Source organism: Elaeis guineensis, chromosome 7, assembly GCF_000442705.2.
Source record: "Elaeis guineensis isolate ETL-2024a chromosome 7, EG11, whole genome shotgun sequence".
Lineage (NCBI taxonomy): Eukaryota > Viridiplantae > Streptophyta > Magnoliopsida > Arecales > Arecaceae > Elaeis > Elaeis guineensis.
Window position 1 is genome coordinate 5,385,682 of NC_025999.2, and position 71,919 is coordinate 5,457,600.

General features: G+C 38.1%; 2 protein-coding genes across 4 annotated transcripts; one reads left to right on the forward strand and one right to left on the reverse strand.

Moving 5' to 3' along the window:
- The first annotated feature begins 11,056 nt into the window (after positions 1-11,056).
- On the forward strand, positions 11,057-19,516 carry LOC105049224 (myb-related protein 2). Of its 2 annotated transcripts, XM_073261341.1 has the most exons (6): positions 11,057-11,111; positions 11,594-11,769; positions 12,909-12,985; positions 18,307-18,473; positions 18,577-18,682; positions 18,778-19,516. In XM_073261341.1, the coding sequence occupies exons 2-6, from the start codon at positions 11,646-11,648 to the stop codon at positions 19,060-19,062; spliced, it is 759 nt and encodes a 252-aa protein (XP_073117442.1). In that variant the 5' UTR covers positions 11,057-11,111; positions 11,594-11,645; the 3' UTR covers positions 19,063-19,516. The 2 variants fall into 2 exon arrangements, with proteins under 2 accessions (XP_073117442.1, XP_073117443.1); XM_073261342.1 differs by lacking the exon at positions 11,057-11,111 and having other exon boundaries at positions 11,179-11,769; positions 18,916-19,516.
- A 2,182-nt stretch (positions 19,517-21,698) lies between these two features.
- LOC105049226 (protein FAR1-RELATED SEQUENCE 7) lies at positions 21,699-44,594 on the reverse strand. 2 transcript variants are annotated; one of them, XM_073260652.1, is made up of 8 exons: positions 43,034-44,594; positions 42,736-42,813; positions 23,466-25,518; positions 23,253-23,374; positions 23,084-23,158; positions 22,950-22,982; positions 22,526-22,640; positions 21,699-22,108 (listed from the first exon to the last, which is right to left on the reverse strand). In XM_073260652.1, exons 1-7 carry the CDS (start codon positions 44,132-44,134, stop codon positions 22,527-22,529), a joined length of 3,576 nt encoding a protein of 1,191 aa, XP_073116753.1. In that variant the 5' UTR covers positions 44,135-44,594; the 3' UTR covers positions 21,699-22,108; position 22,526. The 2 variants fall into 2 exon arrangements, with proteins under 2 accessions (XP_073116753.1, XP_010927107.1); XM_010928805.4 differs by having other exon boundaries at positions 22,950-23,009; positions 43,034-44,590.
- Between the last annotated feature and the right edge of the window lie 27,325 nt (positions 44,595-71,919).

A 71,919-nucleotide genomic window follows, 5' to 3' on the forward strand; every position in this document is an offset into this window, starting at 1 on the left:
GGGTGGATGCACCTATCACGGGAGCCAACTTGGTGTTGAAAAAAAAAATTGGGATAGACTTCTGGAATAATTGAAGTCTGTGTGGTGGACTTGGCCTTGATTGTGTACTCATCTTGTACAGTATAGAGCTATGCAGCAGCAAAATCTGCCTCATTTTTCTAGGGGGCCCTACAATGAGTGCATCATGTTTTGCCAACTTTGCCTGCTTATTTTGAAAAATATTGGAAACTTCTTTTTCCATTTGAAAATCAGAAAATGTTCGATAAGTGAATAATATAAAGGGACAGGATGCAGAAACTTTTATGTGGGCTAATCTTGTCGGTTTTGTTCAAAAATGTTGTGCTCATTAGATTATTGCACAATCATGATGTTCCCATGGAATGCATTGATGGATTACCTCATGGCCACCACCTTTTCAAATGTTGATCCAATTTAATTATATTCCTTGCATGATTCTAACTACTTAGATAATAAACTAAGGGTTTGATTAGTATCATTATTGTTTGATTTTCTGTTTTTATTTTCTTGCAATTAATGAAATGCCACATGTCGATTGATATTTAAGATATCATTTACGCAAAACTTCTATCATTTCTCACTTTTATTTTTACTATTCTTTGGAAACAATATATCTTTGCTACAAAATTTTTTAAGATTTTAGAAATAATTTAAAAAGCAAAAGATTTCCGCATATATTGTTGTGTAGCCTAGTCTTTTTTTTTTTTCTTTTTTTTTTTTGTTGGGCTTGAGACGGGGGTGATGGTAGGGATGGTAATGGCAGAATTTGGGTCGGATATTGTGCTACCCATTCTCAAGACCGAACTTAATATCTATATTCAAACCCTACTCGATATCCGATCGGATAAAAAAAGAATATCCATCCCCATACCCAATGGATTCGAAAATACCCACGGATAATTCATTTCTCCATATCCAACCCATACCCGTCCCATGTCTATCCTATATTTAAAAAAATAAATAACTAAAATAATTTTATACATATTATCAATCAAAACAAAATTACCAATTCAATATAGAACATAATTTATAAATCCAGATTTATAGAAATCAAACATAAAAATAGAATTACAATTCAACATATAACATATAAATAACCAAAATAATTTTATATGTATTATCAACCAAAACAGAATTATAAATATATATATTTGGATATAGATTCGGGTATTACCCATACCCGTAAGTTCGGATTGAGTTTGGGTAGAAAAAACACTACCCATACCCTACTAATATCTGTGCTATAATTTCGAGTTTTATCCAAATCCGATCAAATCTTATTTTTCGGATTTGACCGGATTTGGATAGGTGTATATCCATCGAGTCGGATCGATTTTGCCATCCTAAGTGATGATGAAAAAATTAAAATCAAAAAAAAAAAATCAGAGTAATAGCAAAGGCCCTGCAATATTAATACACTAGAAAACCAGGTAAATAAAGATAAAGCAATGTCACATTTGTTATCATGACTTTATTGGCCTTTTTTTTTAGCATTTCTTTTCCAACCTCTCCCTGCAACATCTCCATGGTATTGTGCAAACAAGAGACTTTGTTCATGCATTGAGAATTTTTCAAACATGCAATTTTGTATGTAACACATGTCCCTTGAAATTTCTGCTTTAGAATTTGCTTCTTGCCACGTTATTCTGGTCATGAAATAAATCAACATATCTAATGTTATTCATGCATGAAATATTTCTTGACGAATATCTACGTTTTTATATGAAAAGAATGCGGCAAGAATACCACCATCTAGGCTAGAATTAAGACCCTAGTAGTTTTGCAAGCATTAAGAATATGGCAGAGGGTTACCAACCAGTTTATGTATGCCCCATTGACAATTAATTTTGCTATATCACATCAATTGCTTGAGTGCAAATTTTCTACAACTTTCTACGGCTAGCGAACGTGGAAAATGTTCACCTTTTTCTTTTGGGTACAAGAATCATATCTCTCACACACACACACACACACAACATATATATATATATAAAGTAACAGTCTGAAAACAACAAGCAACCCACCAAACTAACCCATTGGAAAATATTTACTAGTTTGCAAAAGCTTATCCTTCATGAAATGTAGTTGGAGGTGGGTGGGTTTAATTAGAGAACGTACGTCAACCTATTTTAGCTTATTAAAACCCACCACGTACTAAACCTATACCTAAGCTATAGAAGATTTGATGCCACAGATCGGGTCCATGGCCCAATCAGCACTAGTATTTTGACTGCAGAAAAGAAGTGATTTGATACAGCAACCGATACGGTGGTATGGATCCGAAGATCCAACCAAGGCATGGTTTAGGAACCAAATCCGGCCTATTAAACTAAAAGGAGTTTGGTTGGAAAGAGTCGGGATCTGAAATCAAATAAAATAGGTAGTGCTTTACAATCGTTTGGTTGGGAAGAGTCTCATTCCGATTCTGATTTCGGGATGAAATAAAATGATCCAATCAACTTAAAGTTCAATCCTTATTTTTTTTTTTAATATTTAAATTTTTATTTCAATTTTGATTTCAATCGTGAACCAAACACTTTAGAAGATTTGATCATTCCGAATCTGATTCCGATTTTAATCCATTCTAATTCCGGTTATGAATCAAACCCTCCTAAATTTAAATCAATCAACTCAAGCCATTCATACATGGCTTAATTAATCTAGTGGAACATGGATAAAATAGATGAATGCTTCACTGCCATCTATATTCCGTCATGTAACATCAATTCTTCTATAATTTGACCGTATATAAAATGTACTGCATCTCTCAACCTTGTGTTTCCATGCCATCTATGTTTTCCATCTCATATTGATTAATTAGAGTATGTGGCTGCGAACCATGAGGTAGAATGTTCAAATCCTTATTGTAATATTTGCTATTTATTTATTTAGTTAGATTTGATCATATAAAAAATAAATATTCACTATGTGCCATATTCTTGTTTATATTTTACTGTATCAAGCCAAACTTTGACCAATTGAGCAACTAATTCAATTAGAAGCCATTTGTATACATGATAATCTAATTTGGTTAATAAAAAATTAACTAGTAGCTGGCATATGATGAACTAATTTACAATAAGATTTAGAGCAATACAAAAATATGATGATATGTTTGGATGATTGGACTAAAAACTCTATTGAATTTATGAATTGAATTAGTACAACTAACTAAATAATAAGAATATAAGTTGGTACCCAAGAGTAGTTCGAGAGTGGATCAGTCAGAAGCTCATAGAAAGAAAAACGTTCTCATTAGGTCTTTTTTGCTCCGTATAAGATTTAGGTCGGTCCATTCCTAGTACATCATTTATTTATTTCTATGGGATTCAGGCATGTTTGGTCCCACATCACTTGTGGGTATTTATAAATATAGACCTAGCTTCATCTATATTTCTATTATTTATCTGATTGTACCTGCTTAATTTATAAATTCGATGGGATGTTCAGTCCAACCATCCAAATAGATCTTGAATGAAATAGAAATCCTAAATGAGGGATCATTTAACTAATTTTCAAATATCATAAATATTCATATGTAAATCCTTTTTTATCTTTTTAAAAGATGTGCAAATTTTTTTTATTTAGAATAATAGTGGATGACGAACCACTAACCATTTGGAAGAAATAATGCTCACAATTACCAATGCTAAAACCTTGCAAAAGGAACATCCTAAGGATGTGAACCCACAACTTGATGACTTTGGAGAGAGATGATCCAATTTTCTATTGAAACAAAAATGTTCAACATTATTTATCTTGTAAATCATTATAAATCCAAACCATCTTATCGAAAAACTTAATACTCTAATTCACTTAATCAAAAGTGAAAATTAACTGGTACATAATGAACAAATTTACAATAAACTTCAGAGTAATACAAAATTGAATGAGTTAGAAATTCTGTACGAAGGTTTATTCAATTAATTCCCAGATGCAATAAGGCTTTGCAAGAAAATCCCTTTTATTTTTAAACAATATATCCAATATCTTTTAGTTTAGAACAATAGTGGAGGTAACACCCACCATTTCTAAGGAATGGTGGAAAAAATTACGGGTGCTAAGCTTGGAGAAAGTACTTTAGTTATGAGAACCCAGAACCCTGTTCCCTTTGGAGGAGGGATGCAACCTTTAGGTTATGAGCCAATTTGCTATTGAAAAATAGAAATCTTTAACATTATTTATCTCGTATATCATCGTAAATCCAAACCATTTTATCCAAACCTTATTGTTCTAATTCACTTCATCAAATGTGAACCAATAATTGGTACATAATAAACTAATAAAAAATAAAATTTGGAGTAATACAAAAATATGAGTGAGTGAGAAATGATATATGAAGTTGCATTTAATTAATGCCTAGATGCAGTAAATGTTCCAATTTACTTATAAGATACGCAATACTGCTAGAAATCACAAGTGCCAAATTCTAGGGGAAAATACTTCCCATGGATGCAAACTTAGAACTAGATCTCCTTAAAAGGGTGGTGCAACCTTTTAGTAATGTGCGAGTAATGCTGAAATAACAATATTCATTATATTGTCTATCATCAAGAATCCAAACTATTTTATCCAAAAAATCATAATTAACATAAAATATGATCTGAATATTTTCAAGCAAAATCAAACTTCGAGTCCTACTCTAAGCCAACAAAATTCATCAAAAACACAGAATGATAATTTTGACTTACTAACATGGATCTAAATTAAGTGAATCAATGAATCAAGCAACTTTGATATTACATTCCATTAGAAAAAGGAACTTTGACCATACATTCTCCCACATGCTAAATACCTTGAGCAACTCAAATTCTATATAACCATTATTCGTAGATGCGATGAATCTTTACATGTATGTCCTTCTTGTTCTTCTAAAGATATGCAATATTGTCAGAAATTACATATACCAAAACCTTGGGAAAATACTTCTCTGGATGCGAACCAGAACTGATCTCTTAAAGAAGTGGTGCATCCTTGGTAACAAGCAAATTGCTATTGAAATAACAATATTCATTATCTTGTCTATCATCATAAATCCAAACTATTTTATCCAAAAACTCATTATCAAAATAAAATATGACTCAAATTTTTCAAGAAAAAAAAAATCAAACTTCTATTCCTACTCTAAGCCAATGAAATTCATCGGAAATGCATGCAGAAATAACTTTGAGCTATAAACATGGTCCAAATTAAGTGAATCAACGAATCAAGCAACTTTGATAATACATTCCATTTAAAAAAGAACCTTTGATCATACTTTCTCCCACATGCTAAATACCATCAGCAACTCAAATTCTACATAACCATTATTCCTAGATGCGATGAATCTTTACATGTATGTCCTTCTTATTCTTCTAAAGATATGCAATATTACTAGAAATTACACATACCAAAACCTTAGGGAAAATACTTCGCGTGGATGCAAACCCACATTGAAATAACAATATTCATTATCTTGTCTATCATCATAAATCCAAACTATTTTATCTAAAAACTCATAATGAAAATAAAATATGACCCAAAAATTTTCAAGAAAAATCAAACTTCTAGTTCTACTCTAAGCCAACGAAATTCATCAGCAATGGAAAAACTGCTTTGACCTATAAACATGGGTCCAAATTAAGTGAATCAATGAATCAAGCAACTTAGATAATACATTCCATTTGAAAAAAAAAACTTTGATCATACATTCTCCCACATGCTAAATACCACAAGCAACTCAAGTTCTACAGGACCATTGATGTTGTTGGAAAATCCAAGAATAAAGACATGTCTTTCCTTCTTCTTCTTCTTTTTTTCTTTTTTTTTTTTTTTTTTTTTTTGGCATTTCACACGTTTTGGTAGGGTTGGTAATTGAGTTTAAACAGAAACGGAACCTTCACCCATTCAATTTTTAATTATGCTTAAAAATTGACGTAACCAAGTGGTTCATGTGCTACGTGGCTTGCGCGACAGCGTGTGCCTGCAAGTTTCTGTGCACTCTATCCACGTGCTAGTTATATGAAAATGAGCACCTTTCTCACCAACCCTCTAAAAGATAATAATAACACTTAAGGTAGTAATCATCTTCTAATCATGTATAATTTTTTTGATTAAAACTCACATGTAATTAAAAACTCTCACCTAACAGCTCTGAATCTTGTCCATTTTAGCATGCTGATCGCCGAAAAGTATAGAGAAAAGAATATGCTACGGGCACGCCATGCACCTACGAGGAACGCGCCGAGGCCTAACATATTATAGCTCTTAGGATGATGTGGATCTAGGCTTATCTCACCTTCTGTGTACATTTCTAAGTTAATTATCTTATCCCTTTTCATCATTTACGCACTAGGCAAAAACTTGTGGGAATCTTTAATTTTGTCATGCATGACTTTGAATGGAGAAAATTCCAACCCCGTGCATACGTAAGCAGATCTAGCTATCGATCTCTATGGTGTAGATCTAATAAAATGACACAAAAATGATGAGGACCTTTTTTTTTTTTTTGCTAAAAGAAATGATGAGGACTTTGACAAGATGGGCATCCTCTTTAACTTTAAGCAAATCTTTATATAGATAATGGCTATCGATGAAACCGACCTGACCAAAGGGACCTATGCGAATTTGTGAAGAAGATTGTGGCTTTTGGGAGGAATTTTTCCTTTCAATCTCTGTGGCTAACATTGTTTATTTTCATGGCATGAAGTTTGCTTGTGAGATGCCAACAACTTGTAATTCAGTTGGCTATCACCTCTCCTCGGAACTTGCCTCTGAATAGAGGGGTTAAAGATCCTCCAGATAAGTTCGGACTCATAAGTTCTAAACTTAAGCTCAAATAGAACTCAAATTAGAGTGAGATTCTGCCAGTAAAATTTTGCCAGTTTTCAAACGAGAGCTCTAGTTCCCATCCAGTCCAAACTCTCTAGTTCCACATAAATCCTTCTGCTCTCTTCTATTTTTTTCATTTCCTGTTTTCGAAACTCAAACTGACTTAAGCATCAGAGGGTCATGAACGAAGGATTCTCATTCATTTTTTGACTTATTTTAAGGTTTTTTAAAGGTGATTCAAATCGGACTGCCACGGTCACTCTAGCTTAGCTTCATCCAACTTCTCTTGATTCAAATTTTTGAGCCTCACAGGTATCAAGCTAGTAAAATCTTTATGGTTCAACTAAGTGACAATTTTACCTTCACGAATTTGAGGAGTTGGGTATTTAGAATAGGGCTACTTCCATTATCTAATCATTGCTTACGAGCCTTTCTATCAAGAAAAAAAAGTCCTTGAGTAGGTCCAACATTCAAATTTTAGATGTTGTATATAGAGATCATAATTTTAATCAACCCATTTGGTGTCTGTCCTGATTCGATCCAAATAAGATGGATTTTACTCAATTCGATTAAAATCCATGATGAATATAGATTCCAGATAAAATACTCGAAATAGGCTCTGATCAGGTATGGATAATGGTTTGCTATGTTTCCACTCTGATTAGATACAAATTAATCTAAATCTATCCTTTCAAAATTATAATTATTTTATATAGTTGTACGATAAGTTTCTTATCCGATCGAACTTTTTATCTATTCGATCGATTTAACTGTACCACTACTTAAATCGATCCAAGGTGATACGAGTATGGGATCTTTAATAGCTAAGCGGGAATGGATATTGGCCAATCCAATTTATATATGGTCCATTGCCATCTTTAGTTATATTTGTATATTGAAAGAAATAATTTTAGAAAGGGGGCAAGGTGAATTCCAGCTCACGCTTATTACAAATTATATAGGATACATATTTTAAGTCCCTCTCTGATTTAGAATTGGTAAAATTACCTTTTAACTCCTACAGTTTATTCGATTTTCACTTCGTCGTGGCTATTTCTTTGCCAACAACATGGCTGGCTCTGTGCCCCGTTGTGGCCGGCGCCATAGTGACTGCTATGTGATCTCAGCGTTGAGATCGATGCTGATCTCACCGTCTATTTTTTTCCTATATTGAAGTTTTTTTTTTTTTGGATATTAGAGTTTTTTTTTTTTTTGGATATTGGAGTCTTTGCTCACATCGCCGGCAGACGGTGAACGAGGTCTTGGGGGTGGTGTGGAAGCTGAAGTTAAGTACGGCAAACTTGGTGCCGTCTTCTCAAGGGGTTGGAATGGGTGGTGGTGGTGCATTTGGATAATTATGGGGGGTTGGGGCGTTCAGAGCGAGGGTTCAAGAGGTAAGAAGAGACAAGGGGTATTCAGGTGCCGATGGAGGCAACTTGTGGTGGATTTTGGAGTTGGAGAAGTAACGTCTTAGTGGGAACTCTTCTGGTGACAAAGAGGAAAATAAAAGAACAAAAAAAAAAATTTAAGAGACAGCTTATGAGGAGGAATTTTTGGATAGATTTAATCTATCATACATAGCACAAAATCAATAAAAAAAAATTATTACATCACTATTTTGAATTGAAAAAAAATTTAACGGTATGTTGAGATGGTTGTAGAATTTTTCAATCCAAAATACCGAGATGCCATTCTTTTTGTAGCTTTGTCTATAATATACACGGTAGATTAAGTCTATCAAGAATTTCTCATCTATGAGGGGTTATTTTACAACCCTGGTTAACTTATCGAACCCTGGTTAACAATATTAGGGTACTCTTGTGTTCTCCTAATTAGAATTTTTGAAATAAAGGTAAGGAAATTTTATCGGTTTGGACGGTGGCTTGATAGCATTAGATGGTGGGTGGTACCATACTGCATCAATTAATGAATTTAAGAAAGCTAAGAGGGTGAGCGAAAATGGTACCCAACAATAAATTTTCCTTTAGGATTCTTCAAACATCTCTTGACCATCAGATTCCGCAAGTGGTTGGAGTGGACACGTCGAAGTTTCCTGACCATGTTTTGTTCTAATGCACATTTTTAATGTGTCCATGGAACTTGGAACAAGTATATATATTACTCAGTTTATAATATTAAATATTAGTACCTTGGGGTGTCACTCCAGAAAGAACCAATTTTATCATGCAGTAAAAGGTGCTTCTTTGATGAATTGTTTTCTCTATTTAAAGCAGGCATGGTTCCAATATTTTGGATTTAGTGGTGTGAGACTTTTATATATTGTGGGTTATATTCTAGCAACTGAAACAAATATCTATTCTTCCTATATTCCACTATTTTGAATGATCTTTGGTTTGGCAAGAGAATCAACTAGTCCATTTTAGACTCTAAGCCTAAGGAATGTTTTCATTACTGGCAAATTAATCACTTGTTATAGATTAGGATATACTGAAAAGAATGATGAAGTATTTTTTTCTATGGTTACTTTGTTTGATACATACAAGTGATTGATATTCTTTATAAGTTGGGCAACATTCAATGTCAAATGAATAATTAGTCCAACTCCTTTAAGACCTACAAGAAAATCTTCCTCGATTAATGTCCGAACACAAACCAATCGATCTAAGTCTAATCATATGCAAGGATGTATCACTTCCTAAATTTCAATTCGGACGATTTGAATTATGTTCATTCACACCGAATCATATTCTAAAAGACCACATAGCAACTTTGACAAGGGAACCTTGGAAGGACATTAGTTCAGCTATCAAGTCCATTTTCTTGGCCCTTCTTCAAACTCTATTATAAAACTCACATTTTACCCTACCTAATCCAGTGTAGGATAGGGATATGAGTGTGGTGGTCCCATTTGCCCTTGACCCATTAGACGGCAAATTTGGTGGCAATCAATGAAGGGATGGTGCTTAGGATGGATTTGACCCACCTCTATGTGTGAAAGCGGCCGTATTTTATTGCAGCACAACACTTTGTTAGGTCATCATGAAGGCAATTTTTGGGGCTCCCCCTTGTTTGTTCTCTGGTTATTCTCCTTTGGTTATTCTCATGGAGGGAGCGTAAGAAGTGTAGTGGTTTGGAACACGGCAAGCAAATGGAACAGGTCCAAAGGTCGGCACCGTCTTTTATTGACATGAGAGTGATGGGGAAAGAGAAGGGGAATTAATGCCTTTTGCTTCCCCAAAGTCCTATATCTTGACTTCAAGGCCCTTGCTTTGTCACTCTCCCTCTCCTGGCCTCCATTCTTCTTCCATCCCCACAACCATTGAATATGTGTGCATGAGAGAGGGAGACTAGGTGTTATTAACTAAGTAATGCCTACAAGGAATTCAAGGTGTAAACCAAATTAATAATGTCTACAAAGAATTCAAGGTTCAAGGGCTCTTCTATATCAATTAGTTATTCTTCTTGGAATGCCCTTTTTTTTTTTTTTTTTTTTTTTGATTGGAGAAATTATTAGGTAGACCATATCCATCGTAGACGTAGGGTGAAATAAATCTATCTAATAATTTCATCTTAGGATTAAATGAATCCATGTAAATCCATGATGAATCTGGTCCACCTAATAATTTTTCACTATTAACTTCATGAAAGATCCAAGAAGAGGAAAGGGGTATGGAACATTTTAGTTAAAGAGTCACAAGAATGAAGTACCATTATATATAATATGGAAAGAAAATTAATTATGGCCATGGTGTCAAGCATAAAAAAATCTAGCTCATAATTAACCATGCAATAAATTTTCAAATTAGTGTGCATAACAGTAATTTTTTTCTGATGTGAGCAAGTGTATGGTGCAGTCTACTAATACAACAATAGTAAAATTCTTAAACAATGATGAAATGATTGTAGTTATCCTTAATGGGAAGCAAAGATGTTTGTGATTGAAAGTGACTACCGTACCATTCTTGATTGAGATGGGATCATAGAAAATACTTGTTCATTCTTTACTTCTCTAATTGATGTTATTGTTGTTGCTGTGGATAGGCAAGCTAAGATACAAACCTTGACTTTGATATTGCACTCCTGCAAGGTTCTTCTATCAGCCACATGCAGGTTTCAAAATTAACCCTTCATGACGCATTTTCAGGCAAAGCAACACGTATAGATGCATGCATGACAAGAAATTGAAGCCATCCATATTTTCAAACACTTGAAGAGTTCTTCGATCATGCAGATTAACTAGTTAGAGAATGAATACTGAATTGCCAACCTTTTGGCAACATCAATAGCCATTATATACCAAATCCAATTGCCTCTTCAAAAAGGTGACGTTTAATATCTCTTTATATATGTTGCATAGTTTGAGATGAACATATCTAGCCCTTCGAGTAGAACTTAACATATTCTTATCTAGCTCTTCGTTCTCACATTTAGTAATATGGATAAAGTTGAGTACTAGATGGTCCATACATGATCTGATGTCTCACCAGAATCACCCTTAGGTTGAAGAAAATAACCATCATCTCTACAAAAGGCGGTTTTTGGTCTTCTTACAAACTTATGGAAGGCCAACGTTATTTTTCAAGTCTTTTAAGCTGCTACAGTGAAGGACAACCCTACTTTTCTCAAACCATAGCTTAATTTGTTCAACCTTTTGGAGAGCAGCGAGCATGTTTTGACTGGACTTGGTCAGAAAAGTGATAGGTCCCGGCTGTATATATATATATATATATATATATATATATAACTTAGCAGATAAATGTTGGCTTTGGTGGTGGGCAGAATGGCCTAACTTTTTATCATCTAGGCTTTTTATCATCACCTGCACCAGCCTTCAGAAGAGGAAACATAATCCAGAGATGAGAAGCTTTGAGAGGAGAGGGGTGAGGCAGTACAACAGATCGGAAGCCCCTCGCATGCGATGGACCGAGGAGCTCCACCGCCACTTTGTTGAAGCTATCAATTGCCTCGGAGGACAGAAAAGTAAGTTTGGATTGCATGAAGCTCTCTCTCTCTCTCTGTGTGTGTGTGTGTGTGCGCGTGTGTGCGTGTGTGTTGGAGAGCAGCACCGAGCACTGTCATCCATGTTCGGAGAACAGAACCTCTACCCAACACATGCGTTGAGGAGAGGAGTGCCAAACACTGAACCCCATCTATCAAGAGAAAAAAAAAAAACAAAAAAAAAAAAGAGGAAACTTTGAGCAACTCTATTGTCTATACTTTATATTTAGCATGAAGCATGCAGAATAATTAGATTAGTATATATATTGAGCATAAGTCATGCAGAGTTAGGTCTGGTCTTGACTGAAACTAAAGTTGGTTTAGTGGACAAGCAGACATGCACCAATCTGCTTCCAGACTTTTACAACTAAGATGCTTCCATTAGAAGTTTGCATCTATTGATGTTATCCTAAGAAGGAATATAAGTAACCAATATTGAAGGGAAAAAGAAGAAAAAAGCAAGACATAATAAATCGCATGATTTATGAACAACTTAGAAATCATTATGAAGGAATAATCATGTTGATATCCGACCTTTTTTTGGGGTGGCTGCACCATGTAATACATGGCACTCTTCTTATAGAAAATTAACATGGTAATATCTAATATGAGAAACTTTATAAATAGAAAAGTTTATAATTTATGAACTTTCAGTTTCATTCAGTTTCATGATGAAAAAAGCATAAGGAGTTCTACCGTATATGCTGATAAATACATCACTAGCGTATGCAAAATTTTCTACTTTAGAAAGCCAGATAATTTTCAAAAGTTTTAATGCAATAATGATCCTAAGAGGTATAGGTAACAATGTCTTTTGACAAATATCTGTGCTGACAATTCCGCCCGTTTTTATTTTACAACTGAGTGCATGTTATCACACCGAAGCAAAATCAATTCGGGAAATGCTATTAACTTGTAAATTTGCTTGACCATTTATTCATTTTTCTCAGTTCTATCTAATTTTATTAATCTAACCAACATGGATGGAGCTACCGTATACTTTTATATAAAAAAGCGAGGTCTTCTTATTAATTACAATGACATTAAAAAGCGCCAATATGAGCTTCTACAGATTTTTTAGACTTTTCTGATTCCATTCTATCGTGGTCATTTTGTTGCAGAGGCAACACCAAAGCGTATCTTACAGTTGATGGGAGTGAAAGAACTGAGCATATCTCACGTTAAAAGTCATCTGCAGGTATTGCTCCCATCTTCCTATAGCAGAAATATACTATATATCCTTGGAATTTTTAAGTCCTCCATGGTAAAAGCGTTATAAGTACGACTGTCTATTTTCACCCTACAACTAATCATTAATCTCTTTTAACTGCCCAAAAAGCTTGTTATTAATTATATGATGACAAGTGTTTATGCCATTTCATGCATTCCAAGTATTTTGTCTATCATTTATTGTGTAGAACATGTCTTACCATTTTGATTGTTTGTATATGTTCATGTGGACAGAAAAAGTCTAATTACACTATCTGGCTCTTTACAAGATGGCAGAAAGTAAAAGATTATTCAAAAATAGCTAATAAAATATGCAATGGCTATCATATTTGTCATTAGTGATTTTCAGTGGCTTAATTTTCATTAAAAAATAATAATGGCTTAATTTTTTTTTTTTTTTTGCTTGGTTTTCCTTCCATCACAAAATGTTCAATGGTTTATGAAACCAACAGCATGAACATCTTCAGATTATGTACAGTTATACCGCTCCTTTTTTCTTAATAGCATCAGTTTTACATTGTTATAAGAGAAAAGGTAAAGAAATATTTATACTACCGACTTACTGTTTTACATAAACCACTAGGATCATAGAAATATTATTTACATAAACCACTAGGATCATAGAAATATTATGTAAATCACTGCTATACATTATACCGACTTATACTGTAACTAGAATCGAACCCCTAGGCCCTTGTTCAAGTGGCAAGAGGTGGTGCCATCCATGAAAGTGCTTGCTGGTTGCATGTTCCTCATCTATATGATTTTGTTGGTCGATGTGGAAGCCATCAACATTACCTTTGCTAGCCCTCCTTTACTTTCCTGCTAAGTCTTCCCCAACTCATTCTTTCACCTCCAAATAATAGGTTTTGTTGATAAACTGACGACCCACCACGTGTATATCCTGTAGCAAGAAAGATTATTTGCCTGTTTTATTCAACAAAGGTGGGCTCTCTATATCATCATCTGGAGTACATTAAACGTCAGGCAACTAGATCAATTTTCAAATTATGATTTGATCCTTTGCCAAGGCCATAGAAATGGCACCTTTCACAAGTGCATACAGGTATGGAATGTCAGAGTTATGAAAATTTGAATCCGGGGCGCACAATTTGATTCACGATCTGAATTGGAATCAGAAATAAAATTAGAATAGGAATGGCTATATATTCTAATGTATTTGATTTGTGACCGGAATTCGAATTAGAACTGAAATAAATTTAATTTATAAGAGAGTAGGGATTAGGTTTTCGAGGATTAGAGCATTTCATTCTCTTCTGGAATCGGAAAAGGAATTAACTCTCCTTAAACAAATGGTTGAAATGAGAGTCACCCATTCTATTTTCATTCCAAATTTTAACTAACTAAACATGCCCCCAATGTATTCTTCGTCACCGGCTAATCGAGCTACCAAGGAGTAAGGATGATAGCAACTACCATAATATCTTCAAGAAAGAGAAGCCAAAAAAAAAAAAAAATAGGGGAGGAGAAGTAATTCAGCATAAGATCCGTTCTCCGGAGGTGGAATCCACCGTGTCTTCAGCTTCAAATAAAACTTACTAGATCTATGGCAAAGTCATGAGATGTACGACTTGTTGAACCATATCATGAGCTTGTCTCCAGAAAATATTTCTGTTTCCAGATTGGAAGGTTGGACCAAAATTCTGAATCACATTTATCATGAGTTGATGGGTGCAATTCAATGAAGTTAAAATTAGAGGTGTTAGGTGATCATTGTGGGTGTAACATAGATATTGGATGCAGCTGTCAAGGCAACTACCAATGATGTATTGAAGAACAGAAGTAGTTGTCTTGACTGGAGGAAGAACAAAAGGAAATATAAAGAGCTCACATGGCTTGTTACTCTTTGGCACAAAAAAATGACAGCTAAAGATTACATGGAAGATTAATAATGCTATTATATGTAAATGTGATAAGAAAAATAAGCAAGTTTTCTTTGATCCAAAATAGGCCTTAGTTTGAAAAGTAGTGTGAGATGCCAATACGTACAAGGTTGACGAGAAATGTCAAGTGGCATCAAGGATGAAGTATCGATGGATGAAGTCAATGGGACATCGTCCACAAAAAAAGTCAACATGCATGGAATATTATTTTTGGCAACTCTATTAACCTCAAGGAGCTAGTTCCATGTTGACTCAAGAGGCAAATATTAACTCGATATATGTAGTAAAACCATGAAATTTCTTATTTTTCTGATAAATTCTACAAAATTTATCCATGCAGCTGTGTAGGATAGGAATGATATACGGCTACTACATAAAATTCTCTTGCTAGTGCAAGTCAACTTTGGAAACCATCAAATGCGATAAAGTGGACTAGTAGATTGTATTTTGCTAGAAAACGTCTTCTTTCATTAGGATTGATCTTTCCATTAATTTAAGGCTAAAAAAATACCCCTTCCCAATCACCTCAATCCCATCCCCTCCCCTTCTCCAGCATTTTGCATGGAATTGCAAATACCCATCCCTACATTTTGAATTATTGCACTACAATGTCGCTGTTGCAATGCAGCCCACCCTCCTCCCAATTAGGATTAGGACTTGTTAAGATGCTTACTTGTCAGCTGATGTGGAGGTAATTTGCCGAAAATACCTAGTTGTCAACTAACATGGAGATAATTATGTGATATGGATTTTTTCAAAGAAAAATAGAATCTAACGCAATCAAGGTGGCAGAGGTACAAACAAGATAAGAATCGACGTAGATATGACGAACAACTCAGAAATACTGTAGAACTTGGAATCGATAATCTAAGACTTCTTGGTGCGCCAACAATCTCCTTGAGACCAAAGTGGTAGAGGAGGTCTAGATGGCATGCATGGTGGTGATGATGCCCTGCTACTGATCGACATGGGATACGTATTGCGCAGGTTTTTTCTTGAAGAAGAGGGCTGAGAGAAAGCCAAGGACAAGGTTGATGTGGATAGCAAGCTTTTCTTGGTGCCCTTCCAAATTATAAGGTAGGTGATGTCCTCATTGTGGTCCTTCCACATCGAGTGCCACGACTTAAAGATGGGGGTAGGGATGGCATCTTGGATCTCGTCAGGCATCAAAAGGTGATTCTCTGGATGCAGCAGATCATCAAGGTGTGGTAGTTGCGGTTGAAGGTGTAGAATTGTTTTATCTCCATCCATTCTCTTTTTGGTAGATTCCTAGTATTTGCAAGCATGTGAAAGTAATATCCTTGGAGTGACCCATTAAGATGGTATTTTGGCCTTATAAAAAGTAATGCGCCCGTGCTCCACTTCCAACAACCATCTATCCATTCTGACACCTTATGCTGAACATATTGTAGTGAGATTTCTACCTCACTACAATTTGTTGTGTCGGTATATCCTTCCTAGCTCTTTCAAGTTTTTAATCTAAGTTCAATATTTCCTTGGTGTTAACAATGCTCTCCCTCACCATTAGCTTCCTTCATGAGATGTAGACTTTGACCACTCCCTCTTCCTCAAAATCCTAAATCCCCCACCCAAATATAATCACCTTCAAATCCACCTTCGCCACATTTGCCTTTGCGGGGCTCCTTCATGGCCCTCTTGTTCGACGAAATACCTTGCCACCACCCATCTTTCTCCTTACTTCACCCTTGTCAAAATCTCGAGGCTTTTTGCAAGCCACTCAATCTGTTCATGACATGTAACATCATACTCAATACCTGCAGCCAGTTCATGCCTCTTCCACCCCACCATCTCCCACAACACCACGCCTACAGCAACCATGAAGTGACATGTAGTGCCCATGGAGCATGTACGTCGTTGAGAGGTACGCAGGAGAGAGTACCTCTAGGAGTGCTCTTTCTATAATAAACAATTAAGGACGTTGGTAGAAAATATTCTTCAAATTTGTCAATTTGAGATTAATGCTTGGAATGAGATAATGGTGAGGGAAAGAATCCTTCCACTCTAGAGAACTTAGGAGTATAAGAGTCCAAAAATATTGGAACAAAAGAAAAATCACCTCCCGAGTCAAAAATGTTGGGATGGTGGCCTATCCATGTTCATATCTATTCTTCTTTAATATATATGGATATGAATACACATACAATCGATTTTTAAATTTGCACTTGTAGCTGCATAGACTCAGATATGAAAACATATTTGAATGGGTATAGATCCTTGTCTGCACTTACCACTATAATTTATAATTTGCATCTAAATAGATCCTAAGCAATTGCATTCATTCTAAAAAAATGTACCTGATAAATTAACTCGCATTTATTAAATTTTAGTTTCATGATCATGGTTCTTTATGTATTATGAGATGGCTTGTGATGCGTCAAGTCCATTGTATTATAAGCATACTGTACTTGGTGCATCTTAGACAATCATGCAATATATAAGCGGACAGATGTGACTACAAACAAGGTGGTCAAGCTCGATTGCTCAATTCAAAGGGATCTGACCTCAATCTCACTTCGTGCCCCGGATGCAGTAGACAATTAGGGATGAAAGGGGATTGGATAAAATCTATCTTGATCTATTTTTGTATCCTAATCTTATCTAGATGCAAATACAAATTCGATCATCCATATCTATACCCATTGAAGAAAGAGGATATGGATATGGATAGATAATTATCCAATCCATATCCAAATATCTGATTTTGTTTGTAATTTTATTTATTCTTATATAACACTCATAAACTTTGAAGAGAAATAGATGATTATATTAACATGCTATTATCTCAATTTATTTTTTTTATTCATTTATATTTTTTATTTTATAATTATAAAATTAAAATATCCGACTTATATTTTTATTTATACCCATGCTTTCAATATCTAGTATATATCCATATCTGTTTAAAATAATATAGATATAAATTTTTACCTCTGATTAATATCTATATCCACATCATAGTTTCTAAATATAAAAAGATATGACTGGTATCTAATCTGTATTTGATGATACCTCGACCCAATAGACACTACACAAAAACGCTTATCAGCATATTGGGCAAAAAAGCCTGCAACATGAGGCAACACAGGTTGTCTGCCACAAAAGAGGCTAACCTTGTGACCACCAAGGTTATTTATTTATTTATTCAAAGAATTTAAAAGTAAAGTTTCCCATAATATAACCCTACAATCATGTGTGGACTTGTTTGTTGTCACTCATAGTATCAAGATGCAAGGGTGATGGTTGCTAATTGATATAATGATTTCAATTTTTTAAAAAACAGCAATATATAACATAGCAACATCATGAAAAACTTGTGTCTACAGTCCAGAAATATAACTTGTCTTTCTTTATTTTTTTGCAACAGATGTACAGAAGCATGAGCAACCATGCCAACCTCAATGACTTCCCATCCATGATGAACCTGAACAAGCAAAAGAGGGTGCAGCGATGCAATGTCGATGCCTATAATTCAAGCAACTGTGCAGCTCCACATCTAAACTGTAGCCTCAGTCACCTACAGTCAATTCAAATGTGGGTAGCAGATTCTAGCCATTAGCCACTTGACCTCATCAATTCTATCACACATTTTTCCCTTTACACCATTCAATCTGAAGCTTTTCTAATCGTTCTACAGACAATCATTTGATGAACTGATGAGAGATTTGGCAATAAATAACATAGCTTATGATTCAAAAATTGACTTCAGACAAACAAGAGATACAGCGAGCCAGCACAACCAGGTCTGCTCTATTGTCCCAGTAGAGCAATTGTGTTCCATTTATTTTTAAGCTATATATGTGTTTATAAGGTGACAACCACCATCCCTTTGTTTCAGTTGCTTCTGGCATCCTATACTCATGAAAGATTTTCTGGGTTGGAGGGTGGATGGTGGCGATCAGATCATGTTTCTCAAATAGAAATGCCCGAGAGAAAAATTGACTGTGAGCTGACTCTTTCATCATTAAACTATCAGATGCAGAGGGGTGGTGAAGAAACAAGTGAGCTGGGATCAAGCATCGAGTCCGATACAAGCGAAGAGTTCCCCATGTCAAAGAACACAAGTCATGAGAAGAACCATTTGAACTTAGAACTGACAATCTCATCACCTAATTGTTCTTGATATGGTTTCAAAACTCATAGTTGTTCTGCAAGGAAAGAGTATAGTTGACAGATAGTTGAAGGCCAGCAGTATGTAGTTGGATAGAGTAAGCTCATGGGGAAGAAAATGAGAGTTCTTGGAATGTGAGCTAATATCAAAGAGCTGCGAACCAATTTTGTCATAGAGACCAGGATATATCTGAATAGTACAGCTCTCTTCAACATATCATAGGGAATTTAGAGAGAGAGAGAGAGAGAGAGAGGATGTTGTGGGGCACTTTGTTAGACATGGAAGAACATATTTTGTATGTTGAAGTGCATTTGGCCACTTTGTATAGGCATGGCAGAACAGATTTATATATACTGAAATGCATGTATTAATGTGTGTTTCATTATGTATATTATGCCACCAATATATTCTAACCCATATTTTGTCCTGACAAAGTATTAGATATTCTAGCAATCTATGCTTAAAAGATACCGGCTTAATCTTTACCAAAAAAAAAAAAAAAAATTCCTACTTAATTAGTCAGAAAAGAATACCATTACTTTTGCTACATTAATCATATCCACGTTAACCTTCCTACAGGGAATAATAATTCACAACCCTACCCTCTACGGCCATCCTGTACAAACCCCACAAGCTTAAAGAAGAAACGAAAAGGTAAACACCCCGAGTATGAAATCAGACCAACCAAAAAAAAATGAGAGATTAGAACTGATGGAAGTGTGTCTGAAATTATTTCAAATAATAATGCCATACGTGATCCATTCACCAGGCAAACAAACCTAAAGGCAATGAATACTGTATTTTCTAGCAGTAATCAATCAACCACACTCTTGAAAATAATTCATATAAACTCCTTGAATTTCATTGTATATAATCAATGCAGTAGCTCCGGTTCAACCATCAAGTGCTGAACCATGACAAAATTCTATTCTAGCAACCGTAAATCTTTCCAATCAAAAGAAAGAAACTGATGCAGACCTCACTGACAGATGTATAGCTGACACCTGCCAGTAGTTGTTACTCAAAAAAACAACTAAAAACCATAACAACCAGAAAGAAATATAAACCTGCAGTAATGAAGTTGAAAAGAAGAGGAAGCAAAGGACAGAGAATAAATATGAACACTTAAAGCTTCATGCGGCCTTCAAGAAGGGCATTCAGCTAACATCCCCCTGGTGTAAATACCATTTAATATGCTACACAAGCATGCTCAAATGCACGTTTAAAATCAAGAACTCATTTATCAACAATCCAAAATCAATCTGGTCAAATTAGAGAGACAAAATTTGAAAACAGATTGTATAGATTATAGATATAGGAGGGGGGACTAGGATGATGGGTTATATGTGTTAGGGGTTCACATATCTTACCAATTTATTCATATCAAAAATTTCCATTATATAAAATTTTGATAAACAGATTTTTCTAATACAAGCAAATTTGGTAAAACTGATGACAGAAACTACTTCTGTGGTGATCTTGTCAAGGAGAAGGATTTTTTTTCAACCTTCTCAACTTGGACCACTCAAAAGAATAATAAAGAATAAGATAAATAGTGAATATAAGGTTTAGATCCCCTTTTCTTTCATTAGGATATTTAAAACCTATATGTGGAGCAATACTAATTGAGCTCCACTCTCTTAAATGAGGATCAGATTTCTTTACTAGTTTTTTTAAAAAAAGGAATTAGATAGAAAGCAAGGTAAAATATTTTTATTTTATCCACCTCCATGTGTAGAAAAATTGTGGTACAAATTCTCTATTTATATCAGAGAGCTCTATCCTTTTCCAAGACAAATTCCTCTTAGTCAAGATTGATTATTTCAAAAATAAAAGATATTATTAAAAATTTCTAGATTTCATATAAGCTAGATTTTGACGTTTACATCAACTTTATCTTTTACAGCATTTCCAAATTCCTTATGGATTAGAATTATGGCTTTCCAAATTTCAACTCCCAAATGAATAGATCTTGCTTCCAGATCTTGTCTAGACCTACCCAAAGTGGCTGATTGATGGATCAAGTGTTCCTCCTGGATCATGTAGCTGAAGTACTAATATATATTTATAAGAGAAAAGGGAGACAAATCCCTAGTTGAAATATATCTATCCAATTAGATAACTGATTAAAAACTCTTTATCAAAAGATAGACAAAAAAGCACCCATACTTATTCTCACCAGCACAGCACATGCTCTGATCTCTAGTGCATAATCCCATCTTCCATGGTCTCATACCTAGCTAGCATTTCCTTACAAAAGGCATCCAAAAAAAAAAAAAAGCCTTTGATGGCAAAAATCTGATCTTTAAGAACACATACAAAGGGGGGGAATGTGTATCCATCAAGTTATATAATTAAAATCAAACCGAAAAACATGACCATCCAAATTTATTTTCCCATATATAGAAAATTTTGGGCCTAAATAATCTCATCTTCCATGGATGTCTCCCTAGGTAGAATGTCATTGTAAGGGCAACCTTAAAAAACTTGGAAGGTGAAAATCTAGTCTCAAAAAACAAATACAAAGGTGGTGCTATTCTAGATAAACACACACACAGGCAACATAAAAAGACTTTCACCAAAATAAGCTTTTTTCCAAATGAATGATCAATATCAACAATCATGCAACCTTTGGAGTGTTCCTTCGGTGAAAAGATGAAGAGCTCAAGGCAGGTGAGATGTGATTTATTAGTAATAAAAATAAATACAAATTCGTGGCTACAATGATTATTAACAGCAAAGTCGATCTCAAGTACACAAAAGACAATGGAAAAGGCTAAATGGAGAAAAAGAAAGAAAATGACAGACTTACAACTCTGGAAGACACCTACTGATTTGTATCCCCTGATTTCTACATATATTTTTCAATGTTTTGCTCCAAACCTGACTAATATTTGCTGATTATGCATGTCTCACATCTGAAGTTTGCTGTACAGAATTTTAGCTGCAGGCACATCAAGTGGACGATGGTGAGATAGTTTACAAACTTGCATCAAAAGAACTTTGCCTTCCATGCCAAAATAGACCTCCAATCAAGATTTTGGGGAACAAGATAGACCTGTCAATATAAAAGAAGCAAGGTATATTTCATTTAGCATCATTAGTTAGAATCTCCGCAAAGCTAACATGGATGGAATTTGAGATAAAAGTTTTAGAAATAGAACTGTCAATGCCATCAGATATACACTTAATCAGAATAATGGCCAAATGAAGATTCATAAAGTTATTACCAATTAGCTGGTACAAGTCTTGATGTTACAGTTATGGTAGTTTTAAAAAAATCTCTGCCACCTCCAAAAGCAAAGTAGACTTTTAATGACTATTATTCACAGTCCACAACACAGAAGTCACAGACAGATGGTTCTTAAATCATTCCTTCTGATCATACCGATGATGGAACTTTAAATGATAAAACCATGGGCCAAATAAAAAGAATTGAAAGAGGATTATTTAATTATGGAATAGTGGAACACACATCATAAGAAATCCCACACTGGAATAGCACAGTGCCCTTGGTCACCTCCCTGGTGGTCCAGCTGAGAATTGTTCCCAACAAACTGCAGGGCATGCATATCAGGAGTTGGGTAACCCTGCACCACATTCTCAAAAGATTATCCAAGTTAGTAAAGTGAAAATATATGAAACTGATACAGTAAACCTAAACGTTAGCCACTGCCTCATGGCATGGCACCTGACCAAGAAGTCACTATTTATATCAAGTCAGAGACCATGGGTGATTACAAAATAAATGGATAAAATTGGAAAGGAAGAAAAAAGGGGGACAGAGAGAGTGAACGAAGAGGTGGCAAGGCATGTCAGGCAAAGTTGCAGTGCTGCAAAGTAGTGTTACTAAACACAAGATCATGGAACAATGATACTATGTCAAGTAACATAATCACCTGAGTCAAGTGGGCACTGCCATGGAACAGTTGCTGGTGTAAAGCAGAAGATGAAGAATCCTGCATTGTATATAAACACATTCAAATCCAATTGACAATAAAAATATCTGAAACACAGATCAATGCAGACTAACCTGACCAAATTGGGTCATGGGACGAAAGCCTTGGGCTGTGCCAAGTCCAAATTGATGAGGAGTTACATAAGGACCCTATGACCCAGCAAACATGAGTTTTGCAAACATTCAATATTATGTTAAGTATACCCTTAAGGTCCCATGTACCTAAATGCAAACCAAAATTCACCTGCATAAAATGATTTGGTGCAAGGAACTGATTAGAAGGATTTCTTGATGGAGAGGGAATGTTGTTTGGTGCTACATCGGGTTCATCATCCCTCGATCCAACTTCTGCCTCCTCAGGTTGTCCTATAACCAATCATTCTATAAGCCAACTAGAAAGGCTACATGAACATAAAAGAGGGATGAACACATAAAACTTTGCAAGATTCGCACAAACCTTTTCTCACTTTTTGCCTTCTATTTGTCTCCTGTTCACTTTGATGCCTGCGGCGTACACTTCCACTATTCTTCTTTTTCCCACTCATCTTTTGGCTTTCATGGTTATTATCATGGTGTATATCTCCACTCCCAATCAGATTATTATGTTGACCCTTTGAGGCATTAGCAAGGGATGGTCTCTCAAGAAGCTTTGTTTGCAAAATTTGCTCAACTTGTTCAAGAAATTGATCTGCTTGGTTAACCATCAATGTGAACGTGTCCTGATTTTCTGCAGCCCTTGATGCAATTTTATATAATATCCGGCAAAGAGAGTTATAACGATGCAGTTGAGATGTCTTAGGATCACCATCAAGCATTAAACCATGACCCTCTCTTATGCTTCCAGCTTTAGCATCCTTTCTCCACCTCTTTAAAATGTATTGTGGGGGTAGCTCTTTAATATTTTTGAAATCAAGTACTTTCAGTACATGACAACACTGAATACCAACATGCTCAAACTTTCTGCAACTACACATGACAGAACCATCTGATGAGTCAAACCTAATAAAGTGCTCTTTACTTTTATCCTTGACAGTAGCCCCGTAATCAGATAATGTTCCAACTTCACCACAACTATAAACCATGCAATCCATGAACAATTCAAACTCCCTTCTGAACATTTCAAACACCACAGGTGTGTATGCATTTGCAGCCTGCCACAACAGCCTCAAAGGAGGTATTCTAGGAGTACCTTGGTTTGCATGATAATCAGCCTGTACCTCTGCATATCGTCGCTCATGTAGCAACATCTCATATAGTTTAAAGAATTCTGATATATCTTTTTCTGAGTTCAAATATTCCTTCAGCACAGTACTTAAAGTTTCCTCTCGTAGTGTGCTTTTTATATCTGCACAGAATATATGCCAGCTATACACCAAAGCCCATTTCTCCCTTTCCTCATATAGTTTAGTCAACCACTCATTATCTTTGAGATTGTACTTCTCTAGCATGGAGTTCCATGCTGCAAGAAACTCCTCCTCATCCTCAAAATCATAAATACATTGGCTGAAATCATGCACAAAAGTTTCAGACCCTTCAAAGACATGGGCTAAGTGCTTGACAGCATGTTGGTATATTTGCCACACACAACAATGTTGGGTGGTATCTGGCCAGACAGCACCTATTGCATTGCTTATAGCTGCACATCGATCAGTCAATATTGTTTTCGGTTGCTTCCCACTCATTGCAGCTCTGAATGTCTCGAACAACCACTTAAAAGATTCCATGGTTTCATCATACAGAAATGCTGCACCAAAGATAACAGATTGCTTATGATGATTGATACCAATGAATAGAGAAAACGGCCTGCCATAATTATTTGCTTTATAGGTTGTGTCAAAACATACCACATCACCAAAATAATGATAGTCTATCATGGATTTTGCATCTGCCCAGAAGACATTGGTCAGTTGATCATATTCATCAACCTGAATGGCATAATAGAAAGAAGGATTATCACCTTTCATCTTCTGTAAGTATTCCAACATGGCTCCTGTATCACCCACCTGCGTATCCTTCCAACGTTTTGCCCGCAGATAATTTTTATATCCAGCAGGGATTAGACTAGCCTTTTCACAACCTCTAGTTTGAACCTTTGTTAACAACTTCTGAGACTTTAACATCTGAATATCTAATGGGGCTGCAAGCTGATGGTTATGGTCAGACACAAATTCAGTCACACGGTATTTACCATTTGATGTGATTTTAATAGCCATCTGTGCAGGGCAACCGGTTCTTGTTTCCGGCCTAGGTCTCTTTGCCTCATTCTTAAGGCGAAACCCCTCTCTTGAACACACATACACCCTTGATCTAGTAATGTTTCTGGCAGATTTATCGCACCCACCTTTCCGAACACTGAAACCTATACTTCCAGCATACTTGACATAATACTCATAAGCTTTATCTTCATTTTCAAACACCATACCAACTATTGGCACTCCCCCAGCATTTGCAACTACTTCTTCAGGCAATTCTGGCTCTTCTTCTGCTGGTTCCTCCTGTCTATTCAAGGTCTAAAACAACTCATCAGGTTTTCGGGGAAATGAAGAATCCACAAATAAACAGCATGATGCACATGAAATGTTAAGAAGTATTAATAAGATGACAGATGCAGAAAACCTCACCACTGATACATTTACAACAATTATTTACGAACATCTGAAATGAAACAGCTGCATATGGTACAAAGAATTACTCTAAAGGATGCACTAGGTGGTCCTAAGGTTATTGCTCCATGCATGGTAAAAAAAAAAAAAAAGGAACAGGCCCATTTCTTCCAATTTAAGCTGCATAGAGGTGCAAGAAATTAAACATTCACAAATAACCATAATTGTAACTGTTGAACCTAATCCCAACTATTTGGGGGAAATAGCATGCTAGAGTCCAGAGGAAGGGCTAGAAACTTCGACCTTGTAATTAAGAATCACATGTTTTTTATCCCTAAAAATAAGCATGTGCAAGTAAATAAATGTAAGAAAAGGTAAAGATCTCTTATATTCTTGAGAAATACTAGGAAAATGATGGGTCATGCCAACATACATATATGGGCCATAAAGATATGAAACTGCATAAGAAAGCCTCTTTATTATTAAAATAGAACCCAGCACATATGATGCAGGTAGCACTATATAAGACTAGACCAGACATATAATGCACATGATTAAGGAAGAAAAAAGAGGAGACATGGGAGTATGGCTTGTGGTACACTGAAAGGGGGGAAAGCTTGCACACATAGAGCTTTCCCTTTGTTCTCTTCCCGACGGCATTGAGACTTGAGATGCCTGCCTACATAGGGCAATTCAGCTCGAAAAGTTCAGCTACAGAAAGGCACTCGGCTACCAACAGAAAAGTCCAATCACTTGGGTTTCTCTCATTAAAATAGTAGAAATGCAGTATTTGATGTATCTGTGATCACATCTAACATTGGGCAAAAAGGACAGCCAAGATATCATGGTTGTGGGAAGTGATGAGATGGATTTGAGCCATGATGTTTGATTGGGAACAATTGTGAGAGCTGTATAGACTTAAAGACAGACAGATAAAGAAGCAATTAAAAGTTTGAGCTATACTAAGATTAGATCACGGCACGTAATGTACACTAAAAAGAGGCATGGATTGCTAACTGCCACATGATTAATTTTTTTCCCTACTGTTAATGTACGATTATGGATATACATACTTTTAGCTAGCATTACATTTTTCCCTGCAGTTTCAAAGGAAGAGTCGGAAGAAGAGGAGATGACAATGAAAGGAAACTTTTCCTTAGGTCTTAGTATGACCTAATAGATGATGTATAGGGTAAAACTGGAATGAAACCTGATGCAATGTAGATCAAATCCACAACAGGCTAGATCTGATTTAAGATAAGATCTGAGTTGCATGTTGGATTTTAAGTTGTGAACTAAACTTCAGACCTTGTTTGCTGAAAATTGGCAAGGGGAACATCCAAAAGTTTAGATGGCAATCATACCCACAAATCAGAGCAGACAAAGGCGATTCCTCAAGCCTCAGTAGGGAGACACAATGAATAAACAGATGGGAGTAGAATTAAACCAGATTTATCATTAATGTTCATTATAACTCAAAATTTTGGAGACAGCCTTACAGATAGATAGATGGTCCATGATGAATTCTTAAATCCTAGGAATGTTGTCAAATCACCTAGACAAAATTCATAGGCAGTCAGGCAAGTGTTTGAATGAGAAAATCCCTAAAAATAGACAGTTGTTTGTATTTCATATATACAGAGTCATATATGGTGTACAAAAAGCAAATCAACAAACATCATATTGATGAATGATAAAGTTATCTAATTACTTAAGTTATGAAACAATAAAATGCATGATTTAATACTTAGTAACATTTCCATTGAGTGATTTAAAGTATTTAAAACTGAGTTCTTCGAAACAACATGTTCAAGTGTCAATTAGTATTTTAAGAGAAGATATTATAAATGGATACAACTTCTTTCTCACGTGAAATAAAAGTTTTTACTTAACTATATAGCTAATTAAATAATTTAAAGCCTTTAGTAAATCAACAGCCTGACACAAAGGCAGTGCCTAGGCAACCAGGTGCAACCAAGACACTTTTGCAATTGCCTTCTTTCAAGGCTTGGAAAGCACCAAGAACCTAGGTGCTTGGGTTGTCCAAGTACCCAGGCAAGACCACCAAGTTGCCTAGGCAAGACCACCACCATAACACCTATCCTTGGTATCTTGGCACAATGTATCAGCTTATATTCATCAATACTATTGCATTGGTCGAGTATAATTGGAATCCAAAATCGTACTGAAATAGTCAATCAAGATCACTGAAAAAAAAAAAAAGGATCATACTCCAGTAGTCGTTAGTTCAGCAAAAGGTGCACTCATGGAAAATGTATTTCAAACTTTTACCTAAACTTTCTAACAAAACAAAGTCGCACAATCCAGTTCAGATTCTAGCTAGGACTCCTCGAGCAATTCTAATACAAAGAATTGATTCTTTTAAACTAATCTTAATTAATAAATACAGTTAAAGATTGAATTTTACACCTGAATCTAACTGAATTTTTGCCTGACGACTTCAATAATCGAAATATGATTCATCAAGATTTGGTAATGCAGTTAGCCCACAATTTGTTGCTCATACTTCAAAGATTGGAATTGAATAACCCCACCGGGGTTCGGGATCTTACAATCAACAATATGAATCTTACAATCCAAATAAATGGCCCTAAACAATATGGAACTCACATAAAACAAGATTAATGAGGATAGCAAAATCTGGGCCATGCTATGCATTGAATGATTCCTTGGATCCCAAGATCCCACATGATTACATTATTCATATATTATACTGTATAGAATTTCCATCTACTATAATTTATTTCACTTTTTGAATATTCAAATGATTTTTGCATCACAGATAATCTCTAGCACGTGACTTGTAAAGAGTAAATCTTCATATTCCTACAATCATTTGTAAACGGTCAGCGCAATAATCTACTGTTGGGAGTAATTTGGAATGGACCGATGATGTATGAAGATTCAAGCCCATTGTGATCCATTGGATCTATATCAGCGCCTTTCAAGCGGCCTAATTGTTGCGGTTTGTCCGACCTTTGATCGGCAAGTATTTATCCCGACCTCTGGTCGGAGGCTATTCTGTCCGATCTCTCGTCAACATGCTCTTCATCCGAACCCTTGAACAAAAAAAGTTTGATCCAACCCTTGATCGGCACGCCACACTCTCTGATTTCTCCTCAGAAACAGATTGATTGGGCTCAAATCCAAAAGGCAAATGCCAACTGGTCATAGCTGCTAACGCTATCTGGCCATACTATCAATGCTATATGAGCGTAACCACCTGATCCTGAGAATCTTTCAGCTATAATTGTCTGATTTTGAGAATCACAGCTAAATAATCACACCAGATTTAGCCAGCCAGTCTATCAAAAACGGTCACACAGCCATTTCTTCTATAAATACTCAAACTCCGAGGATCCAAGTAAGCAATTTATCTCAGAGAGCTAAAACTCTGCTTCTCTGTTTGCGCATTCTGACCCGAGTATCGGAGGATCCTCGCCGGAGAATAATCCTCCGGTCCGAACTTTTTTACAGGTTGCTCCAGCGCTGTGCTTCTCGATTTTTCAGCGTCAATCAGAAACAAGCTGCAACAGATAGAGGAAGGGCCAAATTTCAGATCCTGTAGAAAGAAGCAGACAAGTCAGAAACTCTTAAAGATGGCTCCACGTAGGACTTCCTCCCGACGAACCAACACCTTTACCTCCCGACAGGTGCAGAATGAAATAAATCACTCTGCTCCCGCACCTCCGACGACGGTGGAAGTTCCTGCGTCGGTGCACCAACCCACGGCAGTGATCGTGGAGCAATTCAACCTACTTTTCCAGCAGGTGCAGCAATTAACAGCTATCATTCAGGCAGTGATCCAACCTTCACCGGCACCACAGGCAGTGATCCAGCCTTCACCGGCACCACAGCTGGCGAATCAAATCTAACGACTGGCGGTGGATCATATCCAAGAGCCAGGGAGACGACGATCTCTGAGTCTTTTGATCGGGGCATGATTCAACCCCCGGCTGACGATCTCCTCCGCGCTCTGAAGTGCATACCAACCGAGATGTGGAAGTCAAGCGAAGACTTCAAGAAATGGATCGAAAGATCCAGCAAATTTGCAACAACCCATCAGCCTCGTCCAACGGATTCGATTCTGAACCGCCTTTTGCGGCAAGCATCCTCCAAGAGTCTATCCCACCAAACTTCAAAGTTTCTTAGCTGGAGAGCTACGACGAGACCACAAATCCTGCCGATCATGTCAATAACTTCCGAGAAGTCATGCTCCTTCAGGAAGCCTCTGATGCTATCCTGTGTCGAGCCTTCCCCTCCACTTTGAAAGGGGCAGCCCGACATTGGTACTCTATTCTGAAGCCAGCTTCTATTCACTCTTTTCGACAACTGAGCCAAACTTTTGCTGCCCACTTCACCAGTCGGCGACAACAAAAGCACTCGGACTACCTCCAAACCATCAAACAGAAGGACGAGTCCATTCAGTCTTACGTAGCTCGGTTCAACGGGACTATGTTGGAAGTTCGCGATTTAGATCACTCGATCGCAATATCCATCCTGAAGGATGAATTGTTGATGGACGACTTTTATTGAAGACCTTCCCTGGGATTTTTCAGAAATATTGGTTCGGATAGAGAAATACGCCCGATTGGAAGACTCTCTGGTGGAAGAAACCGTCTGAATAACCCCAACTGTGGGGAATCAAGAGCAGAATGGGGCTCGCTCGTCCAGACAAAATGGTGGAAATCACCACCGTTGAAGATCTCCGTCGAGAAGGCATATTTCACCAAGAAGAAATCGTTCACCTCCGAGGCGAACGGGTGAGCTAACTCCTTTAAATACTTCTAAGAGAGAGATCTTGATGGAGGTGCGAGCCGAGCTGCCTCCGCCTCCTAAGATGCGGACAAATCCAGGATGCCGCGATCCAGACAAGTATTGCCTCTGTCATCGTGACCATAGTCAGGATACTGAAGATTGTTATCAACTCAAGGAGAAAAATGAGCGTTTGATTCGGGAGGGGAGACTGGATCAATTCATCGGACGACAAGATCCTCCACGCCGATATCTTCCAAGAGTCAAGCAGTAACAACAGAGACATCCCGTGCTTCAGCAGCGACAGCGCCAACCCCCTCAGCCTCAACCTCAGTCGGCACCGGCACAACCACGGGAGGAGGGGCAGGCAATAGTAGAAGATCGACCCTTACGGGGTGAAATTCATATGATAACTGGGGGGTCGTCTGGGTTGGAGGAGTCGCATGTGGCGAAGAGGCCTCGGTTCGAGGAGCTAATGATCTTCACAGAACAAGATGCTAAAGGTGTACAAATCCCGCACAATGATGCGGTGGTTATTACTGCTAATATAACTGACTACAATGTACATCGCGTTTTCATCGATAATAGAAGTTATGTTGATATTTTGTACTTTGCTGCTTTCATTGCAATGAGATTTGTTTCTAAACAGTTGAATAAGTTCAGTACTCCAATCCAAGATTTCTTTGAGAGTTCGATAATTTTAGAGGAGACTATCAGACTGCCCCTTATCTTAGGAACCAAACTCAAGCAGGCAACTGTTCATGTTGATTTCCTTGTGCTTAACCTGCCATCAGCCTACAATGCAATACTTGACCGACCAAATCTAGGAGCACTGAAGGCAATGGCGTCGAGCTACCACTTGATGATGAAGTTCCCGACGGAAGCTGGAGTGGGGCAAATCTGAGACAATCAGGCTATGGTCCGACAGTATTTTGCTGCTAAACTACGGGCGAAAGAATAGCCGACAGTGTCTCAACCTGAACTCCCAATAGATTTGGACACTCGTGATGATCTGATCAGGGAGCATGCTCGATCGTCCGAGGATCTAATGGAGGTCCCCTTGAGGAAAGAAAATCCCCATCAAACTGTGAAAATCGGGTCATCTATAGATCAGGTAACCAAAGCTCGGCTAACTGCTCTTTTGCAAAAAAATGCGAACCTGTTTGCTCGGACGGCAACGGATATGCCTAGCATAGACCCACAGGTGATGACTCATCACTTGAGAGTGGATTCGACCTTCCATCCTATAAAACAGAAGAAGAGAAGCTTTGCCCTAAAGCGTCAGAAGGCAATTGCTGAAAGATGGACAAACTAGTCAAGACCAGCTTTATCCGAGAAGCAATGTATCTTGACTGGCTCGCTAACTGGTGCTAGTTAAGAAGGCGAATGAAAAATGACGCATGTGCATCGACTTCACTGACCTAAATAAAGCCTGCCCCAAAGACAGCTATCTTCTCTCTCGAATAGATCAATTGGTGGATACCACTTCTGGGCACGAGCTCCTCACCTTCTTGGATGCCTTCTCCAATCATAACCAAATTCGGATGGTACTTGAGGATGAGAAAAAAATGGCCTTTATTACTGACTCTGGGCTCTATTGTTACAGGGTGATGCCCTTTGGGCTAAAGAATGCTGGAGCAACATATCAGCGACTGATGAATAAGATATTCAAAGATCAAATTGATTACAACATGGAGGTCTATGTAGATGACATATTGGTAACAAGCCAAGCCATCTCAGATCACATAGCCGACCTCTAAGAAATCTTTAACACCCTACGCCGATTCCAGATGCGGTTGAACCCCATAAAATACGCCTTCGAAGTTAGCTCTGAAAAGTTCCTCGGATTTATGGTCTCCCGACGAGGAATTGAGACGAATCCGGAGAAGATTAAGACGATTCTGGAGATGTCCCCACCAAAAAATGTAAAGAAAGTCTAGCGTCTCACCGGAAGGATTGCCTCACTCAATCATTTCGTCTTCAAATCGGCTGAGATGTTTGCCTTTTTTCCAAATCCTCAAGCAGCCGAGGGACTTCGAATGGATGATTGAGTATCAGAAAAGATTTGAGTTGAAGCAATACCTTAGCTCGGCACCCTTGCTTACAAAGCCCCAACTTGAAAAAAAATTGTTACTCTACCTTGCCGTATCTCCGTCGGTAATTAGTTCGGTTCTTATCCGGAAATGACGAATCCAAAAACCAGTGTATTACTCAAATAAGATCCTTAAGAATGCTGAGACCAGGTACACAAAGTTGAAAAAATTAATATTTGCTCTGGTTGCAACGGCAAAGAAGCTCTAGCCCTATTTTCAAGCTCATACAATAGTGCTGCTCACGAATCAGCCAATCAAGACAGTCCTACACCGTCCGAACACGTCGGGACATATTGCAAAATGGGTCTTATAACTCTCTGAGTTCGACATTAAGTTCCGCCCGAGGCCTTTATCAAAACTCAAGTCTTGGCGAACTTCATCCTTGAGTGCACCATCCCCGATGAGGAGGGCTCAGAGGTTGCACAAAGCAGCTCAATGGTGCTAGGGGAACAAATAAATATGGACCCTGATCCTGAAGATCAGTGGATTCTTCATGTGGATGGGTCATCCAATTCATCAGGATCAGGGACCGGGATCATCTTAATCTGACCGAAAGGTGATGTGGCGGAGTATGCTCTGCGATTTAAATTTCCAACCACCAACAATGAGGAAGAGTATGAGGCTTTAATTGCTAGACTTAGACTTGTAAAGGATATGAGAGCCAAACACTTGAAGGTCTTCAGTGACTCTCAACTGGTGATGAGGCAAGTCAAAGACGAATATGAAACTCACAGAGAGAACATGAAGAGGTACCTCAAAAAGATAAAAGAACTAACTACATTTTTTCTGAGCTTTGATATCCGAGAGGTACCTCGGACACAAAATACATGGACGGATGCGCTGTCAAAGCTAGCAGTCTCTCTACCATCCGAAGTCCAAAAAGAAACTTACATCGAGGTATTGGAGAACTCAAGCCTGAAAGAACCTCTTATTGTTCAGCAGATTGAAGAAGAGCCTTATTGGATTGACCCCTTGCTGAAGTACCTCAGATCGGGTGAATTACCATCTGACAGTCGGAAAGCTCGAAAAATCCGTAAGCAAGCTGCCTGCTATGTGCTTCATGATGACAAGTTGTATAAGCGGTCCTCTCTCCCACTTTTGAGGTGTCTGCGATAGTTCGAAGCAAACTATGCGCTAAGAGAGGTCCATAAGGGGATTTATGAAAATTATTTGGGCGCAAAGATTTTTTCTTACAAAATCCTTTGGTAAGACTATTATTGGCCCTTGATGCAAAAGGATACCTTCGATTTTGTCAGAAAGTGTGATCGCTGCCAGAAGATTTCTAATATTCAGCATCAACAAGTGGTGCCCCTTACTTCTATCACCGCTCCATGGCCTTTCACTCAGTGGAGAATAGACATCCTGGATCTCTATCCTCAAGCCTTAGGTCAGCGCAAATTCCTCCTGATGGCCATTGATTATTTCATAAAGTGGATGGAGACTGAGCCTTTGACCCGAATAACAGAGGCTAGAGTTAAAGACTTTATTTGAAAATCCATTATTTGCCGCTATGGTCTCTCGAGGATGCTGGTAACTGACAATGGCAGGCAATTCAGTGGCTCACGACTTCAAGAATTCTGTGAAGACCTTGAAATTGAACAACGCTTCACCTCAATCGAACACTCACAGGCAAATGAGAAAGTCGAAGTAACAAATAGGACTCTCTTGCAAGGTCTGAAAGCTAGACTTAATCGGACTGGGGGTCCTGGGTTGACGAGTTGTATCATATGTAGCGGGCATACCGAACAACTCAGAGAATTCTGACTAGAGAAACTCTATTCAACCTCGCATTCAGAACTAAGGTAGTTATACTGGTTGAGATCGAACTTCCTTAAGAGTCGAAAAGTACAACGAGGATACCAACTCTGAATGGTTACGAACCAACCTTGATCTGATTGAGGAGAGCAAAGAACGAGCTGCTGTGCGAATGGCATCCTACCGACAAAGGGTGGCCAAGTACTGCAATTTTCGAGTCAAGTCGAAGAAATTCCGAGTTGGTGATCCGATGTTACGGCACGTCGAAGTCTCATAACCTACGGAGCGAGGAAAGCTATCACCTAATTGAGAAGACTCTTATCAGGTGGATGAGAAAGTACGTTCCGAAACTTATAAACTGAAATAGCTTGATGGAACTCTGCTCCAAAGATCATGGAACTCAGCTAACCTCCGCATATATTATCAATGATATTGTAATTTTACTGAAGTATATGCATGAATGAATACTTCGATTTGTCAATGTTGGTCTTTCCACATATAAGTGTGAGTTATATTTGAACTCGACCTTTGATCGGCCTCAAGATATTAAAAACCTCAGATCGACTTATATTTGAAACTCGATCTTTGATCGATTTCGAGATGTTAAAAATCTTAGATCAGCTTATATTTGAAACTCAATTTTTGATCGGTCTCGAGATGTTAAAAATCTTTGATCGACTTATATTTGAACTCGATCTTTGATCGATCTCGAGATGTTAAAAGCCTTTGATCGATTTATATTTGAAACTCGATCTTTGATCGGCCTCGAGATGTTAAAAACTTTTGACCGGCTTATATTTGAACTCGACCTTTGATTGGCCTCGAGATATTAAAAGCTTTAGATCGGCTTATATTTGAAACTTGGCCTTTGATCGGCCTCGAGATGTTAAAAATCTTTGATCGACTTATATTTGAACTCGGCCTTTGATCGGTCTCGAGATATTAAAAGCCTTTGATCAACTTATATTTGAAACTTGGCCTTTGATCGACCTCGAGATGTTAAAAGTATTTGATCGGCTTATATTTGAAACTCGACCTTTGATCGATCTCGAGATATTAAAAGCCTTTGATCGGCTTATATTTGAAACTCGGTCTTTGATCGGCCTCGAGATGTTAAAAACCTCAGATCGGCTTATATTTGAAACTCGACCTTTGATCGGCCTCGAGATGTTAAAAGCCTTTGATCGGCTTATATTTGAACTCGATCTTTGATCGACTTCGAGATGTTAAAAGTCTTTGATCGGCTTATATTTGAAACTCGACGTTTGATCGGCCTCGAGATGTTAAAAGCCTTTGATCGGCTTATATTTGAACTCGACCTTTGATCGGCCTCGAGATGTTAAAAGCTTTTGATCGATTTATATTTGAAACTCGATCTTTGATCGGCCTCAAGATGTTAAAAGCCTTTGATCGGCTTATATTTGAAACTCGATCTTTGATCGGCCTCGTGAGGTTAAAAGCCTTTGATCGGCTTATATTTGAAACTTAGCCTTTGATCAGTCTCGAGATGTTAAAAGCCTCAGATCAGCTTATATTTGAAACTCGATCTTTGATCGTCTTCGAGATGTTAAAAGCCTCAAATCGGCTTATATTTGAAATTCGGCCTTTGATCGATCTCAAGATGTTAAAAGCTTCAAATCGACTTATATTTGAAACTCGACCTTTGATCGACCTCGAGATATCAAAGCCTTTATGTTTTATGGCAACCATGTAGAGTCAGTATGATTCAGAACACGACAACATAAAAAAATAGATATATATAAATATAATAAAAATACGTACATGAACGCATGGTTGGAAAAGTAACTTTAATTCCAACAGAAAGCATTTATAAGTCTGGTCAGCTCTGTCTGACATTACAAAATAGAGAAAAAATAAAATGAAAGAAAAGAAAAAGTTAGCTATTCGACTGGTGGGGCATCATCGGTTGGCTGCACCTCTTCGATGCACCGCGCTCTGTGGAGAATCATGAATTCAAAAAATATGTAAGTATTCGCTCGTTTTTCATGTAGCTGCATCAAAGCGTCTTCCATGTCCATCTCGGGGTTGGGCAGCTCGAACAGATCAAGCTGTGGGTACAAAATTTGAAGTGCATTCCGACAGAAGCTGTAGTCGGAATGACGCCCAACGGCAAATATTGTTGGATCGTCGACTGAGAACTGTCCATCAGCTGCTCATGAGATCCAGAAGAAGAAGCTCCTCCTGTCGGAGATTGGCTTTCTGATTCTCGCTCTTCCGACCAAGATCTTTCGTCATGGGAGACCGAAAGAAGCTCTTTCGAGCTAACGTCAACAATAGGAGCAGTCACTTGGATGCCTCGCTGTTGTACATCCTTAGGAGCGACGACGGTCTTCTTGCCACTCAATGCCCTTTGCAACTTCGAAATTTCCTCTTTGACATTGTGGAGTTCGTCTTGAAGTTGCAACGTCCACGTAGACCTTACCCATCCAAATTCCCTACACTTGATCAGGGACTCCAAGGTGCGGATTTCTTCATGAGCATAGTCAAGCTGACGACGATATACTGTCAATTTCGTCGTCACGCCCCAGGACTTCATTCCCGCTGCGTCGAATACCCTCTGTATCTCTTCCATCAATTCTACCTTCTTGGCACTGTGTGCCACAACTCCTTGCCAAATTTCTTGTTGAAGTCTATTGACTTCTTTCTCAGCCTCGTCAAGTTTCTTCTGAGCCTTTTGAATCTCTCTTTCCGATTGGCGGCCTCTCCTTCGAAGAATTTAAGTTTCTCCTCAAAGCTCTTGATATGAGCTTTAATATTAACTACCGTCATCGAAGGAAGAGTGGTCAGTAAAAGAGCAGCAACTATAGGGCCGACATCGGAAGCATCATCTACCGACTATACAAACAATTGAAAGTGATAAATTCAAAAAGCTCATAATTTCATTTCATTAAATAAAAATTTCTTATAGAGATAAAAAAAAAGAGAAAAAGGGGCAAAAAGTACAAGCATTCAATTTCTGACCTTCTATTGGGGAGTTGTATCTGAAGAAGGCTCGGAGAGACCTGCATCAGCAGTTGAAGAGGAAGGCGGCTCAGCAACATTCTCCTTCTCAGAGACGGGGAGCTCAGAGGTAGTGTAAACTCCCTCGTCATCTTCATCTTCATAGTCCAGGAAGGTGAGATCAAGCTCCGGATGCTCCTCTTCTATTGACTTTCGCAATCAACCCAACCTTCTTTGTGAGCCTTAATGAAAAATTTTTTCACTGAAGGTCACATGGCTATTGCGGTATTCTTCAGATGCCTTAAATGCCTCCACTGCTCAAGCCATCTCCTAAGTAAAGACAGGTAATGCCTTCAATTTCTCGACTGAAGAATGCTTGGCATCTTGAATGTGCTCCTCGATCTTTCTCTCAGCCTCTTTCTCCCTTTTCAGGATGAGAGCGAGATCGGCCTCCACCTACCCAAGGGCCCCCTGGAGATTTTTGGCCTCAGTCTCTAGTTTTTTAATTTTTGCCCGAGCTATCTGAGCCTCCGTCTCAGCTTTCTTCTCAGCCTCTCACGCCTGTGCCTTTCTGACCGAGCGGTCCGACAAATTAACGAGAACATGGAGCAGCTGCATTTCAAATCAACTAAGTTAGAGAAAGTTTAAAAGGGAGGAGGGGTGACAGGATAAGTGCTACACCTGGTGACCCATAGTCAAAGACAGTTTCCTCAGACTGGAAATACTCATCTTGTCCATCTACTCCAACTTTGCCAGAATTATGGAATTCTCAACAGCTTCTCGAACAGCCTTCCAGTCTTGAAAAAATAGACCCTTCGGGATGTCGTCGGAAAGAGCCTCATCATCGTCAGCCTCCTTAGAAGACTCAACTCGAGCAGAGGTCTTGGAAAGCTAAGGCTGCTCGATAATTTCTTCTCGTGAGTCGATGGTCAGGGTTGGAGTAAGTGCAAATGTAGCCAAAATTGCTCCGATCTCGGAAAAAACTGTTTGATTGATAGTGACAGGCTCTCGGCTGAGTTCAGCAGATTTTGACTTTTTCTTCCTCTCGGTCCCGACAGTCTGAGTCTTCCTCTTCTGCAGAAGAGAGGCCTTCAATTTCGCAATATCCTTTGCCCAGGATTCTATTTCTACAATTATTCAACAAACGTCGGGTTAGAAAGCTATATATATATATATATATATATATAATAGGAAAAGTATGAACGACCCTACTCACTCCTGAGGTCGCTAGAGGAGAGCCCAGCCGAGAAAAGGGATTCACCGGATAAAAGCTCATTCAGATGAGGAGTATTGCGATCCAGGAGATCCCTAAGCTCTTTCTTTTCCTCGGCACTTAACTCTACAGGCTTCAAGGATGAAGCTTCGATCCGACCCTAGTTCGGAAGCCCCCAATCGTCTATCAAAGCACAAGAAATAAAAAAGAAATAGCTCTTCCATCCATGAATGGATGAAGGAGCGCCAGAGACCAAAGGAGAGACACCCCTCTAGGAGGAAACATACAGCCAGTCGGCGTATGGGTGTTTTTTTAATGTGAAGAGGGCTCGAAAAAGAAGAATTGAAGGTCGGACTCCCATTCGAGAGCAAAGTATAAGAAACCCTATAATGTATCTAAAGGAGTTTGGGGACACAGCACAGAAAGCAATCCCATAGAACCTAAAAAGCTCAAAGATGAAGGAAAAAATAAAAAATCTAAGACCATCCCGTAGATTTTTCTCATACACCGTGAATCGACCTGGAGGTGGACTGTGGACTGTGGACTGGAGAATTGGAATCAAAAAGTTCAAGATGGAACTCCTCCGAAATGTAGTATTGGATTCGGAGCAACTCTAAGTCACCTAAAGTCAGCTCGGTTTGGATCTCTCCAGGTCCGACCAAAGAGTTGGTTTTAGACCTAGGGCTTTTTAGATCCTTCACTTTCTTTCGCACATGACCCTCGCTCTTAGAGTTTTCAAAACCCACCGTGGAAACAGAAATCTAAAGGGAAGTGAAAAGAAAAAAAATCAAGAAGGTAAGAGGGACTTACCTTTAAGCAAGAAATCAAAAGGAAGTAACTATCTTCTGAGGGCTCTTCGCATGGTGAAGAAAGAAGAAAATCTATCTGTAGGAGCTTTGGAGTAAGAAAAATGGCAAAGAAAAAAAGATTTTACCAAAATCAACAGAAGGAGAAATAAAACAAAAGAAGCCGTTCTTTTAAATAAAAGAATGCACATCTTTCGAAGGACGTCAAGTCGGTACAAATTCTTAATACGGACCACGCATCAAGCTTTCATTAGCTCAAGCTGGCCGATGGTCTTCACATTCAATGCGTCTTAGCAGAGAAAAGTGACGTCTGCGCAGATTTCGAAAATTTCATCATTAATTCGACAATTTTTTCATCTAAAAAATCGTGCGCAGATATTTGATTTAAAAAGAGCTCTTCACCTCCCCAGCCATTCAAAAATGCCAAGATAAATACTCCCATAGCCCGACCAAAGCTCGGACTGGAGAGTAGGGGGTATCTGTTAGGAGCAATTTGGGATGGACTGATGATGTATAAAAATTCAAACCTATTGTGATCCATAGGGTCCATATCAGCGCCTTTCAAGCAGCCTAATTGTTGTGGTTTGCCCAACCTTTGGTCGACAAGTATCTGTCTTGACCTCTGATCGGAGGCTATTTTGTCCAATCTCTCATCATCGTGTTCTTGATCCGAATCCTTGGGCGAAAAAGATTTGATCCAACCCTTGATCGGCATGCCACACTCTCTGATCTCTCCTCGAAAATAGATTGATCGAGCTCAGATCTAAAAGGCAAGCACCAACTGGCCATAACTGTCAACGCTATCTGGCCATAGCTGTCAATGCTATATGGGCGTAACAACCTGATCCTGAGAATCTTCCAGATATAACCACCTGATTTTGAGAATCACAACCAAATAATCGCACCAAATTTGGCCAGTCTATCTACCAAAAACGGTTACACAGCCGTTTCCTCTATAAATACTCAAATCTCGAAGATCCAAATAAGTAAGCCATCTCAGAGAGCTAAAACTTTGCTTCTCTGTTTGCGCGTTCTGACTTGAATATCGGAGGATCTTCGTCGGAGCACAATCCTTCATCCGGATTTTTTTGCAAGTTGCTCCAGTGCTGTGCTTCTCGATTTTCCGACATCAACCAGAAACAAGCTGCAACATCTACCTTAAAGGATATTAAACTACCATACTTGAAGAGATGAATCATGCATCATTGAACATGTTTAAAATTATGCCTTCTTCTATCAGAAGGAATACTAAACTCACTTTTATGATGCCTTATCAAGTTAAATCACAGAGAAGAAGCAAACTATAGTTACAAAAACAGGAGTGACTGGCCAAACCAAGGGCCCAAGTCACCAAGTAACAATCCAACAATGGACATGGAGACAATTAGTTGAATTAAGTCATAATTTAAATTTTTTAATAATTAAAATATTAAAAAATTAGATGTAATATAAAAATATGCATAATTATTTATAATTTTTATTTTTTGCCGAAAAATATTTTTATTTTTTCACATTAAATATTACTTTTTGAAACACATTGGTCTACATCATACACTACTCTTTTACTATAACATAAAATAGAAAAATTATGGTTCATTTAACTAGGGAAATATATAACACATATGGATATTTTTATTTTATATAGTTTTAAAAGTATCTAGATGCATTAGATGAAGATATATTTTTTTTAAATTTTTGTATATATTTTTTCTTTAATTTTGCATAAAAATAATTGTTTATTGTCTTTATTATTGCAAAGAATTGATTATCAAAATAGTGAGTAAACAACATTTCCAAGTAACATAGATATAGTTTATATTGCCTGATAATTTTTCAAGAAGTGAAGGGTGTCCTAGTGGTTGATAGTTTGGTTAATAAACTAAGATCGTGTGATTGAATCCTGACTCAAATTATTTTTTCCCAAAAATTCTGCTGGCTGGTTCACCCACCCACCCAGTTCATTGGTTTTTAGAAAAAAAAACCAGCCGGGACACCGATTCTCATGCAGTTCAACTGCCATTTCCAGTCCTATAAAAACCTGGACCAGCTGAGGATCCGGTTCAACAGTTTCTTGATAGGACCGGGCCAACCGGCTGATTCGGTTCAGTCTTTATAATTATGAAAGAAGCAACTACATCTTCCCTTAGATGCAAAAGAAATCATCTTTGCAAATCCATTGATGACAACAATGGAAATATGGACAATCATTTGTATTTTCTACATGCCTTTGTCATCATATATGCATTGGGTCATTAAGACACCAAATAGACTAATATGATGATAATATAAATATATGGAATAACCATACTTGATTTTTGTTCCAACCAACATGTCATATGGTGCAGGAATTCGCAAATTATGTTCAATTTTTTATTCAACAAATTTAAAATTGACCCTTGTCTACATTCTCCACATTTTTATGTATTGCTAATTTTAAAATAAATTAGAAGAAAAATAATCTTAAGATCAAAAAAATCCAATCTAAACTAAAAATTTTCCCCCTTGTACAGTTCATGACTTAAACTTGATCTTGATAACACTATTATCCTGAACTTTAAGAAATCAGGCAACGAAAATGATACAACATGTGCTTGCCTGCCATCATCTTGTTTTATGATGAGCATGTGTTATATAGGTTCCAATCCAACTTCAGTTTATGTTGGTGGCAGCTAAACCAGCACAGTCCCCATAGTTACATGGTTTTGATGGCTGAAGAGACATCAGTTTCAAACCCTTGGCATGGCATTTACAGTCAAAGCACATGCCACTGAGACAGGTATAGAAACCAACCCCATTGCATACATGGTTGACATGAGGAAATAAAATTACATGAGAACACCATCACTTTTCTAGCAATTTCCGGATTATGATGTTCATACATCAGACAGACCTGCTAGAAGCACAACCATTGCTCCAAATAAATAGGCACCATATTAGAGTAAAATTTTTAATGTAGTCAGATATGTAGCTGAGATTTAATATTTGTGTGAAATCATTTCCATACTTTCTTCATGATCATTTGATGCTTTTCACTTCTTACTCCTTACCTGTACGTGACAATACATGCTGTTAGCTACCTCGTGTTAGTTTATGGCTTACAAGTCAAAGATTTTCATTTCATATATTTAAACCAACTTTTATTTCCTCATACCATTATCAGAAACAACATGCACATCCAAGAAGTTTCCCAGTGTTCTTTTACTTGAAAAATTAATAACGTGTGCCTTATAGGGTTTGACTTTTTAATGCACCAAAATGATCATTTTAATAAAGTTGACCTTTCTTAACTGTAAAAGCAATGTCAATTTTACCCATAAGTATTTTAACATGCCTTACAATTATTCTGACATGCCAAGGCATGGAACAACATTATATTAGGTACTCTACTTTTTGGCATGAAGCAAATGTAAGGCTTAACTGATTCATATTTGAGAAAGAGGGAGATGGGAAACATTTCTATCAAATTTCAAATGCACTATATATAATTTTAATCTAAGATTTCTACAAGAACAAATATTACCTGCATCTCTTCTTTGCTAAGAAATTTGCCTCCAACACCTCGCTGCCTTCTTTCTGCCAGAGCTTGCCGGGAAGGAATCTGCAGAAAAGCATACATAAGCTACGGAATCAAATCACAAATTTTAGCAAAACTGATTACATCCAATGCATATTTAATATCCTAAGATCTTGTATACAGAGATAGAGAGAGAAAGAGAGAATCTAATCTTTATTCATTAAATCAAATGCTGTACCACTAAGATTACCTCTTTCTTCCCCCCTAACACTGTCAATAGATGGTAGGAAATTCTGAGAATTACCTTAATGGATCTATCAACAGCTTGTCTATTGCCCTTCTTCTGCATGTACTTGCGAACTATATCCCTTCTTTCCTCGTGGGTATAACGTGACACCTTTATTCCAAGATCTCTCAGCAACTTAGACTGAGCTGGATTCGATACCAAAGGTACCTTCCCACCATCCTGGCCCTTGCCCACGGCAGCCGAATCCTTTCCTAAATTAATCTCTTTTAGTGGTTCTTTTGGCATCATATCCTTCTTTGCCAAAAATGTTCTTTTTTTCGAGTGACCACTTTGGGCCTCTCCTCCGTGCTCATCGCCCACTGCCCCTGCCTTCTCCGACGAGCTCTCGACCTGGATTATCTCCACCACTTCACCATCTTTCTTAGCTTCTTCCGCATTCTTTTGAACTCTCTTCTTATAAGGACCGCGCTTCCTCTTCCTCGCAGCACTATCGGCAGCACTTCCATAGGGAGGATAACTCCCTTTCGAGCACAAGAACCTCTGCATGATCAAAATCCGATTACCCCTCGACCGTTTCCCAGAGCCAGTCTGTGCCTTGAACCCCATCTTCTCACTGTAAGTACTATAGTATGCCTTCGCAGCCGAGATGGAATCAAACTCCATGTCCATCCTCGGCATAAGCCCACCGCCGGCGATCGTTCCGGCGGGGTCAGGCGGCGGCTCGAGCGGGTGGGTGTGCTCCAACACGACTCTTGAGACAGCCCACCTCCCGCTCTCCTTCCTTACCACCTCCATCATCGCCCGGCACCTCTCCTCTCCCCCCGGTCCGCCGCTGCCGGCTTCTCCGGGGGCGCCCGCGGCGGCGCCGCCCTGCCGCATGGAGAGGTAGCTCCGCATGATGTAGGCCACCCGAAGGGCATAATCATGGTAGAGCATTTTCCCAGCCGGCAGCGGGGCCTCCTCCTTGGGGTCCTCAGCCGGCGGCGAGGCCAGTTCGGCGGGATTGCTCGCGGCCGGATCTTGGGGTCTATCCTTAGTCTCGTCTCGTTCTTCTTGGAGCCTCTCCTCGGTCTTATCCTCCTCTTCCGTCTCTCCATCTCCTTCCTTCGGCTCGCCCTCCTTCGCGCCGTCCTCCGTTATCTCGGAGATCAGCACCATGGCGGTGGAATTCGAGGGAAATCGAATGAAATCAAAACCCTAGGCCGAGAAAAATCTGATCTTGGGAACCTCAGTAGAAATTAGGGACGGGAAACAACCCTAGAAGTTCCTGTTTGAAACCCTAGGGGGATGGATCTTGATCGGCGGGGAACTGGGCGATGAGGAGCGGTCAGGTGCTTCGCCAGGGAGGCGGGGATGAACGGCGGGGCGAATTGGGACGGAGGAGCGGATCGCCGTGGAACAAGAGAGTTGTGTCGCCACGCGAGTGGAGGGGCGACACGTACCCAGGGGCTGGAGTAGGACCCACAAATGGTTGGATTCATCCTGGGTGGCCTACGTGGCGGGAGATAAATTGGGTGTCCTGCGCTGTTAACGGTGGAGATCGGCTGTTCGCTGGGAGCTGATCGGGAGCGTGTATCTTTGGGACGTCTGAACTCGGAAGTCAGTGCCGCAACGATTACCCAAGAACGACCCCCGGCATTTGAACCCGGTTGATGCGGGTACCTGATGACAATTTTGCCCTCGGAGGTTCCTAAAGAACATGGGGCATGTGTACACATATTTGAGTAATATTTTATGCACCACATGTGGTGAATGAACCCACAGCGAATCATCCAATTACATTAGATCAATAATTAATAATAAAATAAATATTTAATATTATTTAATTTTTTTTATAAATTTTTTATCAAAAATATTTTTTTTACATAGAATATTATATAATATTATTATTTTTTGATATTTTATATGATTTCTATGAATATATATGGCAATATATATGATTTTCTATGAATATATATATATATATATATATATGACATTTTGAACAATATACATCACTTTCTAATATTTATATAACTTCATGTCAATATATATAATATATTGAATAATATATATGACTTTCTGTGAATATATATGATATTTTAAATAATATATATAATTTTTTGTGTCTTTATATGATATATTGTTGGTTATTATAACCAATAGGAAGTGGCATCAGAAAGTCATAATAACCATATATATTATTCACAGGAAATCATATAAGATATCAATAAGTTATATATATTATTCACAATGCTATATAAAGATATAAAAAATTATATATATTATTCAAGATGTTATATATATTCACAGAAAGTCATATATATTGTTCAGGATGTCATATATATTCATAGAAAATTATATAAGATATTAGAAAGTCATATATATTGATCAGATGTTATACAAAGATATAAGAAGTCATATATATTGTTCAGGATACCATATATATTCACAGAAAGTTATATATATTATTTAGGATGTCATATATATTCACAGAAAATTATATAAGATATTAAGAAGGCATATATATTGTTCAGGATGTTATATAAAGATACATGAAATTATATAAGGCATCAAGAAGTCATAATAATTAATAAAATTTTATATAAAAATATAAAAATTATATATATTATTCAGGATTCATATATACTCACACAAAGTTATATAAAGTATCAAGAAATAATAATATTATTTTTTCTTTATTTTACAGAGAAAAAAAATATTTTCATCAAAAAAAATCTGACGAGAAAAAACTGAGTAGCATTAAATATCTGTCTCATTATTAATTATGCTACACAGTCTAATATGATTGAGCGGTGTGCTCCACTTCAATTTTGATGTACAAAGAATTGCTCATACATATTTATTCGATGAATCGATCGCCATCGCAACCCTTCAATCTTCTCCTTTTTTGCATTTGATCTTACAAAGTAATTGACATTTGATTTTCTCATATGTTTGAGTTTGGAGCCATGGTCTCTATTAAACTTCTCAAAAACATGGAGTCAAATCTATTAGGCCTTTTAGTACCGCAATCTCAATTAAGTTTTCTAACAATATTGGGTAATTTATGGTTTTTTATTTTTTTAATTATTTTTTTGATAAAGAAGGTGTGTCTGTGGAGAAAGAGAGTATATAACGATCAAAGATCTTATTCAAAAAAATTAGTTAGAAGATATATTTGGATCATTTAATCTTGTATAAATATTCAAAATCTTTCTTCAATACAACTAATATATATTGCATGGATCTTCACACATCTTGTTTGAGTAATAGTATATGCTAGCATGGATCATCATATGCTTTTTCCTATTTCAAGGTTGGCATTCTCATCAGGCTACGATCTAAAATCACCCATAAATACCATAAATTAGTGTTCTCTCGTTTATTTGGACCATAAATTAAGATCACAGTTTGGTATTATTTATAATAATTCAGAATTTTAGTCAAAAAAAATATTCAAAAATTATTATTAAGATTTTTTATTTTTGTATCCTAAGATCTTGTGAGATCACACGCTTGTGTGGGCTTTTGCATTCTTTTATGTTTAAGCCCTCTCCGCCTGAACGCGCCGTCAGAACTCCAACAAGTTGGATGTCGAGTTCAAAGGGGCATCAAATCACATTCACATTAGAACCCAGGTCAGTAGATGTCCCTTCTATCTTATCGCATGTGCACAACTCTTAAAGCTGGAGAGAGGCTTCCATTTAAATCGAAAAGCACCATGCATCGCAATCACTCGAAGTCGAAGGCATCAATTGCGGATGGGGATCCAAAAAAAAATTGAAGAAATTAGAGGAGATGTCAATCCTCATGACGAGCCTAGTTGACATCACAGTCGATTTCCACACTGACCTCTGTAGGTATTCGTTCATCGTCGCCCTCCTCTCTCTTTTCAATTCATAGGTCAAATCTTCATCATGAAGTCTTCCAAATTCAAACAAAAAGATCACTAATAGAGCAAATATTTGTTTCTTTTTCTCCCTTTTTTTCAACCACACACTTATCCTATATCTAGATTTAAGCAAAATCTTTTGATGTGTGTAGTCACGGCTGTTAACGAATCGGCCATGATCAAACATGCTATTGTTCGGGATTGACTGTTTCGAACTACTGTTTAGTTTGGATTCAAATATATTCGAAAAAATTCTGTTTAAGATCGATTTCATTAAGTTTGTTATGTTCGAATTAGGCTTGAATCCAGCTCGTCCGAAGTAACATGAAAAATAAATATTTAAAAAAATAAAAAAAATAAAAAAGTTTGTTATGTTCGAATTAGGCTTGAATCCAGCTCGTCCGAAGTAACATGAAAAATAAATATTTGAAAAAAATAAAAAAAATAAAAAAAAAATCATGCTGACTCCGTGTAAGACGATCGTCCATACCTTGCTGAGCTTTTCCGACCACTCTATCGAACACTGGAATCCTCTTTACCGCTGCTGGAGTATCTTCTCCCCCGATGCTGCTGGCTTGCACCTCCTCACCAAAGACACCTCCAAGCCGTCGAACATCGTCGAATCCTCTACTGTTGGTCCCGTAGGGAAGCCACTGCATCGGACCAACCTCGGCACCCACGACCTCCATGACCTCGACCACGGCAACCTCCACCTCTGCATTGAAAACCTCAGTTCCGAGAGCTGGCGATGATGGCAGGATCGGGATCGAAGAGATTGGGGGCGAACGTCGTAGGAGGATGATCGGAGACTGGAGGCATGGCCGTAGGGGAGGAGGAGGAGGCCACGATGGTGGAAGGTGGAGGCAAAGTTCCCGCCGCCGCTGTTGTGACTGGTGGGATAGGATGGATGGTGGAGCCAGTTCATGCGTGTGGTGCAGGAGGACAGTCAGATCGTGCTCATGAATGTTCGGATCGAGTGGCCAGAGGTCCTCCGTGTCTCGTACCACGAAGAGAGGCGGAGAGATCAAGGGATGAAATGAAATGAAATAAGGCTGTCTGAGGGTTTGAGTGTAAGAGAGTCTATATAGGCTAGGGTTAATTGATTAATTGAACACCACCGTCGAATCATTGATCCAATAGTGATACACAAGACCTTCTTTGGCCATTGGCTCAATGATTCGAAGATGATTATTAAGACTTATGTATATAATGCTATAATGTACAATATACATTATATATATTAAAAAAAAATATGTTAAAAATTTATAAAAAAATAAATATATTAGTATAATATATATATAAATATATATAATATATAATATATTTATTATTTTATCGAGCTTTTATCATTCCGAACATGATCGAACAAAAGTTTATTCTAATTTAGATTGTTAAGTTATCGAGTTCAAAAAATCTGTTTGTATTTGGTTCTGCAGTTTAACGAGCGAGTCAAACACGACTCGAAAAGGGTTCAAATATTTCGAACGAATCAAATAACGAGCTAGCCTGACAGCCTTAGTATGTAGTTTTTTTTTTTTTTTTTTGTAACTATAAGTGAATAGTAACTAAAAAAAAAGAAAAATAAATATAAGAACATAGTGGATGAAAAAAGACGTAGAGAATCAAAGAGGCCAAGGATGAGGCAATCCATGAGCATCAACAGCAACAAGCACCGCCTAATCAGGGTGAATCAGGTCCGATAGTGAGATGTTGTGTCTCCAGTACCAGCCAACCAGCTGCTATAGAGTTACCTTCTCTGAGAATATGCTAAATTGAGAATCAGAAGAAGTAAGAGACAAGCATACAGATCTTTCAAAGCAAAGGACAATCAGAGGCAAAAGAGGGCCGATTTGAAAGCTAGCGAATAATGGTTAGAGAATCTCCCTCTAGAATGATTTTTGGCCTTACAAAATTAACCTGTGCCACCTTTGAGGCTTCTCATGCAGCTCGTAGATCAGTGAATGGAACGAAGGTAGAAGAGAAGGACCATGCACCGGCATACAAGAGTCTACCAAAATGATCACGAATAATAAAAACCAATATAGACGTCATTGTTTCTCACCAACCCATCGAAATTTACCTTCAACCATGAAAAGGGGGCATCCAAGACACCATCACAGGGAGTTGACTTGGAGAGCTTCTAGAGCTGTGGATGTCCCAGTTCCACAGTTGGTGTGAAGCATCATTGAATTCACAGGCCAGGCGATATGAAGCAGAGACAATGTCATTGACATCAATAAGCCATTGTTGATAGATTCGGGAGTTTCATACATACCATAAATACCATCCACAATAAGCCACAATGGTCTGATACAGGTTGTTGCTGGAATTATAAAGAACCTATAGTTAGCTTTCAGAAGAGGATAATGAATCTCCCTGATTGTAGTTGTGCAAGACTTGTCTCTAGGTGTTCATTACAATAGGGCAATAATACAAAATATGATTAATATCTTCAACTGCACCGCAAATATCATAGTTCACAAGTCCATAAGGAAGCATGCATCTTTGATTAAGGATTGATTTACAGGGGGAGTGTTCTCCATAAAACTTTCCATGAAAAAAATCTTCACTCGAGGAGCTACAGAGAGTTTCCAGATTGCACTGAAACTCATTTGACCATCAGCAGAATTGACATCATGAGACAGCAGCATCTTGTAGATTTGGCTGACTTTTACCTTGGACACACCTGATTCAGGACAAATGCATGATCCTCTACAACCAGTTTAAGAAGGAGTATTGACAACAATAGAATAGTGTTCACCAGCTCAGGGTTGAAATATTCTGTCAAAGTGTCAAGCTTCCAGCTCCCAGGCTCGTGTAACAAAGAAGAGACTCTTTTATCCCAAGTCGGTAAGCTGGAATTGAACATAGTGGGAAGTAGATGCAACGGAGTTTTTGATATCCAAGCATCATTGACAATGCTAATCTTTGAACCATCTATAATTTGCCATTGGAAAGCATTCTGAACAACCCAAGCTGAATTACAAATAAGCTGCCAAATGCAAGAGGATTTTCTTGGAGGTTTATAGTTATCCCATCTATCTAGAAAGTTGTATGTGTGAATAAACAGGGATGTAAGGTTCAAAACAACATTCACCAGCCAATGTTCCCATAAATGCAATGCACCATGATTGTAGATCTTGAATACCCAAACCACCCATATGCTTCGATTTATAAATTTTATTCCAAGGTAAGAGGTGTATTCAATGCTCAACAATCTCATGACCCCATAGAAAGGCCTTGAAATATTTTTGAACTTTATCCATCAAACTCAGAGGAGTGACACAAGAGATAAGAGATAGAGAGGAATCGAAGCAAGGACGGATTGAAGAAGAATGGTACACCCAGCTTAAGATAAGAATTTCTACTTCCATCTTGTCATTTTAGAGGAGATCTTCTCAATAACAAAGTCATACTCGGAAGATTTCTGCCTCTTGCCATTCAGAGGGACATCCAAGCACTCAACCAAACTTGTAGTTGGCTGAATTTGCAAAAGCTTTATAATGGAACAATGAAGATTCCTATCAATAGTTGGATGGAAAATAATGTGGGATTTTTGAATGTTCACACACGTCCAGATTGCATACAGAAAGAGCTCATCACATCATGCAAAACTTTGGTATTCTGTATTATTGCTTTGGCAATTAGGATCAAATCATCGGCGGTATAACATGAGATAGATATGGACTCTCAAGTGCATGTCTATAAGCTTGTAAATGACCTTCTTGCACAGCCTCTTGAAGCATCCGAGTTAGCATCTCAGAGACCAAAAACAAAAAGGGAAACGAGAAAGTGGAGCCCTGCTTGAGCCCCATAGAAAAATAAAACCAAGATGGAGCACCGTTAACCAGAATTGCAAACTTTAGTTTATTAATGCAGGTGGCTATCCAATCAATAAACGTCAGATGATAATTGAAAAGCTTTAGAATAGAGAGAAGATAATCCCACTTAGCGTTATCATATGTCCGCTCCGTATCCAGTTTCGCCAACATTAGAGCCTTTCATCTTGAAGCTTTCTCAATGGAGTGAAGAATTTTCTGCACAAGCAAGACATTATCAAAAATCCATATATTGTATACGAAGGCACCTTGCTCTGGAGATATCCATCTAGGCATGAACTGCTTCAACCTTCTGACCAACAATGTTGCCATTATCTTATAAATCACATTACAAAAACTTACGGGTCTATATTCATGTAGCTGAATAGGAGTGGATTTTTTAAGTAGCAGTGCAATAAGTATCGACTTCCATTCTTCCAGCATAGAACAATGGTCCAGAACCTCCATAACTGCCGCCAAGACATCCTTACTTACAATATTCTAGAATGATTTGAAGAAGAGAGCCGAGAAGCCGTGAGGACCAGGCGACTTATCAGAACTGAGGCTATAAAATTCTTTAGCTCCTCCTCAATAACTGGAGCAATCAGCTGTCTATTGCCATCATATTTGATAACTGAGGGAAAGTAGTAGGTGGAGCAAAGTTATGACTATCCTGGTGATTTTGTACTGGCCTACTAGTGAAGCATGCAAGGACATCTCGGGTCCTAGCTACCTGTAATTCATTTGCTTCGAGTTTCTTTCAATTTTTGGCCACGGTCCTTATTTCGGTAGTCCATTTTTACTGATTCTTAATGCTAGTCAATCCAACAGGAAGCCGATCTTATTCGTCAGTAGATCTTAGAATCCTATTATTGGATATTGCCACCACATATACCATAGGATGACATTACCCATCAAACTTGAGAGGCTAAGAAGATCAGGCACGATCTTTGAATATATTCAATGATGGCAAAAGGGTCTTTGATGATCTCTCCCTATCCCTCTTTTGATCCGATCCACGGCCATTTTATTTACTTTGGCTAGCCAACCCAGCAAGAAGCTGGTCTTATTGGCTCTTTTTCAAAATTCAAATGGCCACGACATCCTGTTGATCCCGAAACAGAAAAGGTACGTGCAATAGTTACCCCAAATCTTAATCGAAAGTCTCGCCACGTCGCGCCTGAATCGGCCCCATGATTTCTCCAGATGGTTATATGGCTCTTCAGCCTTCGTCCATAAATAAAAGGCCAAGAGAGACCCTCCAGGTATGAAAATCTTCTCTCCCAACATACTCACTCCTTCTCATCTGTTATCAGAATTTTAACTTGAGTATCGGAGGGTCCCTACCGGAGCCACCTTCGGTCAGAAACTTGTTTTGCAGGTCTTGCCACTGTCGTCCGACCATCGCCGACCTGCCATCATCGCCTGACTCTAGCTCGATCCGATCTTAAGACAGATTTCTACGTCAACAGATTGGCGTTAGAGGAAGAGCCAAGCCCATTTATGGAAAGGAGCAAATATTCAATGGGAAAAATTTCATCACACTGCTTTAATGCCGGTGAGATCTAGATTGTCTACCTCTTAATCGGCCAGATGATCATAATCTGGCTATTTACAAATCAATGGATGTCGATTGGATCCTTTTTGAATCGACCATCAGACTAGATCTGATTAGTTAACAACCCTCCAAGACTGTCTCAATCGGCTCAAAGCTGGAGGGCTTCGAATAGGAAAAGAGATCACAACTAGGGAAAAAATTATGAGGATTTCTTGATTTTAAATCATCTGCACTCTCTCATTTTAAAATTTAAATTTTGAACTCTTAGCAGGATGCAGAAAAGATGGCAATAGAAGCGACTACATGGAAAAAAAAGGAGGTGTCCATGCATCTGACCTTGGATGGCATCGAGGTCGCCTATGCACAATTCCCCGCGGCGCTGTGTTTCTCTTGTGTGCAAGTGACCTCAAAGCAGGTTTCCATGAGCACCAGCAAGCGAGCTCGATCCCTGTCAGAGCCAAAGTTTCCCTCTGCATCTTCGTGTCCGACGTCACTGAAGTCACCAATAGATGACATCGAAGTTACTCACTCAGTGTCGTAGGATCTGCCCTCAACATGGAGTGCCTCAACATCTTATATTGTCTTTGTACCACATGCATAAAGAGGTCAGCAGATTTATCTCGATCTGCTCACACCAGTGCATGCACCTAACTCCTCTCCAGTCTTACCACCTACAAAAAAAATGAATGAGAGAGAAAAGATGGCAGAAATAAAGAGAAAAAAAATATCCATATATGCATCAGACTTTGAGTGATGTCAAACCATCAACTAGTTATCTGCATAAATATTCTGTATTTATGCTAAAATCATTTGAAATAGCCTGCATCGGTTAGCCTTGCATCAGTTTAATCGGCATATGATTTTAAAAATGATGGGCTGAAGCTCACGTCAAAGAGTCATTATCTATAAAAAAAAAAAAAAAAAAAAAAGAGATTGAAGATATGACTTGGGGCCAATGGTTGAGATGAAGTAAAAGTACTGAAGAGATGCTAGGCTGACGTGGTGAGGGGGGAAGGACATGGAGTTATTGCAATGGAGCTTCGGAAACCAAGGCATAGCCAACTTCAAAAAAAAAAAATCATAATATACATCATGAAATCATGCCGCAACACCACACATGTCCCATCAATACATGAGGAGCCACTTGGGAGTTTGTGGGGAGACTATGGGACAGAAGTCCACTCTTGTTGGCCCCTCCATGATCATGAACTCTACTTATCCCTATGCCTATTGGTGGATCGAAACCTTTCCGCATATCTGACTAAAATTGGCCCGAACGATGGCAAATCCTCATCCGATAGTGCTGAACCTCATCAGATCCGTAGAAGTCAGCGCTCCTCCTGCACATGCAGATCTCCGATAGGTGGAGTCCTCTTGTGCCGAAATTATCTCCCACCATACCGAAGCTATCCGGAGACTGTGCACTTTGGTGCTCTCCATGTTAATACGACGTTCTCAGAACTATACAAAAAAAAAAAAAAAAAAAAAAGAGGAGAAAACTTCCATAAAATTTTCACGGTAAAAAAAAAAAAACTTCCAGACCCCATTATTTTGTTTGTTTCCTTCTTACAGGTCCAGCACCCAACACCGAAGCAAAAAGAAAGAAAGAAAGAAAGAAAGAAATAAACGAGTAAGCCACGAAGGACCCGGCCGAACCAGGCCCTCCGCATCTCCTGCGTGCCTGGCCGAAGTGAGCCCCCTGCTCTTCCCGTGCGCCACCGATGAATAGGTCCCACTGAAGCAGCTGTGCCGAACTCCATTGGCCGGTCCTTCCCAGGCTGCGCCAAACCCCGCCGGCCGATCCTTCCCAGGCGGTGCCGAGGCCACACGCGGATGCATCTGAGCTGCACCAAGGCCGCCAGCAGACGGACCACATCGCACCTCGCCGGATTCGAACTCGCCTCTGCTCGTATCGAATCTCCAAGGCGCCGATGCTTCTCCAAGGCATCCGAAGCCGCCAAGGGGGCCCATGAATGGCCGTGCTCTTTGTGCGCGCATCCGACAGCGCTAAGGCTGTCCTCAAACAGCCCCAAGAACTCGGAGTTCCAAGCTCCTCCCAGTTGGCGCCGTGCTGACTGGATTTGATTTCTTCTCTACCGACGTCGAGGACCCGAGACCTGAGTTCTCCCTTGTCAACACCGAGGTCACCAAGGATCCGAGCTTCTCCCTCTCTGATGACAACAAGGAGGTTGCCTGTAGATGAATCTGAGGTCACCTATGGCTGAATCCGAAGCATCTCTGGTGACGCAACTCTCCCATGTCCGAGGATCTGAGCTCCCCTCACTCGCGGTCGTCGGATCCGATTTTCGAGGTCGTCCCACCTGCACCTCACCCCCGTCAGCACCGAACTCTCCTGTGAACAGCTTCAAGCTCATCCCCTCTTGCGGCCGCCGACAACGTTGTCACCACTCTTCAAACCCCTCCATCTTTGGCGGCGATCAGAGGGGCTGCCATGCACACAGTCTAGAACTTCCCGGGATTCCTCAAGTTCGGCACTTCTGTCGCCCAGGAATCCATCGAGTCCGTGGACTGGGCCATAGAGAACTTCGGTGGCTCTGCATCGCCGAGATCATCCGTCAAGAGCAAAGGTGCCCTCCTCACCGTGAAATCCGATGCTAACATTGGGATGCAGAACCTAGCCGGTTCTCCGAGGAGGTGCAACTGATTTGAAGCGCAGGTCCATATGATCCATTCTAATCCAGCATATTCACACGGAAGGTGCAGCAGGAAGCGATGAAGGACCTGCAGTCGCTTGGCAAGCCAACTTGTACTTCAAACCCACCAAGTTTGAGCTTGGGCTAAATTAAGCAAATGATGGCTGATGGTGGGCCAATCCGAAGCCAAATCAAGTCTGATCTGAGACCAAAATTAAAGTTGATCTGAAGTTAGATCTAAGCCAGTACAAAACTCAGATCCAGACTAAGTCGAAGCCCAATCCTAGCCAAATCTAAAGTCAGATCTAGGCTAAACCAAAGTCAAAATGAAGATCGATCCGAAATCAAAATTGAGATGATCTGAAGTCAGATTTAAGCAGATCTGAAGTCAGATCCAAGTCTGATTTGAGACCCAAATTAAAGCAGATCTGAAGTCAATATCAAATAAATTTGAAGCCAGATCCATACCTAATTCGAAGTTAGATTCGAACTAGTCAGAAGTTTAGATCCAGACCAATCTGAAGTCAGTTAAAGTCGAACCGAAGTCAAAATTAGACCAATCTGAAGCAGAAGCAAGCCTAAACTGAAGCAAATTTCAAGCCCATGCTGAGGCAAATAACTAGAAAAAATCAAACAGAATCCAAAAGCCTTCCAAATAGAACTCAAAACTTTCATGCTAATAGGCTCTCAAGTCCCTTCTACTATTTTATTTCCTTCATGCAGTACAACAAGTCCTTGAGCACCTAAGTTGAAACAAAGCCATAATGAAGAACAAACCATGGTTGTCGACTTTTCGAAAGTTGGGATCTTGAAACTAACCCTCCAAAGTCGATCTCCAAAGTTCAACCCTCTAAAGCCGAGCTCTCGGAGGCTAAAAGTGAAACAAACTGACTAAAATAAGATCAACAACATTAGGCCCCTCACTCTTTAGCGAGTCAATGGCCCATAAAAAAAGCTCTTTGCTCTTCAACGAGTCAACAGCCCACAAAGAGGGCCCCTCGCTCTTCAGCGAGTCAATGACCTATGAAAAGGCTCCTCGCTCTTCAGTGAGTAAATGCCCCTTGCTCTTCAGCGAGTCTATGGCCCATGCCCCTCACTTTACAGCGAGTCAACAGCTTATAAAGAAAGCTCCTCGCTTTTCAGCGAGCAAAGCCGATAAAAAACTTCAGCAACCAAACTAGGGCAGAAAAAGGCACTCTCAGCATGTCTTCGGCTATTCTGAAGTACTTCCTTTGCCCAACCCAATTATGACTCAGACTCGGAAGTAGAGAGCTTATGTTGGGGGTGATTTTGTACTGGCCAAAGACATGAAACATGCAAGGACACCTCAGGCCCTGCCAGCTTCTTGTAATTCATGTGCTTTAGATTTCTTTCAATTCTTGGCCATGATCCTTACTTCGATAGTCTATTTTTACTGTTCCTTAATGCTAGTCGATCCAACAGGGAGCCAGTCTTATTCATCAACAGATCTTAGAATCTCATTAATGGATGTGGCCCTCATGTATCATAGGATGACATTATCCATCCAATTTGAGAGGCTCGAAAGGTCAAGTACGATCTTCGAGGATATTTAATGAGGACAAAAAGATCTTTGATGATCTCTCCCTACCTCTCTTTTGATCCGATCCACGGCCATGTTATTTACTTCGACTAGCCAACCAAGCAAGAAGTTGGTCTTATTGGCTCTCTTTCAAAATTCATATAGCCATGACATCTAGTTGACCCTGGAATAGAAAAGGTACGTACAATAACTACCCCATTAATCTCAACGGGGAGTCTCACCATGTTGTACTTGAATTGTCTCCATTATTTTTCTAAATGGTTGCGTGGCTTTTCAACCTCCGTCTATAAATAAAAGGCCAAGAGGGATCCTCTAGGTATGAAATTTCTCTCTCAATATACTCACTTTTTTTCATCTGTTATTGAAATTCTAACTTGAACATCGGAGGATTTTCATCAGAGCCACCTTCGGTCAGAGACTTATTTTGTAGGTCCTGCCACCACCATTTGACCGTTGCCGACCTACCATCACCGTCTGACTCTAGCTCGATCCGATCTCGAGACAGATTTCTGCGTCAACAGATTCAACAGCCCACAAAGAGAGCTCCTTGCTCTTTAGCGAGTCTATGACCCATGCCCCTAGCTCTTCAGTGAGTCAACAGCTTATAAAGAAAGCTCCTCATGTTTCAGTAAGCAGAGTCAATAAAAAACCTCAGCAATCAAACTCGGATAGAAGAAGGCACTCTCGGCATGTCTTCGACTATCCTGAAGTACTCCTTTCATCCGATCTAATTATGACTCGGACTCGGGAGTAGGGGGTTTATGTTGGGGGTGATTTTATATTGACCGAAGATGTGAAGCATGCAAGGACACCTCGGGCCCTATCAACTTCTTGTAATTCATTTGCTTCGAATTTCTTTCGATTCTTGGCCACGATCCTTACTTCGATAGTCCATTTTTATCGATCCTTAATACTAACCGATCCAATAGGGAGCCGGTCTTATTCATCAATAGATCTTAGAATTTCATTAATGGATGTGGCCCCAAAAATAATAATAATAAAAAAAAATCAAACTTGATTGGACATCTTGTTTCTTTGCATTACATCTCCATAATTAACTTTAAGGGCACTTAACCCATTAATCAGATAAGGTGGAGATTTGATCACTCTTCCTTAGCCCAAAAATCACATCCTTCATCCTGCATAACCTAGACCTTAATCTAAAATCAATTAAATATTGGCCCTAGGATATTCGAGCTCAATAGGACAAGAAAGCCCTAAAGTTAGACCGGGTTCAAATTGATTAATTGCTCGGTGTCTAAGGCAAGTGGTTTAAGAAGGTGGTTTTCAATTGGTTCCGTTGTCTGACCTGGCCAACTCAGTTGGTGTCTAAGGAAAGCAACAAGCAGGGGACCTCCCACATCTTACACTTACCTGGCCGAGACAGTTAGTCAGTTTTGGGCTTGGAGTGCTTGAAGGCGATCTTGGAACAGTTAGGAGCTGTTTAGATCTAGGTTAACCCTAGGATAGAAAGTCCATTTTGTGCTAACTTGTTTGCCATTAAAATTTAAACCTAATTAAAACACTCTTCTCTTTCATCTCTAGATTTAGGACTCCTTAGGACTTATTTCTAGCACTCATTTCTCTCTCTTTCCTCTTCTCTCTTCTTAAAAAAAAAAAAAAAAGATAATAATCTTTCAAAATTACAACTTGGAAAAGAAAATCGGGTCGACTTGTGAGAATTGAATCAAACCCCATTTCAAGTCAAAAAATTGAACGCACTTATAAACAAAATATTAAAGCAGTCAGAGAAGGGAAGAAATCTGAGGCAAAAGTAGATCCAGAAATGACTGAAGATCCAAGGAGAGAAGTAATCCTAGTAGGAAATAATGAGGTTGCTAGAGAGGCAAACCCCAGGACACTGCGGGATTATGCCATGCCTACCATGAATGGAGCTTCATCTAGCATCACAAGACCACCTGTGCAAGCAAACAACTTTGAGATCAAGCCTGCTTTGATCCAAATGATCCAGACAGCAGTTCAGTTTGGAGGATTGCCCAATGATGACCCTAATGCGTACATTGCAAACTTCTTGGAGATATGTGATACCCTTAAGCATAATGGAGTGTCAGATGATGCAATTCGGCTAAGATTGTTCCCGTTTTCACTTAGAGACAAAGCTAAAGCATGGTTACAGTCTCTTCCTGCTGGCTCGATCACCACTTGGAATGACTTAGCACAAAAATTTTTGGCAAAATTCTTTCCACCTGCTAAGACTGCCAAGTTGAGGACTGATATCCAAACCTTCGTGCAATTTGACATGGAGACCTTATATGGAGACCTTACATGGAGACCTTATAAGAGATCGTTTCCACGAGGACTGAGTTTAATTATCAAAAATGAATGCTAATTTTACTAATATCTAAATGATCGAAACTGAATGACAGTGGAAAATAAAATTAACTCTAAAGAACTCAATGAAAGCTGAATCAAAATTCGATTGATAAAGCACTAGGGTATATCTGATTTCACTTGGACCAATTATCAATTCCAGCTATTTTGATTAATAATCCAAATTTAATTATTAATGCAAGGATAAATAATCTTAAATTATTTAATAATCTCTCCCGAGTCTTATTAAATATACTAATTAAAACTTATAATCTATCTTCCAATAGTAAAATAGATTTTAATTAGTTCAATAAGCACAGTGATTATTTTCAAGATCCCACAGGTCAAATCTTCTGCTCCCGCTCCAATTATTATTCCGATGATATTTGTTATTAACTCCAATTTATAATCTTCCTTCCCAGTACCAATTATAAATCGAAATCAATCAAGTACCAAAGATAATAATACTTAAAAGCATTAAGTGCAAATAACAAATAATTGCATTAATAAAGAAAATTAATACAAGATTCTGGAATTGAAATTAAATCCAAGCTACATCAGGTACCCTAGCTAGAAATTTAGCTTTTCATCATATCAAAATCAAACTCAAGTTTACTTGAATAAATCTCCAAAATCATCCTAACAATGAGTTCTAAAAAATAAATGCAAAGTAAACAAGAGAAAGAATTAAAAACTCTGAAGGAATTGCAGAGCCGAATGAATCCTCTCTTCAAATCTTTCAGATACTCCAAACTCTCCTTGCTTGATCTCTAGCTTTCAAAGATGATTCTCCTCTCCTTCCTGCTGGTGTTTTAGGATCCTTAAATAGGGCTAGGGCTAGGGTTAAGGTGGTATTTTTTTCATGATTTTATTCTATATATCATTCTTTTTATTTGGTATAGAATCTCTCCTCCTTTGGATAGGCTTTAAGCAACCACCAGCCATCTACTCCTTATACTGTCCAAATTTTCTGATTTTATTATGATTTCCATAGTAAAAGAAGAAAAGGAGGCATGGTTAATTAGAGGAGAAGAATTTCTTCCTTTCTGGGTCCACAAAATCTGCAAAACAAGGTAAGGTTTCGGCTGCCCAAATCAAGTTTTTCAAGAATTAGTTTCAATTCTTTCTCAGTTTGCTCCTTATACAGAATTAGTTTGGACTCTGATTTTCTTCCATTTAATTCTTTCCAAGATAGCTCTTTGCCACCCAAAATTAGTTGCCATATCAGATCTTTGTGCCAAGAAACACTAAGAAGAATCTGGGTGTATCGGGTGTTTCTTGTTGTGTCCAACATTGTTACCAACTTCAACCTACTGTAGCCACCTCATCTGGAATCCAAATTTAATTTTGTAAATTATGTTCCTTTCTTGCTTCTCTCAAAATTCTGTAGGATCTAATCTTGCTCAATTTGGGATCCTGTAACTTGCCTTTTAGGGGTCTTCACACCAAAATATCTAGAATTTAGATTGGTTGACTAGATGGGAGAGATTAACTGCTTGATTTATTTTCTGCATCTCTAGTTTCTTTTCTGGCTGATGATGCCAAAAAGGATAAGGTGTGGGGTCCATTGATATCTTGATTTGGTTATTCTGCTTTGAGGTGGACTCTAATTTTGATGCAAGACCTGATAACTCCGGATGACAAACCCTGCTGAATCGGACTCAACCAATTTCACTTAATTTGATCTTTAAAATATGGTTAAGCCCAATTAGGTGTGACCTGGCTCAATTACCTGCAATTGACATAAAACATATCAGGTTCTTACATTTATTTAGTTAATTATTATACCAATTTCATCAAAATCATTAAAAACTAATAATAATAATTACTATAAAAATGCAATACATCAAATACCCCCAAACCTAAGTTTTTGGTTGTCCCCAAGCAAAAGAAAAGTCCAAATAAAAAATGAAGAATCTCAAAAAAAAAATAATGCTAAAAACTTTATTTAACATTAATATACTCAAAATCCATCTAGACACAAAGGAGTAATACCCAAATGCCATGGCTTAACCACCCCAACTCAAAACCAAAAGGCAAACCCACAAGCTAACTATTCCAAACTCATTCATACTCAAACAAAATTACGCACAATCAATAGCTACCCTGCTTCCTTTAGGTTTTAATAAAATAATTCAGTTCAAACATCCAATCCTGAATGCAAAATCCTATCAGCCCATCTCCACTAGTGCAAACAACGTACTCAAGAGATCAATAGGACTTTTTCGGGTAAAAAAAATGGAAAGCAAGCAACAAGAATGATGGTTATGGTCACATAAGTGAAAATAAATTAACCACAATAAATCAGAGCATACTCAATTACTTATGCTTTACATCCCTTCCTTTATTTGTTTTATTTTATACTTTTAGAACAGCCTATACACTTTGGCACTCTTCCTTAAGTCATCGTTTGCCTTTTTACGCGAATACCGACATTGGTGATGAAGGCACCCGGTTACTCAGCAAGTCATATACTCAAAGTGCTTTGCATCCTCATAATTTAAGTCACTGTTTGACGTAAAAGCAAACATGGGGCTCATGAATGCTCCTAGTTACTAGGCAACTTGAAACAGCGGAGTAGATTGTGCTTTTTTTTTTCTTCTTCTTCTTTCTTTTTTTTTTTTTAAAGGAAAGGAAAACTAAAAATTCAGTATGCTCTAACCATTATAATCAATTTATTCTCAAAAAATATGAACAGTAGATATGAGATAGGATGAAAAGAAAATACAAGGGGTCAAAAAGGATATGCCAAAGGAATGCCTATATCATTTCTCCCAAGTAAATTGTCTACATTTTATTGCAACAAAGCTCACAAATAGGATTGGCGAAGCAAAGTAACTATCTCCTATACGAGATTTTATTTAAGTATTTACAAGTTTAAAACAGTCAATCCCTGAATTTGACTTCCAAATTTAAAGCTAAGATAGCCAAACAATAACACAAAAGTAAAATTGTCCCCCTTTATATCCTTACAAGTGATCAATGAATCAACATTCTTTTTTTTTTTTTTAAATTTTATTAAAAAATAAAGATAAAGATGCAAACATAATGGCAATCCTATATTATTAACACGAAATGCTCATGCAAATGCATCCCCAAATCTGAATTGGACATTGTGCTCAATGACAAGATCATCATCACAATACATATTATAGCAAGACATTCTTAAAGGTTAGGGGTACTCCCCTTTGTAGCATGCCTATGCGCTTGTGTGAGTTTGCAACTCGTCCTCAGTCATGTCATCTCTCTTGTCTTCTTCAATGTGCCTACAAAAAGTGAACAACGTCCATTCAAACCTTGAAAATATTGTGAGGATTAAAATTGACTCAAAAAAAAAAAAAAAAAATTGCTTGGGTTGCCTCCCAAGAAGTGCTAGTTTATAGTCGTTAGCTTGACTATCCCAATGCATTATGTCAGTGCTATGGAGGTTTTTGGTTGCTTAAATCCTCCATCTATGTATTCCTTCAACCTTTGTCCATTGACTTTGAAGGTCCTATCACTACTCTTCAGCTCAACAGCTCCATGTGGAAAAACTTGTATAATCTCAAATGGACCTGACCACCTAGACCGGAGCTTGTCTGGAAATAGCTTTAGGCGAGAGTTATACAGCAACACCTTTTGTCCTGCTTGGAATTCATGCCTCACAATATGTTTGTCATGCCATCTTTTCGTTCTCTCCTTGTAAATTCTTGCATTTTCATATGCATGGAGGCGGAACTCATCAAGTTCATTAAGCTGTAATAACTTTTTCTCCCCAGCAGCTTCCATATTGAAATTTAGCAACCTAGTTGCCCAGTAAGCTCGATGCTCTAGCTTCACAGGTAAATGGCATGCTTTTCCATAAACTAGACGATACGGGGACATCCCAATTGGCATTTTGAATGCTGTTCTATATGCCCATAATGCATCATCTAATTTTAGGGACCAGTCCTTTCTTGATGAGTTGACAGTAGTCTCCAATATTCTTTTAATTTCACGGTTGGAGATCTCTACTTGTCCACTTGTTTGAGGATGATATGGTGTTCCTACATGATGAGTAACACCGTATTTTATTAATAGAGAATCCAAATAACGATTACAAAAATACTTACCTCCATTCGTGATGATAGCTCTTGGAATACCAAAGTGTGTGAATATGTATTTCTTTAAGAACTTGAGCACACTCTTGGCATCATTAGAGGGAAGTGCTACTGCCTCAATCCATTTGGATACATAATCCATCGCCACCAGGATGTATTGATTTGAATGAGAAGGTGGAAAAGGCCCCATAAAATCTAATCCCCACACATCGAACAGTTCTACTTCAAGGATATTGGTTAGTGACATTTTCTGTCTAAAAGAAATATTTTCAGTTCTTTGACATCGGTCACAAGAAGAAACAAAAGCAATAGCATCTTTAAACAGGTTAGGCCAATAAAAACCACACTGTAATACTTTAGCAGCTGTTTTGTTGGGTCCAAAATGGCCTCCACACTCTAATGAATGGCAGTGTTTTAAAATATTTTTAATTTCATCATCAGGCACACATTTCCTAATAAGCTGATCTGGACAATACTTATATAAATATGGATCCTCCCAAAAATAATATTTTGCATCATGTAAAAATTTCTTTTTTTGCTGGTAATTAAATTTTGGAAGAATAATATCACATGCCTTAAAATTAACAATATCAGCATACCAGGGTGTACTAGATGTGAGTAATGCAAATAATTGCTCATCAGGGAATGACTCATTAATGGGTACCTCAGTGTTCTCAATTTCTTTACTTAACTCTAACCGAGACAAGTGATCTGCTACAAGATTTTCTGCTCCTTTCTTATCCCTAATCTTCAAGTCAAATTCCTGCAATAAGAGCACCCAACGAATTAGTCTCGGTTTCGCATCCTTCTTTTCAAGTAAATATTTAATTGCTGAGTGATCAGTATAAACTATTGTTTTTGCTCCTATAAGATATGGCCTAAATTTATCAAAAGCAAAAACAATGGCGAGCAACTCTTTCTCTGTGGTGGCATAGTTCAACTATGCATTATTCAGTGTTCGACTCGTATAGTACACCACATGAAGTCTATTCTCCTTTCTTTGTCCCAAGACTGCTCCTATAGCATAGTCGCTTGCATCACACATGAGTTCAAATGGTAGATTCCAGTCAGGTGCAGTGATGATAGGAGCTGAGATTAATTCTCTCTTTAATCTGTTAAAAGCAACCAAACACTCATCAGTAATTTTAAAAGGTGCATCCTTGATCAATAAATTACAAAGAGGTTTGGTAATTTTAGAGAAGTCTTTTATAAATCTTCTATAGAAGCCAGCATGCCCTAAGAAACTCCTCACTCCTTTAACAGATGTTGGTGGTGGTAATTTTTCAATGACCTCCACCTTTGCTTTGTCTACTTCTATCCCTCTAGATGAAATCTTATGGCCTAAAACTACTCCTTCCTGCATCATAAAATAATATTTCTCCCAGTTCAACACAAGATTAGTTTCTTCACAATGCTGTAGAACTTGGGAGAGGTTAGTCAAACACATATCAAAAGAAGGATCAAAAACTGAAAAATCATCCATAAAGATTTCAATGAATTTTTCAACCATATCAGAGAATATAGACATCATACATCTTTGAAAAGTTGCAGGTGCATTACATAACCCAAATGGCATTCTCCTATATGCAAATGTTCCATATGGACAAGTAAATGTAGTTTTTTCTTGATCCTCAGGTACAATAAGAATTTGAAAATATCCTAAATAACCATCTAAAAAATAGTAGAAGGGATATCCGGACAATCTCTCAAGCATCTGGTCAATAAAAGGCAAAGAAAAATGGTCCTTTCGTGTGGCTTTGTTTAACTTCCTATAATCAATACACACACGCCAACCAGTGACTGTTCTAGTGGGTATCAGCTCATTTTTATTATTTGTAATAACAGTCATCCCCCCTTTCTTAGGAACTACTTGAACAGGACTCACCCAACTACTATCAGAAATAGGGTAGATAATTCCTGCATCAAGTAACTTCATTACTTCAGCTTTAACTACTTCCTTCATATTAGGATTTAACCTACGTTGATGCTCAATTGAAGGTTTGTAGTTTTCTTTCATTAAAATTTTATGCATGCATATACTGGGACTAATTCCCTTAATATCATCAATAGACCAGCCTAATGCTCTCTTATGCTTTTTCAACACATGCAATAATTTTTTCTCTTGTTCAGTAGACAAATGAGCAGATATAATGACAGGAAAAATAGATGAGTCTCCCAAGAATGCATATCTTAAGTGAGAAGGGAGCTGCTTAAGCTCAAGCTTGGGGTTTGGCTTAGCCTCTACTGAATCCTGTATTTTCTCAACATCATTTAATACATCAACATGCTGTTTATTTTTAACACCATCAATCAAGTCATATTCAGAATTGTCAATTATTTCACTAACAAATTTATTAATCACATCTAATCTAAAACATTCATCATTCTCAAGAGGATATTTAGAAGAATTAAGCACGTTAAAAATTACCTCTTCTTGTCCCACTCTTAAAGTAAGCTTACCCTCATGGACATCTATAAGTGCCTTGCCAGTTGCAAGGAATGGACGCCCCAATATCAAAGGAACCTCTCTATCTTCCTCCATATCCAAGACAATGAAATCCACTGGGAAGATAAATTTGTCCACCTTGACTAATACATCCTCCACTATGCCTTTAGGATATGTCACCGATCGATCAGCTAGTTGTAATGAGACACTGGTCGGTTTCACATCTCCTAGTCCAAGCTTCCTGAAAACAGATAAAGGCATTAAGTTAATGCTAGCACCTAGATCGCATAATGCTTTAGTGAATTCGATATTGCCAATATTGCATGGAATTGTAAAACTCCCTGGATCCTTTAATTTTGATGGCAACTTGTTCTGAATGATTGCACTGCACTCTTCGGTGAGCATGACTATCTCATGGTCCTCTAGCCTTCTCTTTTTAGAAAGGATGTCCTTCAAGAATTTGGCATAGCTAGGCATCTGAGCTAATGCCTCTGCAAATGGAATATTTATGTGTAGTTTCTTGAAGACCTCCAAAAACTTTAGAAAGTTCTTGTCATCCTTACTTTGCTTGAGCCTTTGAGGAAAAGGAACTGATGGATTGTAGGGCTTTACTGGCTCTTCCTTTTTCTCTTTTAGCTTCTCTTTGACCATAGTCTCTTCTTGAGTTTGTTCCTTTACTTGTTCTTTAACAGGCTCTTTCCCTTGTTGTTCCCCTAGTTGTTTTCCACTCCTCAAGGTAATTGTCTTCACATGCTCCTTCGGGTTCGTTTCAGTATTGCTAGGCAATGACCCTTGAGTTCTGTTAGCTATCATGTTGGCCAACTGTCCCATTTGTATTTTCAAGTTTTTAATGGCAGCTTGCTGGTTTTGAAAGTTTGCCTTAGTCTCACCCATGAAATCAGTAGTGGCCTTAGTGAGAGTTGCAACCAATTCTTCCAGATTAGACTTCTTTTCTTGCTGTGGAAAACCAGGTGGTCCTCTATTCTGAAAATTTTGTTGTTGCTGTTGATTTTCCCAGAAAAAATTTGGATGGTTCTTCCAGGCAGGCGTGTAGGTGTTTGAGTATGGATTGTTCTGTTGCCTTCCTTGGTTTGCCACATATTGCACTTGTTCTTGTACTGGAGGCATGAATGAGCTGTCAATCGGACAATCTCGAGTAGCATGTTGCCCAGTACACATCTCACAGGTCTGCACACAAGTATTGACAACATTAATAGACAAATAATCTAATTTTTTGAAAAGAGTGTCTACTTTTGCATTGAGTGCAGTAATAGCGTCTATCTCATGAACCCCAGCAGGTTTCCTCGCCATGTTTCTCTCATTGGGCCATTGATAATTGTTGTTGGCCATTTTCTCCAAAAGATCATAGGCCTCATCAAGCGACTTCCCCATCAATGAACCTCCAGCAGCAGCATCAATATTAATTCTGGTATGGTTGTTCAGCCCATTGTAGAAGGTTTGCACAACCAACTATTTAGGCAGCCCGTGGTGTGGACACCTCCTAAGCAGATCCTTGAACCTTTCCCAGGCTTCATATAAGGTCTCCATGTCAAATTGCACGAAGGTTTGGATATCAGTCCTCAACTTGGCAGTCTTAGCAGGTGGAAAAAATTTTGCCAAAAATTTTTGTGCTAAGTCATTCCAAGTGGTGATCGAGCCAGCAGAAAGAGACTGTAACCATGCTTTAGCTTTGTCTCTAAGTGAAAACGGGAACAATCTTAGCCGAATTGCATCATCTGACACTCCATTATGCTTAAGGGTATCACATATCTCCAAGAAGTTTGCAATGTGCGCATTAGGGTCATCATTGGGCAATCCTCCAAACTGAACTGCTGTCTGGATCATTTGGATCAAAGCAGGCTTGATCTCAAAGTTGTTTGCTTGCACAGGTGGTCTTGTGATGCTAGATGAAGCTCCATTCACGATAGGCATGGCATAATCCCACAGTGCCCTGGGGTTTGCCTCTCTAGCAACCTCATTATTTCCTACTAGGATTACTTCTCTCCTTGGATCTTCAGCCATTTCTGGATCTACTTTTACCTCAGATTTCTTCCCTTCTCTGACTGCTTTAATATTTTGTTTACAAGTGCGTTCAATTTCTTGACTTGAAATGGGGTTTGATTCAATTCTCACAAGTCGACTTGATTCTCTTTTCCAAGTTGTAATTTTGAAAGATTATTATCTTTTTTTTTTTTTTTTTTTAAGAAGAGAGAAGAGGAAAGAGAGAGAAAAGAGTTCTAGAAATGAGTCCGAAGGAGTCCTAAATCTAGAGATGAAAGAGAAGAGTGTTTTAATTAGGTTTAAATTTTAATGGCAAACAAGTTAGCACAAAATGGACTTTCTATCCTAGGGTTAACCTAGATCTAGACAGCTCCTAACTGTTCCAAGATCGCCTTCAAGCACTCCAAGCCCAAAACTGACTAACTGTCTCGGCCAGGTAAGTGTAAGATGTGGGAGGTCCCCTGCTTGTTGCTTTCCTTAGACACCAACTGAGTTGGCCAGATCAGACAACGGAATCAATTGAAAACCACCTTCTTAAACCACTTGCCTTAGACACCGAGCAATTAATCAATTCGAACCCAGTCTAACTTTAGGACTTTCTTGTCCTATTGAGCTCGAATATCCTAGGGCCAACGTTTACTTGATTTTAGATTAAGGTCTAGGTTATGCAGGATGAAAGATGTGATTTTTGGGCTAAGGAAGGGTGATCAAATCCCCACCTTATCTGATTAATGGGTTAAGTGCCTTTAAAGTTAATTATGGAGATGCAATGCAAAGAAACAAGATGTCCAATCAAGTTTGATTTTTTTTTTTTTTTTAATATTTTTGGTTATACTATATTAGTTAAGCGTTATGAAATGTCAGTGATTTTTTTTTAAATATCTAAAAAAATAAAATATCTAGATTACTAGTAAAATCAACTATTTTTGATATTAAAGCACCGTTCCCCGGCAACGGTGCCAAAAATTTGATAGCCTATTTTGCAAGTGCACGAAATCGCTCAAGTAATATAATGATAAATAAGAGATCATTTCTATGAGGACTGAGTTTAATTACCAAAAATGAATGCTAATTTTATTAATATCTAAACGATCGAAACTGAATGACAGTGGAAATAAAATTAACTCTAAAAACTCAATGAAAGCTGAATCAAATTCGATTGATAAAGCACTAGGGTATATCTGATTTCACTTGGACCAATTATCAATTCCAGCTATTCGATTAATAATCCAAATTTAATTATTATGCAAGGATAAATAATCCTAAATTATTTAATAATCTCTCTCGAGTCTTATTAAATTACTAATTAAAATCTATAATCTATCTTCTAATAGTAAAATAGATTTCAATTAGTTCAATAAGCACAGTGATTATTTTCAAGATCCCACAGGTCAAATCTTCTGCTCCCGCTCCAATTATTATTCCGATGATATTTGTTATTAACTCCAATTTATAATCTTCCTTTCCAGTATCAATTATAAATCGAAATCAATCAAGTACCAAAGATAATAATACTTAAAAGCATTAAGTGTAAATAACAAACAATTGCATTAACAAAGAAAATTAATACAAGATTCTGGAATTGAAATTAAATCCAAGCTACATCAGGTACCTAGCTAGAAATTAGCTTTTCATCATATCAAAATCAAACTCAAGTTTACTTGAATAAAACTCCAAAATCATCCTAACAATGAGTTCTAGAAAATAAATTCAAAGTAAACAAGAGAAAGAAAAAAACTCTGAAGGAATTGCAGAGCCGAATGAATCCTCTCTTCAAATCTTCCAGATACTCCAAACTCTCCTTGCTTGATTTCTAGCTTTCAAAGATGATTCTCCTCCCCTCTGCTGGTGTTTTAGGATCCTTAAATAGGGCTAGGGCTAGGGTTAAGGTGGTATTTTTTCCATGATTTTATTCTATATATCATTCTTTTTATTTGGTATAGAATCTCTCCTCCTTTGGATAGGCTTTAAGCAACCACCAGCCATCTACTCCTTATGCTGCCCAAATTTTTCTGATTTTATTATGATTTCCATAGTAAAAGAAGGAAAGGAGGCATGGTTAATTAGAGGAGAAGAATTTCTTCCTTTCTGGGTCCACAAAATCTGCAAAACAAGTAAGGTTTCGGCTGCCCAAATCAAGTTTTTCAAGAATTGGTTCAATTCTTTCTCAGTTTGCTCCTCATGCAGAATTAGTTTGGACTCTGATTTTCTTCATTTAATTCTTTCCAAGATAGCTCTTTGCCACCCAAAATTGGTTGCCATATCAGATCTTTGTGCCAAGAAACACTAAGAAGAATCTGGGTGTATCGGGTGTTTCTTGTTGTGTCCAACATTGTTACCAACTTCAACCTATGTAGCCACCTCATCTGGAATCCAAATTCAATTCTGTAAATTATGTTCCTTTTTGCTTCTCTCAAAATTCTGTAGGATCTAATCTTGCTCAATTTGGAGTCCTGTAGCTTACCTTTTAGGGGTCCTCACACCAAAATATCCAGAATTTAGATTGGTTGACTAGATGGGAGAGATTAACTGCTTGATTTATTTCTGCACCTCTAGTTTCTTTTCTGGCTGATGATGCCAAAAAGGATAAGGTGTGGGGTCCATTGATATCTTGATTTGGTTATTCTGCTTTGAGATGGACTCTGATTTTGATGCAAGACCTGATGACTCCGGATGACAAACCCTGCTGAATCGGACTCAACCAATTTCACTTAATTTGACCTTTAAAACATGGTTAAGCCCAATTAGGTGTGACCTGGCTCAATTACCTGCAATTGACATAAAAACATATCAGGTTCTTATATTTATTTAGTTAATTATTATACCAATTTCATCAAAATCATTAAAAACTAATAATAATAATTACTATAAAATGCAATACATCAATAGCGATATCAAGTGTAGGTCATTGTGTGCCATGTGAATTGATTATCTTCTTAATTAAGGAGTATGAAAATATTGTTATGACATGCAGATGGAATGTAGGAGTATATTCGTATCGAATGTGATCATGTATCGAGCACTCTGCTGTCAAGAGTAGCTCGTGAAGGATATGGGTATAAGCGTTCCTCTGATCTAAGACCATCACGGTGACTTTTAAGCAACTCACTGTAACTTTAGTATCAGACCATCTGAGTTTCTAATTTAGTAATGAAAAGATACTAGGTACAGTCAAGTACTTATCAAGTCGTGTGTGTGTCAAGATAGAATTGATCCTCTGAATTGGTAAGAGATATGCATCAATTTTAATTTAGCAAAATCTTGACAAGGATAATCCATGAGATAGATTTGAAAGATTGAAATATAATGTGGTCAATTTAATTAGGGTTGACAGTCAAACCCTACATCATCTTGAGCATTTGGATTAAAGGGATGAATTATATGGTAATCATATGCCAGTAGATTCTTGAAGGTTGCTTTACAATACTTCGATCTATCTGATCGTCAGGTCATCATTGCTAGATGGTTACATCGATTAGTATAGAAAATTATTTCTATACTACTGGCTTAGATTCGAAACCTATGGAGTCATATGCATTAGAAGATTTGGTCAGATCTGATGGCTAAAGAGTCCAATTGGATTGTGACTCACAAATGGTGGTTGGCCAAGTTCATGGAGAACACAAGGCCAAAGCACCTACCATGGAGAAATCCTATAGAAGGTATGGATATCATTCTCTCCTTCATCAAATTTGAGATTTTACAGATACCCAGGATGAAAAATGCCCAGACAAATTGCTATCAAAGTTAGCAGCATCACAATGCACAACATCTAGATGCCTACCTATCTAGAGACCCTTGAGAGGCTAGCATCAAGGATGAGTCACCCAAGTGATGCAGTATGTAGATGATGAACCTAGCTAGATGGACTTTTTGATCTGGTACCTACAAGAAGGGTCGCTGCCCGAAGATTGACCCAAAGCTCGATAGATCTAACTCAAGTCAGCATGATAATTGATGCTCGAAAGAAAGCTCTACAGGCAATCCTACTCCATTCCCCTCTTTCACTATCTCCAACCTTCAAGATAGAATATGCCTTAAGAGAGGTCCATGAAGGCATCTTTATGGCAACTACCTAGGGGGCAGACCTTAGTCTACAAGGTCCTGCATAAGGGTAACTAGCCAGCATCCATAAATATGCTGCCAGTTTGTGAAGCATTGTGTCAGTGCTAGCAACACTCAAGCATTCAGCACTTGTTGGTGGCCTCTTTCTCTCCAATCAACTCTCCTTGACCATTTGCCTAGTGGAGGATGAACATCCTTGGCCCATTCCCATAAGCCACCAAGTAAAGAAAGTTCGTCATAGTGGTGATCAACTACTTCATCAAGTGGGCTGAAGTCGAACTATCGTTCGGATCATTGAGAAGAATATCCACGAGCTTACTTGGAAGAACATCATTTGTTGCTTTGATCTATCTCAGGTCATCATAACCGACAATGGCTAACAGTTCGATAATGTCTCTTTCAATGAGTTCTGCCCAGAGCTTCACATCAATCATTACTTCACCTTCATTGGGCATCCCCAAACTAATGGAGAGGACAAAGTAACCAACCAAACCATCCTGCAAGGCTTGAAGACCGACTGGACAAGGCCAAGGGACCTAGGTGGATGAACTACACA

Excerpts from the sequence above, each read along its gene's own strand:
- LOC105049226 (XM_010928805.4), bottom strand. The coding sequence starts at position 44,134 with ATGGTGCTGATCTCCGAGATAACGGAGGACGGCGCGAAGGAGGGCGAG. Across the intron at positions 23,159-23,252 it reads CACCAAATCATTTTATGCAG|GGTCCTTATGTAACTCCTCA; the intron begins GTGAATTTTGGT and ends GCTGGGTCATAG. Across the intron at positions 23,010-23,083 it reads CCATGACCCAATTTGGTCAG|GATTCTTCATCTTCTGCTTT; the intron begins GTTAGTCTGCAT and ends TATACAATGCAG.
- LOC105049224 (XM_073261341.1), top strand. The coding sequence starts at position 11,646 with ATGAGAAGCTTTGAGAGGAGAGGGGTGAGGCAGTACAACAGATCGGAA. Across the intron at positions 12,986-18,306 it reads ACGTTAAAAGTCATCTGCAG|ATGTACAGAAGCATGAGCAA; the intron begins GTATTGCTCCCA and ends TTTTTGCAACAG. Across the intron at positions 18,683-18,777 it reads CAGCGAGCCAGCACAACCAG|TTGCTTCTGGCATCCTATAC; the intron begins GTCTGCTCTATT and ends CCTTTGTTTCAG.